This window comes from Rhinopithecus roxellana, chromosome 7, assembly GCF_007565055.1.
Source record: "Rhinopithecus roxellana isolate Shanxi Qingling chromosome 7, ASM756505v1, whole genome shotgun sequence".
NCBI classification, from domain to species: Eukaryota; Metazoa; Chordata; class Mammalia; order Primates; family Cercopithecidae; genus Rhinopithecus; species Rhinopithecus roxellana.
Genome location: NC_044555.1, coordinates 150,850,635 through 150,904,335, shown reverse-complemented (window position 1 = coordinate 150,904,335; position 53,701 = coordinate 150,850,635). Strand labels below are relative to the sequence as shown.

At 44.3% G+C, this 53,701-nt stretch overlaps 1 protein-coding gene across 3 annotated transcripts; it reads left to right on the top strand.

Annotated features, from left to right (window-relative positions):
* Positions 1-5,086: 5,086 nt before the first annotated feature.
* On the top strand, positions 5,087-46,509 carry TRMT2B (tRNA methyltransferase 2 homolog B). Of its 3 annotated transcripts, XR_004058403.1 has the most exons (14): positions 5,089-5,416; positions 13,616-13,886; positions 14,557-14,611; positions 18,090-18,224; positions 19,052-19,151; positions 20,468-20,538; positions 34,104-34,250; positions 35,650-35,744; positions 36,393-36,607; positions 37,100-37,201; positions 38,281-38,400; positions 38,614-38,713; positions 45,149-45,333; positions 45,454-45,490. XR_004058403.1 is itself a non-coding variant. In XM_010388464.2 (13 exons), the coding sequence occupies exons 2-13, from the start codon at positions 13,639-13,641 to the stop codon at positions 45,273-45,275; spliced, it is 1,515 nt and encodes a 504-aa protein (XP_010386766.1). In that variant the 5' UTR covers positions 5,087-5,416; positions 13,616-13,638; the 3' UTR covers positions 45,276-46,509. The 3 variants fall into 3 exon arrangements, 2 of the variants coding, with proteins under 2 accessions (XP_010386766.1, XP_030790302.1); XM_010388464.2 differs by having other exon boundaries at positions 5,087-5,416; positions 45,149-46,509; XM_030934442.1 differs by having other exon boundaries at positions 5,122-5,416; positions 13,616-13,730; positions 45,149-46,509.
* Positions 46,510-53,701: the final 7,192 nt, after the last annotated feature.

The following is a 53,701-nucleotide window of genomic DNA, read 5'->3' as shown; positions in this document are numbered from 1 at the left end:
AGTGCACTAGCACTGTTACGGCTCACTGTAGCCTTGACCTCCTGGGCTCAAGCAATCCTCCCACCTCAGTCTCCTGCTAAGTGGGACCACATGGGTGCGCCACCATGCCTGGCTAATTTTTTGATTTTTTGTAGAGTCGTGGTCTCTTGATATTGCCCGAGCTGGTCTCAAACTCCTGGGCTCAAGTGATCCTCTTGCCTCGGCCTCCCAAAGTGCTGGGATTACAGGTGTGAGCCATCGTGCCTGGCACAGTTCTTTGTAAATCTTCATTAACTTCATAGGTAAAATAGTACTATCTAGTTTGTATACTTTGCATGTTCTGTGATTACTAGTGAGTCAGAACAAAACACCTTACTGAGCAATCAGATTTCTTTTCCTGGAAATTCTCTCTCCATGCCTTTGTCAAAGTCTTTATTGAGGACATCGTGTTCTTCTTGTAAGTTTATGTAAGCTTTTTATCAAGAAAGATAATGACTCTTTGCTATACTTGTATATATTTTTCTGCTTTTTTTTATGATTTCATTTTAATTATATTTTTGTCATGTCAAGTTCTTAAGGTTAAGTAGTAAAATCTACCTACTTAGTGTTTTTTTCTCTGCTGCTTTTAAGTTTATGATGTCCTCTCCCATCCACAGTTCAGATGCATAATCATCTGCGTCTTATTCTAGGGCTTTTAGGGTTTGATTTGATGGTTGCCCAGGCTGGAGTGCAGTGGTGCCATCTCGGCTCACTGCAACCTCTGCCTCCTAGGTTTAAGCGATTCTCGTGCCTCAACCTCCTGAGTAGCTGGGATTACAGGCACGTGCCACCACTCCTGGCTGGTGTTGAACTCCTGACCTCAGGTGATCTGCCTGCCTCGGCCTCCCAGAGTGCTGGGATTACAGGCGTGAGCCATTGCACCTGGCCGATGGTTTGATTGTTTTGTTCTCCAACTAATTCATCTGAAATTTCAGTTGGTGTGTGGTAATCGGAGCTCAGATTTTAATGGACATCACCTGGTATGCTTGTTACAAACCTAGGTATTCCTGAGTCCTATAACTGCCCCATGGGTTCTTCCTGCCCACTGCACAAACAAAATAGACCATAGCATTGCAGTAGAGAAAGAGTTTAATTGACACAAGGCCGGCCAAATCATCTCCTCAAAGTATCAAAGTATCAAAGGTTAGGGGTTTTTCGAAGGTAGTTTGGGGGAAGGGACAGGGATGGCTAAGCAATGGGTGCTGATTGCTTGGGTTGAAAATGAAATCATAGGGATTGGAAGCTCTCCTCTTGCACTGAGTCACTTCTGGGTGGGACCACAGGAGTGGTTGGTGGGTACAGGTGGAGCCATGGGTGTCAGACACCCAAAAGACCTGGAGACATCTCAAAAGGCCAATCTTAGGTTCTACAATAGTCATGTTACCTGCAGGAGTAATTGGAATAGTTGCATATTTTGTGACCTCTGGAATAGTGGCTGGCAATCATTTAACTATGCCTACATCTTAGTAGAATGCAGGCCCCTCTCATCCTCCTAACCTGGTTGGTGCCCTTTCATTAGTTTTACAAGGGTGGTTTAGTTTTTGGGAAAGGCTGTTATCATTTAAACTATAAACTAACTTTCTCCCAAAGTTAGCGTGGCCCATGCCCATGAACGACCAAGGACAGCTTGGAAGTTAAAGGCAAGATGGAGTCGACGATGTCAGATTTTTCTTAATGTCATCATTTTGCAAAGGTAGTTTCAGTGACCTGGAAGCTGAGGGAGACTGCTGCATACATTCAGATGGGAGGTCATAAGGTTCTGTGCTAAGGCAAGCTATACTGCATACTGCAAATGTTTCTCAAAATATGGTCAGGGGCACATCTGCAACATAATCCGCTTGGATGATTGTAACACATATGGATTCTGAGCCCCACTCCACACTTACTGAATTGTCCCACCCCACACCTACTGTGGTTCCGACCCAGGAGCAGACTCAGTCCAAGAGGACCATTTTCCATACCCCTATGATTGCATCCCCAGCCAAAGGGGAAGAGGAGGTGATGAAAGGTGTAGAGCTGTCTATACATATAACTATAACTGCCTACCAAACTATCTTTGAAAAATTCTAGCCTCCAAATTTTCAGGGAGATTGACATGAGTAATAACTCCATCTGCCACATGTTGTGGCCAAGCTCTCATCAATTAAACTCCTTTTTTTTTTTTTTTTTTTAATTCGAGATGGAGTTTTGCTGTGTCACCCAGGCTGGAGTACAGTGGCGTGATCTTGGCTCACTGCAACCTCTGCTTGCTGGATTCAAGTGATTCTCCTGACTCAGCCTCCTGAGCAGCTGGGATTACAGGCACCTGCCACTATACCCAGTTAATTTTTGTATTTTTAGTAGAGATGGGGTTTTCCCATGTTAGCCAGTTTAGTCTTGAACTCCTGACCTCAGGTGATCCGCCTGCCTTGGCCTCCCAAAGTGCTGGGATTACAGGCGTGAGCCACCTCGCCCAGCCTCAGGCAGTTTTTGATCAAGGGGAACTTTAGAATGGTGGTGCTTGTCCAAGAGGGTGATGCTCCTGCTCGGTCAATTTTAATACATGTTATTTCTGAGAGCGAATGTTGTAACCTCTCAGCTATCTTTTCCTTGCACCAAAATGAGAATGTTTGACAAATTCCTAGGGATTTCACTTTGCTGTGATTTGGTTGGCTAATAACAAAATTAAGTAAAAGGTTATCTTGGTTCCAGCTCTTATTTGAGTTAACAATATTCCTTATCATCTACGACATATCCACTTACTGACTTTCTGGTTGAAGGGTCTAACCTTTCCTATAATATGGGGTATTTATTTCCCCTCTTACAAATGTAATGATTTCACTTTTATAGAAGAACATGCTTTGCCAGATTAAATAAATATAAAGGGGTTAATGGCTAAATAATTACATTTTAACTTCTTTAATCTCTTTTCTCTCTCTACCCATCAGGGTTTTGCCTCCTTGAATGACAGGCCTGCTTTAAATGAATTTGCCTGGATGCTCAAAATAGGTGGGAGTGAGGGAGGAAATGGCTTTTCTCTTTCAGCAGACAAGATGGAATTCAGTTTAATTAATCAAATATTAATATTTATTGAGCTCGTATTGGACACCTGACTCTGTGCTAGGCACAACACAGAAGGCCAAAATGAGAAGTGATAAAGGAGCAGAAGGGCTTGGGAAGGCAAAGAAAGGGGAAGAGGAGGTGATAAAAGGTGTAGAGCTGTCTATCCATATAAGAGGGGATTATAGATGAGAAAGGGAAAATAGAGCCAAAGGTAAATTCTCTGGCCTGGTCTCACTTTATAGCCCTGCATGGGCCTAGAAAGCTGAAGCAGTGGTATGAGCTCAGATTTTGTTTATGAGCCGTGACAGCAGTTAGGATAGTGGCAATTTGAGTCAAACGTTTACATCCTCAAGGGTTTAGGATGGAAGTGAAATCTCTCTTTAAAAAATAAGAAATATATATGCGCAAGCACGTGCATGTATGTGTGTGTGTTGTGGGGGCCACAGCCATTGGCCCCCTGAAGGTTCACTAAAATATCACTGATACGGGGTTGATTCATAGGAGAAAAGGCATACAAATTCATTTAACATGTACACATGGGAGCCTTCATCATGGAGACCCAACCTCCCAATAATTAACAGAAGCTTATATATCATCTTGAAATTACACAAAGAGGCTGGGCGGTGGCTCATGCCTGTAATCCCAGCACTTTGAGAGGCCGAGGCGGGCAGATCACGAGGTCAAGAGATCGAGACCATCCTGGCCAACATGGTGAAACCCCGGCTCTACTAAAAATACAAAAATTAGCTGGGCGTGGTGGTGCGTGCCTGTAGTACAGCTAGTAGGGAGGCTGAGGCAGGAGAATCGCTTGAACCCGGGAGACGGAGGTTGCAGTGAGCCGAGATCGCACCATTGCACTCTAGCCTTGGCAACAAGAGCAAAGCTCCGTCTCAAAAAAAAAAACTGAAAAATAAAAAATAAGTGGCAGATCTGGGCTTTGAATTCTATTCTGACTGACTCAATGTTTGCTACTATTTGAAGTATTGGGCCTTGTTTAATTTACTACTGTACTCACTAAGGCTAACGCATTGCCTTACACATAATAGGCATGTTATGCTTTGAATAAATATTAATAAATGAAATGTTGACTACAAAGTGTTTTCCACTTAAGCACAATTATTATTAAGCATAAAAATTAAGTATCATTAAATGTACGTTCACTTTTTGTTTTTGAAACAGAGTTTCACTCTTTTTGCCCAGGCTGGAGTGCAGTGGTGTGATCTCCACTCACTGCAACCTCCACCTCCTGGGTTCAAATAACTCTCCTGTCTCAGCCTCCCAAGTAGCTGGGATTACAGGTGTGCGCCACCATACCCAGCTAATTTTTGTATTTTTAGTAGAGACGGGGTTTCACCATGTTAGTCAGGCTGGTCTCGAACTCCTGACCTCAGCTGATCCTTCCTCCTCGGCCTCCCAAAGTGCTGGGATTACAGGTGTGAGCCACAGTGCCCAGCCTGGTAGGTTCACTTTGCTGTAAATTTTACTCTATTAAAGCAACAATATTTTACAGCACACAGATGTGTGTATACCTCAAGTTTTCTTACTCATGTGGCTGGGCTACTGAACGTAGTCCAGGAGGTAGCGAATCAATCAAAAAGAGACATCTGTCTGTCTTCTTTTTGAGTTCTGTAGTTGAAGAAAAAAATTATTTCTGAAGGTTTAGGATTTAATAGTCTTGAGTGGGATCCAGTGAAGAAACTATAAAGTATTTTTCTGATGCAGTGTAAAATAGAGAATAAATGCCTGAAAAACCCCACGGCTCAGAATAGGCCTGACTTTTACCAAAGGATGCCATTTCAGGAAACCACCCTGTTCCTCATTTCCCAATCTTCCAACCTATTATGGATCTGATGTCTGCAATTCTACCATTAGAAAACTATTCCTTAAGTTGGAAGACTTAAACTGCAAGCACCCCAGGGATGGGTAACGCAGTTAACACTGTAGTCTGAGTTTCTTCGTGAGTCTCTTATGTAGATCCACCAATGGGACAGTGAGAAAAGAGCAGGTGGTGGGCGGGGCCGCGGGGAGGGGAGGAGAAGAGAACTTAAAGGAAGGCGGCGGGTATTAGGGCTATGAGTGCTTTTAAGGAAGGTCTCCATAGAAGGTTCCCCCAGCAAAGTAGGGAGGGGCACTCCCCGAGCGGAGTCGGGGTGCCGGGGCCTGCTGCCTCGCCGACGCTGGGAGGAGCCCCGCGTCCCGCCGCGCTTGCCAAGGGTTGGCTGCGCTTGCGGCGGGAGTAGAGGCGCCTTGCGCACCAGGAAGTGACTGTTTCCCCGCCGCAGCAAACCAGGCCATCCGCTGGCCTTTTAGTTTGCCGCCTCGGGTTTGTAAGAGGATTTATTGGTTATGAAGTAAGGTAAGGTGGAGAAATAGCCCGGAAAACCTGATTTAACCCTTGCGTTACAGAAAACCCCCTACTATGCCAAACTGTCCGCGGGGCGGGAAATGGAGGAGGCAGACGGGGCTGGGGACGGGACCCGACGGTGACTGCGCAAGGTCGTGTCCAGCCTAGCGTGGGCCTGTGCCCTAACTCCTCCCACTCCCTTACTTTACGTCCTTCCGGGGCCCTGCAGTCCGGCCAAATTTAGTGGTATCCTTTCCTAGTGTCTCCTCTTTGTTAACCCTTCCTACAGACACAGTGGGCAGAACTTGCCTAAAGAAGAAGGGAATGGAAGGGCTAGTGGAGTCTTGTTGGGGAGACAAGGACCTAACTGCCTGTGGGCTGCAGTCGGGATACAGCAGAGAACCCATTTGCTCATTTGGTTTAGCAAGGAATAGTGTTTGGGGCCGGTCCAACTGAAGGAAGGGTGAGCAGAGTGCAAGCAGGACCCTTGTCGGTGGGTGAACATTTTGCTCCAGAAGGGTTCCTTGGCCCTGCGCAGGTCAGACCTACCACATAGTCTCTTTGATTTGAATCTCTCGGAGCACAGGAGAGTTAGCCTGCCTTCCTATCTGGGCTACTCTGGACTCCATGGCTCTTCCTGATCAATTCCTGAGGCAGGTATAGAACAGTCGAGCACAACCGTTCACACACCTTTTTTTTCTTTTGCTAAGGAAAAAACGCCCAAGCATTTATTTATTGTTTTTATTTTTTATTTTTTTGAGACGGAGTCTAGCTCTGTCGCCCAGGCTGGAGTGCAGTGGTGCGATCTCAGCTCACTGCAACCTCTGCCTCCCAGGTTCAAGTGATTCTCCTGCCTCAGCCTCCGGAGTAGCTGGGATTACGGCGCCCGCCACCACGCCCAGCTAATTTTTGTATTTTTAGTAGAGACTGGGTTTCACTGTGTTGGTCAGGCTGGTCTCGAGCTCCTGACCTCGTGATCCACCGCCTCGGCCTCCCAAAGTGCTGGGATTATAAGCGTGAGCCACCACACCTGGCTCCCAAGCCTTTATTTACTGTATTTTTTATTTTTTTGAGATGGAGTTTCACTCTTGTTGCCCAGGCTGGAGTGCAATGTTGGGATTTTGCCTCACTGCAACCTCTGCCTCCCAGGTTCAAGCAATTCTCCTGCCTCAGCCTCCCGAGTAGCTGGGATTACAGGCGTGCGCCACTGCACCTGGCTAATTTTGTATTTTTAGTAGAGACAGGGTTTCTCCGTGTTGGTCAGTCTGGTCTCGAACTCCTGAGCTCAGGTGATCCGTCCTCCTCGGCCTCCCAAAGTGCTGGGATTACAGGCGTGAGCCACTGCACCCGGCCCCAAGAACGTATTTAAAACAGGACAAGATATAAAAAGGAAATAGTCTCTTCTGTGAACAAATGCCTCCCCTGACATTAAGAAACAAAGAAACAGAACTCACCTTGACTGGTATGAGTGTGCTGCCTTGAAAAAGAAATTTCACCACAGAAGTTACTAAATATGACAGGCTTTTACCTAGAATGATGGCTGCTTGGCACCTTGAAATGATAAGGTCCTGTTTTAGACCATACTTGATAATTTGGAAGAGACCTAGATGGACAAGGACCCTCCTGCTGGGGTATAGGGCAAATGAACTACAGTCATGGCGGAGTCACCAGTCAGAGGACCCACACACTCACAAAAAAAAGTCTAAATGTTGGGGTGGGAATAGCTGTCTTCAAATTCCTCAGCTCCCTTGTCCCTCCTCTGCAAATCCTCAATTGGGCCTGCAGTTTCCTTCCTGCTGACTGGAGGGACAGGACCCCTTTCCTAGATCAGCTCTACTCCCTTCCCCTGTAGTCTGGGCTTCAAGGCCCCTGGCCTCCTCAGACCCACCAAGTTATTCTTTGTGTCTCTTGCCTCTTCATTCATTTCCTTTCTCTGGCTTTTGCCATTCTCCATATCAAACACGTACATTCTCTCATAGCCCACACACTTTTTTTTTTTTTTTTTTTTTTTTTTTTTTTTTTTTTTTTTTGAGAAGGAGTCTCTGTTGCTCAGGCTGGAGTGAAGTGGCATGGATCTCGGTTCACTTTAACCTCTGCCTCCCGGGTTCAAGCAATTCTCCTGCCTCAGCCATCTGAGTAGCTCAGATTACAGGCATGTGCCACCACACCTGGCTAATTTTGTATATTTTTGGTGGAGACGGGGTTTCACCATGTTGGCCAGGCTGGTCTCGAACTCTTAATCTCAAGTGATCTGCCCGCCTCGGCCCCCCAAAGTGCTGGTATTACAGGCGTGAGCCACCCTGGCTTTTTTTTTTAGATAAGGTCTCCCTCCTAGGCTGGAATGCAGTGGCACAGTCATAGCTCACTGCAGCCTTAAACTGCTGGACTTAAGTGATCCTTCTGCCTCGGCCTCCTAAGTAGCTAGGACCACAGGTGTGTGCCACCACACCTGGCTAATTTTTAAAATTTTTTGTAGAGACCGGATCTTGCTGTGTTGCCCAGACTGATCTCAAACTCCTGGCCTTAAGCAATCCTCCTGCCTTGGTCTCCCAAAGTACTGGGAGTTATGGTTGTAAGCCACTGCACCCGGCTGCCACACACTTTTGATTGTATTAACAGGTAGTCCAACATAGGCCGTAACCTCACTACACTCCAGCAGGCACTCATGTAGAGGGTCAGAAAACTTACGTGTGTATGTGTGTATGTTGTTTTTGAAATTTCTCACATAACTGTACTCATCCTCAGCACTTGCATGCATTATTACATCTTGTCAGTTTTGCAGGTTGGAGATGTTGAGGCATGAAGAAACCAAGTGATATGCTTTGAATCAGAGCCTAAGGAAGGGCAGTGACACATATTGAGCACTGGCTGTCTTAAGCACAGTCCTGAACATGTCATATATATGAACGCTTTTAATTCTCACCAAAACCGTAAAGATAGGTGTTCTTAGTCCTATTTGTATAGATAGTGACACTTGAGATTCATAGTGCTTAAGTAGTAATATCTTGCCTAAAACCGCTTAGCCAGTGAGAAGTAGAGCTGGGATTAGAACATGGCTCCAGCTGAATGCAGTGGCTCATGCCTGTAATGCCAGCACTTTGGGAGGCTGAGGCAGATGGATCACTTGAGGTCAGGAGTTTGAGACCAGGGTGGCCAACATGATGAAAACCTGTCTCTACTAAAAATACAAAAATTAGCTAGGTGCAGTGGGGGGTGCCTGTAATCCCAGCTACTTGGGAGGCTGAGGCAGGAGAATGGCTTGACGCAGGAAGTGGAGGTTGCAGTGAGCCAAGAATGTGCCACTGCACTCCAGCCTGCGCGACAAAGTAAGACTCTTCCTTTTTTTTTTTTTTTTGAAACAAAGAACATGGCTCCAAAGCCTGTGTTCTTTACTGTCTTGTTGCCTCTTGATGGGGGGGTGTTGAGTGGAGGGTGCTATCATTAACACCTGAACTCTGGGCCAGCTTAAATATATTCTGTAAAAAGTTTGAAATCCCCCCAAATGTCACATGCTATGACAGTCACTTTCTGTAGTACTTTGTAATCATACAAAATGGTGTATGGGCTAAATATTGCAGCACCTATGTCGTCATCCTCTAGGTTACTTATTGATCATGGAATGTTAATTTAGCAATAATTTGTGTGTGTGTGTGTGTATGTATGTATAAATATAAAATTCTGAATTAGGCTATGACAACATTGGGATGAAATCCAAGGTAGAGCTTAAGGGCAAAATACAAATTTCACAGCAGGTTAATAGGATGTCAGGCTAAGTCCATTCAAGTGTCCTAAGTACTTAAAATAGGTGCTTATGGCTAGGCATGGTGGCTCATGCCTATAATTCCAGCACTTTGGGAGGCCGAGACAGGAGGATTGGTTGAGTCCAGGAGTTTGAGACCAGCCTGGAAAACATAGACCCCATCTCATTTTTTTTTTTTTTAAGATGGAGTCTCGCTCTGCTGCCCAGTTTTGCTCTGTTGCAGTCTTGGCCCATTGCAATCTCTGCCTCCCAGGTTCAAGCAATTCTCTTGCCTCAGCCTCCTGAGTAGCTGGGATTACAGGTGCCTGCCACCACGCCTGGCTAATTTTAGTATTTTTAGTAGAGATGGGGTTTCGCCATGTTGGCTAGGCTGGTCTCGAACTCCTGACCTCAGGCGATCCGCCTACCTCGGCCTCCCAAATTGCTGGGATTACAGGTGTGAGACACCATGCCCGGCCCACCCCATCTCATTTTTAAAACAAACAAAAACCAGGTGCTTTCACAGCAATGTAGATGTATCGTAGAGTCCTGTGTTGCAAAGGGAAGCCCTCTACTTGTGTTCTCAGTGTCACCCATGTTAACTCTTCCAGCTTTTGTCTCATTGTTACTCCCATTGTTCCTTCTCCCACTCCCCTCTTTCAGTGTTGCCACCTCTACTCAGTTAAATACTGTCTTTAAACACATCATGACAGTTACTATTAATACTTACTGAAGAGATTTTGCCAGGTGTTGGACTCTGCTCAGAGGTTCACAAACATACCTGTCTGATCTTCTGCTAAGTACTTTTTTTTTTTTTTTTTAATCAAGACAGGGTCTTGCTTTGTCGCCCAGGCTGGAGCATGATCATGGCTGCCTGGGCACAAGTGGTCCTACCACCTCAGCCTCCCGAGTAGCTGGGACTACAGGCACATGCCACCATGCCTGGCTAATATTTTAATTTTTGTAGAGATGGGGTCTCCCTGTGTTGTCCAGGCTGGTCTCAAACTTCTGGGCTCAAGTAGTCCTCCTGTCTTGGCCTCTCAAAGTGCTGGGATTATAGGCGTGAGCCACACTGTACCTGGCCTAAGTACTTTTTTTTTTTTTTTTTTTTTTTTTTTTTTTTTTTTTGAGATGGAGTTTCACTCTTGTTGCCCAGGCTGGAGTGCAGTGGCTTGATCTCGGCTCACCATAACCTCTGCCTCCCGGGTTCAAGCGATTCTCCTGCCTCAGCCTCCTGAGTAGCTGGGATTACAGGCAGGCGCTACCACATCTGGCTAATTTTGTATTTTTAGTAGAGACAGGGTTTCTCCATGTTGGTCAGGCTGGTCTCGAACTCCTGACCTCAGGTGATCCACCTGCCTTGGCCTCCCAAAGTGCTGGGATTATAGGTGTGAGCCACTGTGCCCAGTGGCCTAGGTACTTTTTATTAATTATCTTCTTGTAACTCCTACAACCACTATATAAGGTAGATACCATTGTCTCCATTTTACAAGTGAAAAAAAGGAATGTCAGAGAGAATGATTAACTTGGCAACGGCCACCTAGGTAGTGAGTGGTGGGGCCAGTGGACCACCCAGGACAGGTCTGGCTATCTGACTCTAGGATCTGCACTCCTAAAATCTCAAAGCCTTCATTTGTCCTCACTGCCTGCCACTTCCCATTGCCTTCTTTCCCTTCTTTCTTTTGTCCCAGACGTAATGGATGTGATACTGCCTTCCTCAGAGGTATCTGCCTTGGCCTCCAGGCCTCCAGGCTCTCTTGACTCTCCTTTTGAGACACCAGCATCTCTTCTTGCTCTCCAAATATTACCTTTCTCCCAGATATAGTCATTGGCCTTTTGCTCTTGCCTTTACTCAAAGTACTTTTTAAAAAATTTTTTATTTTGGTTGATTGATTTATTTATTTATTTAATTTTTTTGAGACTGAGTCTCTCTATATCGCCTAGGCTAGAGTGCAGTGGTATGATCTCAGCTCACTGCAACCTCCACCTCCCAGGTTGAAGTGATTCTTGTGCCTCAGCCTCCCGAGTAGCTGGGACTACAGGTACACGCCACCATGCCCAGCTAATTTGTGTATTTTTGGTAGAGACAGGGTTTCCCCATATTGGCCAGGCTGGTCTCGAACTCCTGACCTCGTGATCCACCTGCCTTGGCCTCCCAAAGTGTTGGGATTACAGGCATGAGCCACTGCACCCAGTCCTAATTTTTGTATTTTTAGTGGAGACGGAGTTTCACCATGTTGGCTAGGCTGGTCTGGAACTCCTGACCTTGTGATCTGCCCACCCTGGCCTCCCAAAGTGTTGGGATTATAGGCACGAGCCACCGTATTTGGCCTCAAAGCCCTTTTTGATCTTACAGCTTGTGTTATAGACACTCAATGAAATCTGTAGCCCTGCCATCTCTCTCGATCTCTCTACTTGTCCTACTGCTTCTCTACTTACTTGTTAGACATTTCCATTTGGATATTTCCCTACCATTCTAAACACAATATGTCTCAAACGTGAACTTCCTTTTTGTTTTTGTTTTTGAGACAGAGTCTCGCTCTGTCACCCAGGCTGGAGTGCAGTGGCACGATCTTGGCTTACTGCAACCTCTGCCTCCTAGGTTCAAGCGACTCTCCTGCCTCAGCCTCCTGAGTAGCTGGGACAATAGGTGCCTGCCGCCATGCCTGGCTAATTATTGTGTTTTTAGTAGAGACGGGGTTTCACCATATTGGCCAGGCTGGTCTCGAACTCCTAACCTCGTGATCCGCCCGTCTCGGCCTCCCAAAATGTTGGGATTACAGGAGTGAGCTACTGCACCCGGCCGAACTTGCTTTTTATTAGTCTCCTTATTTCATCTTTAATTCTCTACACAAGGCCTGCATCATCTCACTGTTACCTTCACAATAAAGTCCATGTTTTATTCAGGCATGAACATTCTTTCAGATCTCACTTTGACTTAACTTTTCAGCCTGTTGCCTCTATTCCTTAAAATGAACTACTATTTTAGTCAGACTGGTCTCCCTGCTGTCCTTCAAACATGTAATTCATCTCTCTGCCATCCTTTAAGACTCAGTTTCTGGCTGGACGTGGCAGCTCACACCTGCAATCCCAGCACTTTGGGAGGCCTAGGTGGGAGGATCACTTAAGCCCAGGAGTTTGAGGCCAGTCTGGGCAACATAGCAAGACCTTGTCTCTACTATGTTTGTTTGTTTGTTTGTTATTTGAGATGGAGTTTCACTCTGACGCCCAGGCTGGAGTGCAGTGGCATGATTTTGGCTCACTGCAACCTCTGCCTCCCGGGTTCAAGTGATTCTCCTGCCTCAGCCTCCTGAGTACCTGGGACTACAGGCGTGAGCCACCATTCCCGGCTAATTTTTGTATTTTTAGTAGAGGCGGGGTTTTACCATGTGGGCCAGGATGGTCTCGAACTCCTGAACTAGTGATCTGCCTGCCCTGGCCTCCCAAAGTGTTGGGATTACAGGAGTGAGTCACTGTGCCCAGCCTTATTTATTTATTTTTTTTGAGACAGAGTTTCTGCTTTGGTTGCCCAGCTGGAGTGCAATGGTGTAATCTCGGCTCACTGCATCCTCTGCCCCCAGGTTCAGGCAGTTCTTCTGCCTCAGCCTCCCAAGTAGCTGGGATCGCAGGCATGCACGACCACACCCAGCTAATTTTGTATTTTTAGTGGAGACAGGGTTTTGCCATGTTGGCCAGGCTGGTCTCGAACTTCTGACCTCAGGTGATCCACCTGCCTCGGCCGCCCTAACTGCTGGGATTACAGGCATGAGCCACTGCTCCTGGCTGTCTCTACTATAAATTAAAAGAATGGTGTGATAGTGCACACCTGTAGTCTCAGCTACTCATGTGGCTCAGGTGGAAGGATTGCTTGCACCTAGAAAGTCAAGGCTGCAGTGAGCCATGATCATGCCACTGCACCCCAGCCTGGGAAACAGAATGAGACTGTCTTAACAAAAAAAAAAAAAAAAAAAAAGGCTCAGCACCATGCCTCCCTGCTTTGGGAAGCCTTTTCTGAGCACTCATCAGGAACCAAGCATACTGTGTTATTTCCTAATGTCTTTTCCTGTGTCAGCATTTAATCTCGTTAATTAGATTGTAACCTTTGTAACCCCTCTGCTGTCTAGTGTGGCATGATGTCTTGCACATAGTAAGCACTTACTAAATATTAGCTGCTTGAGTGGCTGTTGGTTAGGAAGTTGGAATAGGGAAAGAGATTTGTCATAGAAATATATCCAGAGATTTGAACTCTTTCCTGGAGGACAGAGACTGTTTTCCCCTATCTCTTTATTTTGGGAACCAAAACATACCTTGCATGCAGTAATTCAGTTCTGCTCAACAGGCTTGCTTTTACTGTCTGCTGTGTGCCAGTGTTCTGCTAGGCGCTTGAGTTCCATAAGGGTTTATAAATGGATGAATGGGTTTGGTAGTTGTGCTTCCATTTCCCAACCTCTGTATGTGTACCTTTCATGCAGGTAGATTTCAGTGTGTTCTTTGGATGGCAGGCCTTAAGAGAAGAGTCCCAATGCACAGCCTCAGATACTTCATCTCCATGGTGGATCTCTTCTCCAAATCAGGACTGCTTCCCTGGTATGCCAGAAATCCACCAGGATGGTCACAGCTCTTTCTGGGCACAGTATGTAAGGGAGATTTCACCCATGTTATAGCCACGAAGTGTCAGAAAGGACAAAAAAGTCAGAAGAAACCATGTCATCTTGGATCACTAGATGATTCCTGGCAGGAAAGGTAAAGGCCAGGCTGATGTCCTCTCTCCTTAGCAAGTCTCAATCTGTGCATCTACTGAAATTCTGTATTCGTAATGTAACTAATGTAGCATTACAAGGATTTGTGGGGCCACCTGAGGTAGGATACCCAGGGCAAATTTGAGGACGTCTGAAGAATATTGGTGGAAATGCTTTGGGGTTGCAGAAACCGTTCTCTTTGTCTTTGAGTGTGTTTTTATCAGAAAGAAGATACTAATCTGGGACCTTGTCTTTAGTAAGTCCAGGACAGGTTTGCTGAAAACCAGGAACCCGGAATGATATTAGATGGATTAGAGATGAGTAGTCCCATTGCAGCCATATAAGCACAAATATACCTCATTTATGCAACACATGTATTTTCTAAATCAAATTATATTTTAAAAGCATTAGGAAGATAAGCTATTTAAAGAAACCCAACAGTGAAGCCTTTTGTAATATGATTAATTACCTCCTGATAAATCTGGATTTTTCTTTTATTAGGTTTGCTCCATCTGTTCTGCTTTGTTAAGTAGACAACATCAAAATGGGCTGTTCTCCCAGACTCCATCTCCCTAGAGGGCATGAGAGTTAGGTCTTCTGAAAGTACTTATGAATAGTAGGTGCTCAGTACATATTTATATAATTAGAGAATTGCCTGAATTATTTTATTCCAGGCTGGCTGATGTTGTTACACCACTCTGGAGGTTGAGCTATGAAGAACAGCTCAAGGTAGGTGACCAGCCTAAGTCTTTACCCCTCCTTTCCAGGAGAATGGTGCTAGACTCGTAGGAGGCTTGACTGGGCAGTTATTTATTTATTAATTTTTAATTTTAAGTTTTTTTGAGATGGAGGCTCGTGCTGTGGCCCAGGCTGGAGTTCAGTGGTGCAATCTCGGCTCACTACAACCTCCACCCCCCCGGGTTCGAGCAATTCTCCTGCCTCGGCCTTCTGAGTAGCTGAGATTACAAGCATGCACCACCATGCCCAGCTAATTTCTGTATTTTTAGTAGAGATGGGGTTTCACCATGTTGGCCAGGCTGGTCTTGAATTCCTGACCTCAGGTGATCTGCCTGCCTCAGCCTCCCAAAGTGCTGGGATTACAGGCGTGAGCCGCCACGCCAGGCCTTGACTGGGCAGTTCTATGCAGAAGCCCAAGCAGCTCCTTAAACTCATTATGCTATTGACTCCAAAATTGGAACTTTAGGCCAATTATATCTTCCTCACTCTAGACCCATAGATCCAAATGTGTGTTTCCTCTCTTGCTTGCGTTTTTGTTATACTTATAGCTCTGTGTATGTGAGTAGTAGTGCTCTTGCTGTTTCACATGTAGCTATGCTTTCCAACATGGTAGCCGATAGCCATATGTGGCAATTTAAATTTGAATACAGTCAGTTCTACTGCTTAATTCTAAATAAGCTCTACTGCTTATTTAGAAAAGAGAAATTTATTCTAACTAATTGACATATTAGGGAAAATTTGAGTATAATGCAAATTTTATGTTTACTTAGAAGTAATTTTGTCCATAAGAAACGCTAGATGAAAGGAGACCATACTCAGCTGAACCGAGCTATTTAAGAACATATAAAATGAATGCATGCACATACCTCAAACATCTACCAGCTCCCTCAGTTCCCCCAGTGTGTTTGTTATAAGCCATACCCATCCACATCTGGTGTTAGAACTTTCCATGTGACTCACATAGCCCTCTTTTTATGACTTCATGATAACTCCAAGTTGCAATTCTTTTTTTTTTTTTTTTTGAGGTAGAGTCTGGCTCTGTTGCCCAGGCTGGAGTACAGTGGCGTGATCTCAGCTCACTGCAACCTCTGCCTCCCGGGTTCAAGTGATTCTCCTGCCTCAGCCTCCCCAGTAGCTGGGACTACAGGCACATGCCACCATGCCAGGCTAATTTTTATATTTTTAGTAGAGACAAGGTTTCACCATGTTGGTCAGGATGGTCTTGAACTCCCGACCTCAGGTGATCTGTCTGCCTCGGCCTCCCCCAGTGCTGGGATTACAGTCGTGAGTCACTGCGCCTGGCCCAAGCTGCAGTTCTTCTGATACCCACTTCCATAAGCAAACTTGGCCATTGTCAGGGTAAAGTGTTATCCTTATTGTAGCATTCATGTTTCTTTCTTTTCTTTCTTTCTTTCTTTTTTTTTTTTGAGATAGTGTCTCACTCTGTCGCCTGGCTGGAATGCAGAAGTGTGATTACAGCTCACTGCAACCTCTGCCTCCAGGGCTCAAGGGATCCTCTCACCTCAGCCTCCCTAGTAGCTGGGACTATAGGCGTGTACCACCATGCCTGGTTAATTTTTTGTATTTTTTGTAGAGACAGAGTTTTGCCATGTTGCACAGGCTGGTCTCGAACTCCTGGATGCAAGCGATCCACCTGCTTCAGACTCCCAAATGTTGGGATTATAGGCATGAGCCACCGTGCCTAGGTTACTATTCATATTTCTTAACTACTTACCATGTACAAAACAGTGTTGCTGTTTTTATTAGGTTCTTAATCTTTTCTGTGGGTGTTACTGATCACGCCACTGCCCTCCAGCCTGGGTGGAGACTCCATCTCAAAAAAAAAAAAAAAAAAAAAAAAAAAAGAGAAAATAAAAGAAAGCTCAGGAAGGGAATCTGGGAATGGATAACTGAAATTAAGTCTCAGAAATATGCCACTGTGATTCCCCTCACTGATACACAGCTCCCCTACCAATTCTTTTAAGGTAGATTTACCACAGAATTCCTTAAAGTTTTGGAATGTTGCATGCCTAATCCTGTTTTTCCCATGAGCCTTGAGATCTTTTTGTGAGTGATTTTGCATAGTGTGGTATAGGAACACTTATGTCATGTTATAGCAGTGCTGACTCTTAATTAAAATTAAGATAAAAAATTTAGGTCCAGGTGCGGTGGCTCACGCCTGTAATCCCAGCACTTTGGAAGGCTGAGGCGGGCAGATCAACAGGTCAGGAGATCTGAGACCATCCTGGCTAACACGGTGAAACCCATCTCTACTAAAAATACAAGAAAAATTAGCCAGGCGTGGTGGCACGCTCCTGTAATCCCAGCTACGCAGGGGGCTGAGGCAGGAGAATCACTTGAACCCGGGAGGCAGAGGTTGCAGGTGAGCGGAGATCACACCACTGCACTCCAGCCTGGGCGACAGAGTGAGACTCCATCTCACAAAAAAAAAAAAGAAAAGAAAAAAAAAATTAGGCTGGGCATGGTGGCTCACCCCTGTAATCCTAGCACTTTGGGAGGCTGAGGCAGGCAGATCACTTAAGCCCAGGAGTTTGAGACCAGCCTGGGTAACATAACGAAACCCCATCTCTACTAAAAATACAAAAAATTTGGTATGGTGGCGTGTGCCTGTAGTCTCAGCTACTTGGGAGGCTGAAGTGGGAGGATCACCTGAGCTTGGGAAATCAAGGCTGCAGTGAGCCAAGATCTCATTACTGCACTCCAGATTGGGTGATGGGAGTGAGACCCTCTCTCTAAAAAAAAAAAATTAAAAAAAAATTTAGTTCTTCATTCCTACTGACCACATTTCAAGTGTTCAGTAACCACATATGGCTAGTGGCTACTGTATACGTAGAACACAGTGCAAACAGAACATTTCCATTGTAGAAAGCTCTACTGGACAGAACTGACATATACCTTGAGTGTTCAGTCTGAAAGGGCAGATAAAATGATGAGCTTACACAAGAGCTCATTCTTGACCTTTCCTCATTACCTTTTTAGGTCTGTTTTTGTTCCTTCATTCTGGATTCCTCATCTGTTGAGACCATGAGTCAAGAATTTGTGGAACACTCTTCTTTTGTACTGTTTGTTTTCCATTCTTTGCGGTGAAGCCACAAAAGTATTTCATTTCTTTCTTTTTTTTTTTTTTTGAGACAGAGTTTCGCTCTTGTTGGCCAGGCTGGAGCAGTGCAATGGTGCGATCTCGGCTCACCACAACCTCTGCCTCCCGGGTTCAAGTGAATCTCCTGCCTCAGCCTCCCGAGTAGCTGGGATTACAGGCATGCGCCACCATGCCCCTCTAATTTTTATATTTTTAGTAGAGACGGGGTTTCTCTATGTTGGTCAGGCTGGTCTCGAACTCCTAACCTCAGGTGATCCACCCGCCTCAGCCTCCCAAAGTGCTGGGATTACAGGCGTGAGCCACCACGCCCAGCCAGTATTTCGTTTCATTGCTTATATTCTTTTGCAGGTGAAATTTGAAGCTCAGAAGAAAATTTTACGAAGACTAGAGTCTTACATCCAAATGCTCAATGGAGTCAATGTGACAACGGCTACGCCCAAATCTGAGAGCCTCCCTTGTCTTCTCCATCCTATTATACCCTCTGTAAGCCCCCACCTCCCTATTCCCTATCTATTAAATCCCCTTAATGCTAATAACATCAGCTAATATTTACTGGGTACTTGCTGGGGACCAGGCCCTATGCTAAATGATTATCATGTATCACTGTCACATTTTACTGTTTATAATAACCTGGAGGGATAGATACTACCATTTTATAGATGAAGACCTTGAGGCCCAGAGAGATTGAGTAATTTGCCCAGGACACACATCTAGAAAGGGCCAGAGCTGAGATTCACGCTCAGGTCTATCTGATAGAGAGCCCATTGTATCAACCACTCCACTATTACCTCCCTAGAAAGGTTCCAAACTTTGGAAACCTTTCTCCCTGCCACCCCCACGCAATTTGCCCATGTAACATTGGAAACCTTTCTAATGTGCCCTCAGAGGAGTGGAGTTTCATTTATGGCAGGGGTTAGCAGACTACAGCTCTTAGGCCAATTTTGTCTTGCTGCCTGATTTTGTAAATAAAGTTTTATTGGAACATAGCCAAGTTCACTTGTTTATGTATTGTCTATGGCTGCTTTTGCACTGCGATGGCAGAGTTGAGTAGTTGCAACAGGGACCATATGGCCTGCAAAGCCTAGATTATTTACTCTTTGGCTCTTGACATAAGTAGTTTGTTGACTCCCGCTTTTTGGCAAGATTGGAACTCCGCTTCTTGACTGTCTTGATCTTCTTAACCACAGACTTTCACATATACCGTACCTTCCAAGCAAACTTTATTTGTCCTCATCCAGAGAACATTCCTGCTTTCCCTTTATTGTTATCTTCCTTGGTTTCATTTGACCTCTTGTCACCCTCCTCTCCAGCCTGTCATCAATGGTTACCGAAATAAGTCCACCTTCTCTGTGAACCGAGGTCCAGATGGCAACCCAAAGACTGTGGGGTACTACCTGGGAACTTGGAGAGGTCAGTTGAAGGTTGTACAAACCAAAGACTGAAGAGGAATGAAAGGGCGCAGAGAAGTGTCAGTAGAAGTTGAAGATATGGTGGCCTTAAAGAAGAAGATTAAATTGGAAGTCTGATGCAGAACGTGATCACGAGGTTGATTGTGGATACTTCTAATGGGTAGTCATTGTAACACAGTGATAGAAAACGCAACCCTTGCCCTTTCTTCCTCTAAAAGCCATATGCCTGATACCTAGTAAACACTTAGTAAATGCTGGCATTGTTGCTGCTGCTGTCTCATCATCATTGTTGTCATCATCATTTTATGCTGCTTTCTGCAGTGGGAGCAATCTCTTTGTTAGAGTTGTCTTCCTATTTCACATCCCCATATCTCTGAAAATTATTTCTGTGGTAAATCTACCTTAAAAGAATTGGTAGGGGAGCTGTGTATCAGTGAGGGGAATCACAGTGGCATATTTCTGAGACTTAATTTCAGTTATCCATTCCCAGATTCTATTCCTGAGCTTTCTTTTTTTTTCTTTTCTTTTCTTTTTTTTTGTATTTTTGAGATGGAGTCTCACACTGTCACCCAGGCTGGAGGGCAGTGGCGTGATCTCGGCTCACTGCAACCTCCGCCTCCCAGGTTCAAGTGATTCTCCTGTCTCAGCCTCCGAGTAGCTGGGATTACAGGCATGCACCACCACACCCAGCTAATTTTTGTATTTTTAGTAGAGACGGTTTAGTTTCGCTATGTTGGCCAGGCTGGTCTCGAACTCCTGACCTCAGGTGATCCACCTGCCTCAACCTCCCCAAGTGCTAGGATTACAGGCATGAGCCACTGTGCTTGGCCCATTCCCGAGCTTTCTGTTTGCCCATTTTCAATAAATCCACTTGAAATACCATCATTTGATGTTAGTCACACTGTTTAATATCCGTATGTCTTACACTATTGTTCGTTAGGGCATGGACTTGGCTTTTTTCCATCCTGTGTGCTGAATTAAATGACTATGTGATGTCAGTGTTCTATTATTCAGTAATAGAAAAATGAAACCCATTATATTTTATTTCCCTCTTAAAATCTGAACAGAAAACAGACGTTGTCATATAGCGCATGTGTGGCATGAGAGAAAATATTGAGGAGTAGCTTCATAAAGAATTAGCTGCTTAATGGCTACACCAGGAAATAATTAGGTTTTCTCTGAAAAGTGGCAATGAGATTGTATTTGCTTTTTCATATCTACATATGCCACTTTGACGATGGAAATTTGAGTTGCCAGGCATTTTCTTTTAAATAATCTTTAAGAATAAAACCATGTAAATTCTTTTTTTTTCCATAGATGGGAACATTGTCTGCGTGCAGTCTAATAATCTGAAAAACATCCCTGAGAAACACAGTCAAGTGGCACAGGTAAAATGGAACAAGAGCTGGTTGAGGATGACCTGGGACATTGTGGTCTGCAACAGCAACATCCCTGACATTTTGATAATAGAGCCAATTCTAGTGCTAGAGGGAAGGAGGGGCTCTGTACTGAAAGCATACCTTGTAACTATGGAGAGAACATTGCTAGGTTTTCATTTCAGGGAGAGTGGAGAGGGGAAGAGAGAACTGTGTCCATTATTGTAAATGTCAGGCATCCAAGGACATTTTCATAGTAGGGATGTATTAGGAAGAAGTGCTGATGAGGGCACTATAGCAAGTGTCAGGTGCTTGAAGTATTTGGAAGGCTAGTGTTTTCAGCAGAACAGAATTGAGGAATATGAGGTGAAGTGGTGATAAGATAGTACATCATGAGCTCGGCCTCTGAGACATTTCTTTACTTCTTTCTTTCTTTCGTTTTTTCATTCTTTCGTTCGTTCTTTTGTTTGTTCTTTCTTTCGTTCTTAGATGAGGTCTTGCCATGTTGTGCAGGCTGGTCTCGAACTCCTGGCCTCAAGCAATTCTGCCACCTTCTGTATCCCAGAGTGTACTGGGATTATAGGCGTGAGCTACCGTGCCTGACCTCTGAGACACCTTTTTTTTTTTTCTTTTTGAGACAGTCTCATTCTGTCGCCCAGGCTGGAGTGCAGAGGCATGATCTCGGCTCACTGCAACCTCCACCTCCTGGGTTCAAGCAATTCTCATGCCTCAGCCTCCCAAGTAGCTGGGACTACAGGCCCATGCCACCACACCCAGCTAATTTTTGTATTTTTAGTAGAGATGGGTTTTCGCCATGTTGGCCAGTCTGGTCTTGAACTCCTGACCTCAAGTGATCCACCTGCCTCGGCCTCCCAAAGTGCTGGGATTACAGGTGTGAGCCACCACTCTTGGCTTCTTTCTAGTTCTTTATGTCAAATTACTGTGTCCCTTGAAATGATTCCACTCTTTGTAGTTAAGCCACTAACTGGATACTTGATACACAGGTTCTTTTTTTTCCATTTTGCTTTCAAATTTTACAGATTTTTTTACATTTAAATTTTGTTTTATACTTTAAAAAAATATTTACATGGTTCCAAACTCAAGTCTACAAAATAAAGGTATATTCAGAGAGGTCTAGCTTTTACCTCTGACCCCTCTACCCAGTTCCCTCCTTCCCGTGGGTAACAATTTTTTTTTTTTTTTTTGCTGATTTCAGAAAATGTGGGCCGGGCATGGTGGCTCATGCCTGTAATCCCAGCACTTTGGGAGGTTAAGGCAGGTGAATCACTTGAGATCAGGACTTCGAGACCAGCCTGGCCAACATGGCTAAACCCCATCTCTACTAAAAGTACAAAAGTTAGCCGAGCGTAGTGGCGCACTCCTATAGTCCTAGCTACTCAGGAGGCTGAGGTATGAGAATCGCTTGAACCTGGGAGGCAGAGGTTGCAGTGAGCCAAGATCGCACCACTGCACTCCAGCCTGGGTGACAGAGCGAGACCATGTCTCAAAAAAAGAAAGAAAGAAAAAGAAATGTAGGTCAGACACGGTGGCTCACGCCTTTAATCTCAGCACTTTGGGAGACTGAGGCGGGCAGATCACCTGAGGTCGGGAGTTCGAGACCAACCTGAACAACATGGAGAAATCCTGTCTCTACTAAAAATACAAAATTAGCCGGACATGGTGGCGCATGCCTGTAATCCCAGCTACTTGGGAGCTTGAGGCAGGAGAATTGCTTGAACGCGGGAAGCAGAGGTTGTGGTGAGCCAAGATCATGCCATTGTACTCCAGCCTGGGCAACAAGAGTGAAACTATCTCAAAAAAAAAAAAAAAAAAAAAAAAGGAAAAAGAAAATGTTAATAGATATTTGTATCTTCCCCCCTTTCATAGTTAAAAGGCAGCTTACTATAGACATTGTTCTATATCTTGATTTTTTTTCACAGAATAATATACTTTTTTATAGTTGCGTAGTCCATTTTATATCTTTTTGTTTTTATTGGCATGAATAATTACCTCATTTTTCCATTTGCTTTGTTTTATTTCTTCTTTTTCTTTCTTTCTTTTTTTTGTATACAAAGTCTCGCTCTGTTTCCCTGGCTGTAGTGCAGTAGCGAGATCTTGGAGCACTGCAGCCTCCACCTCCCAGCTTCCAGAGATTCTCCTGCCTCAGCCTCCTGGGTAGCTGGGATTACAGGCACACGCCACCATGCCCGGCCCATTTTTGTATTTTTAGTAGAGACGAGGTTTCACCATGTTAGCCAGGCTGGTCTCGAACTTCTGACCTCAGGTGATCCACCTGCCTTGCCCTCCCAAAGTGCTGGGATTACAGATGTGAGCCACCACACCCAGCCTGCTTCATTTTCTATAAGCTGGTTGCTAATTTCTTTCTTTTTTTTTTGAGATGGAGTTTTGCTCTTGTTGCCCAGGCTGGATTACAGTGGTGTGGTCTTGGCTCACTGCAATCTCTGCCTCCTGGGTTCAAGTAATTCTCCTGCCTCAGCCTCCCAAGTAGCTGGGATTATAGGGGCCCACCACCACTCCCAGCTAATTTTTGTAATTTTAGTAGAGACGGGGTTTCACCATGTTGGCCAGGCTGGTCTTGAACTACTGACCTCAGACGATTCATCCACCTCGTCCTCCCAAAGTGTTGGGATTACAGGTGTGAGCCACCGTGCCTGGCCTCCAATTTCTTTCCAAATGCTTTATAAGATCTGTCAGATATTCATCAATATTTTCCATATGCTCAAAAGCTTCAGTTGAAGTTTTTCCCTGAAGACCTTTTTCCTGAAGTCTGCCATCCTAGGCCCAACCTGTCTTCTGCATGGCTGTTATCCTGGGGCTTCTTTTGCTGGTCTCTAGTCTTTTTTTTTTTTTTTTTGAGACGGAGTTTCAGTCTTTTTGCCCAAGCTGGAGTGTAATGGTGCGATCTTGGCTCACTGCAACCTCCACCTCCCGGGTTCAAGCGATTCTCCTGCCTCAGCCTCTCAAGTAGCTGGGATTACAGGCACCAGCCACCACGCCCAGCTAATTTTTTTTTCACAAAAATAATTTTATTTATTTATTTATTTATTTTTTTGAGATGGAGTCTCGCTCTGTTGCCCAGGCTGGAGTGCAGTGGTGCAATCTCAGCTCACTACTACTTCCATCTCCCGGGCTCAAGCAATTCTCCTGCCTCAGCCTCCCGAGTAGCTGGAATTACAGGCATGCGCCACCACGCCCAGCTGATTTTTTGTATTTTTGGTAGAGGGGTTTCACCGTGTTAGCCAGGATGGTCTCGATCTCCCGACCTCGTGATCCACCCACCTTGGCCTCCCAAAATGCTGGGATTACAGGTGTGAACCACTGCGCCCAGCCCCTCTCCCTGATTTTTTTTTTTTTGAGAGGGGTCTCACTCTGTTGCCCAGGTGGGAGTGCAATGGTGTGATCTCAGCTCACTGTAACCTCTGCCTCCTGTGTTAAAGTGATTCTCCTGCCTCAGCCTCCCGAGTAGCTCAGATTACAGGCGCCTGCCACCACACCTGGCTAATTTTTGTATTTTTAGTAGAGATGGGGTTTCACCAGGTTGGCATGACTGGTCTCGAACTCCTGACCTCAAACGATCTACCTACCTTGGCCTCCCAAAGTGCTGGGATTATAGGTGCCCTCAGCCCCCTCTCCTTCATTTTCTATGTGCTCGCTATTCCTCCTATTAGATTTGGGGACCTTATGGATTGCTTCTGTCATCTTCTGCTCATTTCTCTCTGCCTTTTTGTTCTTTTTGTAAAATTTTATTGACCTACATACCAACAGCTTTATTGAATTTGTCTCTATCATTGTGTCTTTAATTTTCAAAAGGTTTTCCTTGTTCTCTAATTGCTCCTTTCGTATAGCATTCTGTTCTTTTTTAGTAATACAACATTATTTTTCTATTTGCTTTTTTTTTTTTTTCTGTGACAGTTTTGCTCCTGTTGCCCAGGCTGGCATGCAATGGCACGATCTTGGCTCACTGCAACTTCCGCCTCCCGAGTTTAAGCAATTCTCCTGCCTCAGCCTCCCAAGTAGCTGAGATTACAGGCATGTGCCACCATGCCCGGCTAATTTTTGTGTTTTTAATAGAGATGGGGTTTTGCCATGTTGGCCAGGCTAGTCTTGAACTGCTGACCTCAGGTTATCTGCCCACCTTGGCCTCCCAAAGTGCTAGCATTACAGGCGTAAGCCACTGTGCCCGGCCTCTGTTTGCTTTTTTTCCTGTTAGAAGTGTCTGTTCTCTCCTGGATTTTTTTCCTGTGTATTTGTTTTGGGCATTGTCTTTTATAATGGAGGTGCTAACCAAGTAGCTGGTAGTACTTGGCTGGCTGTTCATATTTAAGAGTGAGGCCTTAGGACCAGTGTGGTGGCTCATGCCTGTGATCCTAGCAGTTTGGGAGTGTGAGGTGGGTGGATCACTTGAGTTTAAGAGTTCAAGACCAGCCTGGGCAACGTGGCAAAACTCTGTCTTTACTAAAAATACAAAAAAATTAGATGGGGGTGGTGACACTCACCTGTAGTCCCAGCTCCTTGCAGGGCTGAGACAGGGGGATTGCTTGAACCCAGCAGGTTGAGGCTGCAGTGAGCTGAGATGGTGCCACTGCACTCCATAGTGGGCGATAGAGCAAGACCCTGTATCCAGAAAAAAAAAAAAATAGTGAGGCTTTGACCAGTTAATGGTTCATCTTGAGTGGGTTTACTGATTCTTGGATTTACTGCTGGTGATTGTGGACAAGTCTTCCATGTCTCTGTCTCTTGAGTTATTTTCTCTGGGGTTATTCAGTCCCTACAAAGAATTATATTCAAATCTGCCTGGCTGCTGGCCTTCTGGAATGAGGTATAGAAAGGGGCCCAGATCTCACACCATTAAGAATGCAGATTTATGCTGGGCGCCATGGCTCACACCTGTAATCCCAGCACTTTGGTGGGCTGAGGCGGGCGGATCACAAGGTCAGGAGTTTGAGATTAGCCTGACCAACATGGTGAAACCCTATCTCTACTAAAACCACAAAAATTAGCCAGGTGCAGAGGCAGGTGCCTGTAGTCCCAGATTCTCAGGAGGCTGAGGCAGGAGAATTGCTTGAACCCGGGAGGCAGAGGTTGCAGTGAGCCAAGTTCGTGCCACTGCACTCCAGTCTGGGCAACAGAGCGAGACTCCATCTCAAAAAGAAAAAAAGAATGCAGATTTATATAGACTTTTCCTGCTTCCATCTCTCTACCACAATCAGTGTGCCTGGTATCTCCAAGTTCTGAACTTTGATGGGTTCAGTTTCTCCTGAGAAAAACATCTTCAGTCTCCTGGTAGAGGAAGATGGAAGTTTTTGGTAGGATGAAGACATTTGCCAGTTTTTGTTTGTTTGAGACAGAGTCTCAATCTGTCGCCCAGGCTGGATGGAGTGTAGTGGTGTGATCTTGGCTTACTGCAACTTCCACCTCCTGGGTTCAAGTGATTCTCGTGCCTCAGCCTCCCAAGTAGCTGGGACTATAGGCACGTGCCACTATGCACAGCTAACTTTTGTATTTTTAGTAGAGACGGGGTTTCACCATGTTGGCCAGGCTGGTCTCAAACTCCTGATCTCAAATGATCCACCAGCCTCAGCCTCCCAGAGTGATGGGATTACTGGTGTGAGCCACTGCATCTGGCCAACATTTGCCAGTTTTGTGTCCAGACTTTTTAGCCAAACCCTGAGTTTAGTCATGCATCTTACCCCATCTCAGCTTCCTGCAGTATTTTGCACCTTTAAGTGTGAGCCTTACCAGGATTGTGTAGAGCAGATAAGCCTTTTGACTTACCAGATCCACCTCTGTGGTCACTCCAGATATAGCTTCCTTCACCTTGCTAAGTCGCTTGTCACTTCACTCTGCTGTCCATCTTCTGAGATTTTACTGAGTTTGCTTTTCTGTTGTCTTCTCTCCCATTATCTTTGCTCTTTCATTTATTTATTCAACAAGTAGTTTTGCACCCCTATAAGTGCAAGGCACTATTCTAGATGCTTAGGATACAGTAATGAAGAAAATAAGTTCCCCTCCCTTGTGTAATTTAAATTTTAGTTGTAGGGGAGACAGATTTTTTTTTAAAAAACAGTAAGTAAATCATATGATATGTTGAAAGTTGATAAGTGCCATGGGAAAAAATAGAGTAAGGAGGATAAGAAGTTTTGGGGGCTGGAGGAAGTATGCGTTATAATTTTATTTATCTATTTATTTATTTATTAGAAAGAATCTTGCCCTGTCGCCAGGCTGGAGTGCAGTGGCATGATCTCAGCTCACTGCAACCTCCGCCTCCCAGGTTCAAGTGGTTCTCCTGCCACAGCTTCCCGAGTAGCTGGGACTATAGGCGCGTGCCACCATACCCAGCTAATTTTTGTATTTTTCGTAGATATGAGGTTTCATCATGTTAGCCAGGATGGTCTCGATCTCTTTCTTAACCTTGTGATCTGCCTGCCTCGGCCTCCCAAAGTGCTGGGATTACAGGTGTGAGCCACTGCACCTGGCCCTTATTTATTTATTTATTTTCAGATGGAGTCTCTCTCTGTTAACCAGGCTGAAGTGCAGTGGCACAATCTTGGCTCACTGCAACCTGTGCCTTCTGGGTTCAAGTGATCCTCCTGCCTCAGCCTCCCAAATAACTGAGATTACAGGTGCGTGTCACCACATCTGCTAATTTTTTTTTTTTTTTTTTGAAATGGGGTCTCAAAAAAAAAATTTTTTTTTGAAATGGGGTCTCACTGCATTCTAGGCTGGAATGCAGTGGCGTGATCTTGGCTCATTACAACCTCTGCCTCCCGAGTTTAAACAATTCTCTTGCCTCAGCCTCCAGAGTAGCTGGGACTACAGGTGTGTGCCACCACACCTGGCTAATTTTTTTGTATTTTTAGTAGAGACGGGGTTTCACTATGTTAGCCGGGATGGTCTCGATCTCCTGACCTTGTGATCCGCCCTCCTCGGCCTCCCAAAGGGCTGGGATTACAGGTGTGACCAGCTAATTTTTTATATTTCTGATAGAGACGGGGGTTTCATTATGTTGGCCAGGTTGGTCTTGAGCTCCTGACCTCACGTGATCCACCCACCTCTGTCTCCCCAAGTGTTGTGTTTACAGGCATGAGCCACCACACCCGGCCTGGATTGTAATTTTAAATAGGGTCAAGGTAGGCCCCATTGAGAAAATGATATCTGAATAAAGCAACGATTCTCAACCGAGGGCAGTTTTGTCCTGCAGGAAACATTTGGCAGTGATGTCTGGAGACATATTTGGTTGTCATCACTGGGGCATGGCTGGGTGATGGTGTTTGCATCTACTAGGTAGGGGCTAGCAATGCTGTTGAACATCCTATAATGGCTGGACACAGTGGCATGCACATGTAGTTCCAGCTACTCACAAGGCTGAGGTGGTAGAGGATCACTTGAGCCCAGGAATTTGAGGATGTAGTACACGATGATTGTACCTGTGAATAGCCACCGTACTCCAGCCTGGGCAACATAGCAAGACCTCTCTCTCTAAAAAATGAAAGATCCTACAATGTATGGATCAGCCCCCTACAATAAAGCATTTTCTTTTCTTTTCTTTTCTTTTTTTTTTTTTTTGAGACGGAGTCTTGCTATGTCGCCCAGGCCGGAGTGCAGTGGTGCGATCTTGGCTTACTGCAAGCTCCGCCTCCCAGGTTCACGCCATTCTCCTGCCTCAGCCTCCTGAGTAGCTGGGACTATAGGCGCCTGCCACCGTGCCCAGCTAAGTTTTTGTATTTTTAGTAGAGACGGGGTTTCACTGTGTTAACCAGGATGGTCTTGATCTCCTGACCGTGTGATCTGCCCACCTCTGCCTCCCAAAGTGCTGGGATTACAGGCATGAACCACTGCACCTGGCCAATAAAGCATTTTCTGCCCCCAAATGTCAGTAGTGCTTATCTTGAGAAACCCTGGAATAAGGACTTACAGGAAGTGAGGGTATTAGCCATGCAAAGGTCTGAGGGAAAAACATTTTAGGCAAAAGAAAGAGCTTTGCAAAGACCTCAAGACGAGAGTGTGGCTGGCTTTTTGGAGGAACTGACAGTAGACCCAGGCAAATGAGAGGAAGAATAGTAGGAGATGAGGTAAGAGTTAATGGTAGTGACTTTGGCTTTTATTCTGTGTATTAGTCTGTTCTCACATTGCTGTAAAGAACTTCCTGAGACTGGGTAATTTATGAAGAAAAGAGGTTTAATTGACCCACAATTCCACATGCCTGGGGAAGCCTCAGGACACACTATCATGGCGGAGGGGGAAGCAAGCACATTTTACTATGGTGAAGCAGGAGACAAGAAGGGGGAAGTGCCACACACTTAACAAACAACCATATCCTGTGAGAACTCCATCACCAGAACAGCAAGGGGAAGTCTGCCCCCAAAACTCACTCACCTTCCACCAGGCCACTCCCGCAACATGTGGGGATTACAATTTGAGATAAAATTTGGGTGGGGACATAGAGCCAAACCACATCATTCTGAATGAAATGGAGAACCGTCAGAGGTTTTCATGGGGTCAAGGAGGAATGTCATGATATGGTTTAATGATCACTCTGGTTGTTGTGTAGAGAATGGATTATTGGTGGGGGCATGGTTGGATAGAAGCAGGGAGACCAATTGAGGGAAGCTGTGCAGCAGTAATCCAGGTGAGAGATGATGTAGATCGATCAGTAGTAACAGTGGAGATGGATATACATTGAGGCCAGAACAACAGGATTTCCTGATGGATTGAATGAAGAGGTATAAGAGACAGAAGTGGCTGGGTGTGGTGGTTCACACTTGTAATCCCAGCACTTTGGGAGACTGAGTTGGGCAGATCACCTGAGGTCAGGAGTTCGAGACCAGCCTGGCCAACATAGTAACATAGTGAAACCCCATCTCTACTAAAAATACAACAATTAGCTGGATGTGGTGGTGGGCACCTGTAATCCCAGCTACTGGGGAGGCTGAGGCAGGAGAATCGCTTGAATCCAGGAGGCGGAGGTTGCAGTGAGCCTAGACCATGCCATTGCACTCCAGCCTGGATGATAAGAGCAAGACTCTGTCTCAAAAAAATAAAGATAAGTAAAAAATGGTTCCAACAAGGACGTTTTTTGGAGGTAATGAATGTGTTTAGTACCTTGGCTGGTGGGGGTTGGTATCCCAAGTATATGTATATGTCCAGGCTTATCAAAATGTATACATAAAAACAGGTGCAAATTTTATGTATCAGTTATACCTTAATATAAAAAAATGAAAAAAATGGCCCCCGGTGTTTTGTGTAGAGCAAGTGGAAGGATGAAGTTACTGTCAACTGAGACTGGAAAGACTGGTAGAGCAGATTTGGGTTGGAGGAGATGAGTAGTTCAGTTTTGGTCATGTTGTATTTGAGGTGCCTTTTAAACATCTGAATGGATATGTTAAGTAGTTAGTTGGCTACATTAGACTGGAGTTCAAGACAGAGAAATCCAGGAGTTGTTAGCATGTAGATGTCATTTAAAATTATGAGGCTGGCAAGAGATCACCAAGGGAGTGAGAGTAGATAGAAAAGTGAAGAGGAACAGGGACCAATCCCTGGGGCACTCCCATTTTAAGAGGTTTGGAAGAAGAGGAAGAACCAGTAAAGGAGACTGAGAAGGGACAGTCAGTGAGGTTGTAAGAAACAGGAGTCGGTGGCTCACGCCTGTAATCCCAGCACTTTGGGAGGCCAAGGTGGGCCGATCACAAGGTCAGAAGATCAAGACTAGCCTGACCAATATGGTTAAACCCTGTCTCTACTAAAAAAAAACAAAAAACAAAACAAAAGCACGAAAATTAGCTGGGCTTGTTTGCGCGCGCCTGTAGTACCAGCTACTCAGGAGGTTGAGGCAGGAGAATCGCTTGAACCTGGGAGGCAGAGGTTGCAGTAAGCCGAGATTGCACCACTGCACTGCAGCCTGGCAACAGAGTGAGACTCCGTCTCAAAAAAAAAAAAAAAAAAAGAAAAAGAAACAGGAGTAAGGTTTCCCTGGGAGCCAGAGGAAGAAAGTAAACAGAGAAGGAATGGCTTTTCACCTGTGCCCAATGCTTGCTGGTAGGTCAAGGAAGTGAGGACTTAAAGTTAACCATTGGACTTCATAACAAGGAGGTCAGGGATGACCTTAATGTGAACTGTTTTCGTGGAGTAGTAGTGACCTGATTCAGCTGGGTGAGTAGAAGAATGGGAGGCAGTGAATAGGCTCAGTTCTTGTGATGAGTTTTATGACAAAGAGGAGCAGAGTTGGGGAATATAGGGTCAAGAAGATTCCTCTTTTTTTCTGCTTAAAATGGGAGAGTAAAAGCAATCTGATAGTATATTGATGGGAATGATCCAGTATGGAGCGAACGCAATGATGGTACAGGAGAGAGAAGGGAGAATTGTTGGAAACAATGAACCTAAATAAGCTTATGCCTTTTTAATCCCTTTGTTTCATTTTAGTAGGATTTAGTAGGATTTTCATTTAGTAGGAGTTTTAGGTGGAATATTCTGTTTTTTTAGGTGGAATATTCTGTTATTTTAACCAGAAGTTCCCTTTAATCTTAATACTTAGCTTAAGCATTCCCATATAAGAATAGGAGTTTCAGTTTCCATCTTACAATGAAGAAACCAAGGCCCTAGGTCATACAGGGGAGAAGCTGTACTTCATATTTACCCATTATCCTTTAGTTCAAGCTCAGTTTTTCAATTACCATCCTTCCAGAGCCTATATGAATTTTTTTTTTTTTTTTTTTGAGACAGTTTTGTTCTGTCACCCAGGCTGGAGTGCTGTGGTGTGATCTCGGCTCATTGCAACTTTCACCTCCTGGGTTCCAGTGATTCTCCTGCTCAGCCTCCTGAGTAGCTGAGATTACAGGTGTGCGCCACCATGCCTGGCTGATTTTTGTATTTTTAGTAAAGAAGGAGTTTCACCATGTTGCCCAGGCTGGTCTCGAACTCCTGACCTCAAGTGATCCACCCACCCACCTTGGCCTCCCAGAATGCTGGGATTATAGGCGAGAGCCACTGCACCAGGCTTTATATGATATTTGAATCTTGCTTCCAAAAAGCATTCCTTTCTAACCAGCCAGTAGACAACAGTTGAACTAGTCTTTCTTTCTTCTTTCCTCTCCGTCTCTTTCTTTCCTTGCTTCCCTCCCTCCCTTTCTTCTCTCTCTCTCTCTCTCTCTCTGTCTCTCTTTCTTTCCCTCCCTCCCTTTCTTCCTCCTCCTTTCCTCTCCTCTTCTCTCCTCTCCTCTTTTCTTTTCTTTTTCTTTTGATTGAGTCTCACTCTTGCCTAGGCTGGAGTGCAGTGGCACAATCTCAGCTCACTGCAACCTCCACCTCCCAGGTTCAAGCGATTCTTCCTCCTCAGCCTCCCAAGTAGCTGGGATTACAGGTGCTCGCCACCACACCTGGCTAAATTTTGTATTTTTAGTAGAGACGGGGTTTTGCCATGTTGGTCAGGCTGGTCTTGAACCCCTGACCTCAAATGATCTGCCCACCTCGGCCTCTCAAAGTGCTGGGATTACAGGCAGGAGGCATCATGCCCGGTGGAACTAGGCTTTCTTTAAATCACCAACCTTAAAATTTGAAAACTATGTTGAGTAAAAATCAAAGATATCTTATATGAAATTATAACAAAAGTGATCAGGTACAACCTTAATTGATCTTACCTCAGGTAGCACTGTTTTGTGGTATAATTCCCCCTTTACTACATAATCTGTGGTTTGTTTGTAAATACAGTGGACCCAGAACACATGCATTATGAGAACAAAAGGACCCAGTAAATCAGATGGTGTTTCCTGTTATGGTAGCAATTGGCTTTTAGGATTTTTGAGATCATAACAGCTAAATCAGGATTGCATTTGACTTGTATATACCAGGAGGAAATGGAGGATCTGACTAAGCTATAATATAGTTGGTACTAGGTTATATGAAGAAATATAGAAATGATGTGCTTATATCAGGACATTAAGAGTGGAATCATAGCAGCTTAGTAATACATTAGGAATTCACAGAAAGGGAAGATTATTTTCCATAAATAAATTGAAGTTCTAAGTAAGAATACCTTTCCTGTTCAGTTATTCATACAATTTTTCAATATTTATTGAACACATATGTCAGACTAAGGAAACAACTCGCTTCATGGAGCTTACAGTTCGGAATGTAATTGATAGCATCCTCTGTAAAGTCACAGGGCAGGAATCATGATTCTTTCTTTTTTGTTTTTCTGAGACAGAGTCTCTGTTGCCCAGGTTGGAGTGCAGTGGTAAGATCTCGGCTCACTGCAGCCTTGACCACCTGGGCTCAGGCCGTCCTCCCACTCCAGCTTCCCGAGTAGCTGGGGCTACAGGCGTGTGTCACCATGCCTGGCTAATTTTTGTTGTTGTTGTTGTTTTGAGATGGAGTCTCTGTTGCCTAGGCTGGAGTGCAGTGGCATGATCTCGGCTCACTGCAACCCGCCTCCTGGGTTCAAGCAGTTCTCCTGCCTCAGCCTCCCGAGTAGCTGAGATTACAGGCGCCCACCCTGATGCCTGGCTAAATTTTGTATTTTTAGTAGAGACAGGGTTTTGCCATGTTGGCCCAGTTGGTCTCGAACTCCTGACCTCATAGTGATCCACCCGCCTTGGCCTCCCAAAGTGCTGGGATTATAGGCTTGAGCCACTGCACCCAGCCTAATTTTTTTAATTTTTTGTAGACAGGCCATGTTGTCCAGGTGGTCTTGAACTCCTGGACATAAGCAGTCCTCTCACGTTGGCCTCTCAAAGTGCTAGGATTACAGGTTTGAGCCACTGTGCCCGGTCAGTCATGTTTCTTATATCACTGTATTTGTCTGCAAGGGCTGCCATTACAAAATACAGCAGACTGAGTGGCTTAAAGAAATCTATTTCCTCCTTGTCTGGAAGCTAAAGTCTAAGATCAGAGTCTCTGCTGATTTGGTTTCTGCTGAGGCCTCTCTCCTTGGCTTGCATAGACACCTTCTTGCTGTGTCACATGGTCTTTTTCTTTGTGTACCCAACCTTGGTGTCTCTGTGTGTCCACCTTTTCTCTTACAAGGACAGCAGGCATGGTGCGGTGGCTCACACCTGTAATCCCAGCACTTTGGGAGGCCGAGGCAGGAGGATCACCTGAAGTTAGGAGTTCGCGACCAGCCTGGCCAACATGGTGAAACCTTGTGTCTACTAAAAATACAAAAATTAGCAAGGCTAGGTGGTGGGCATCTGTGATCCCAGCTACTCAGGAGGCTGAGGCAGGAGAATTGCTTGAACCCAGGAGGCGGAGGTTGCAGTGAGCTGAGACCATGCGACTGCACTACAGTCTGAGCAACAGAGTGAGACTCTGTCTCAAAAAAAAAAAAAAAAAAAAAGACATCAGTGAGATTGGATTAAGGCCTGCCTTAACTGCCTCATTTTAACTAAATCACCTCTTTAAAGGCCCTGTCTCAAAATACAGACACATTTTGAGTACTGGTGGTTAAGGCTTCAACGTAGGAGTTTTTGGGGGACACAGTGTAGCCGCAAACCATCACCTAGCATGAATAATCAGCTGTGAAACTTGCTAGTTTTGCTTGTGTAATAATTCGCTTCTCTTCCTAGTACTATGAAGTATTCCTTCAACAGTCTCCATTGGAGCCCTGCCTTGTATTTCATGAAGGTGGATACTGGCGTGAGCTCATAGTCCGCACCAATAGCCAAGGGCACACAATGGCTATCATCACTTTCCATCCCCAGAAATTAAGTCAGGTGAGCCTCACAAGATGTTAAGCAACCATCACTTTTACTACTACTAACTATTACTGTAATTGTTTTTTTTTTGAAGTTTCAGGGCATATAGCAGAAACTGTACATCCACAGAGTATTTGTGTTGATTGGGGAGAGGGGTTAGGGATGAGGAGAAGATGGCAAGGATACTATTTAACCATACTGCTCGCATAATCAAACCACAGAGACTGTGGCTAGGCTATGTGAGAACTCCCAAGTAATTTCACAAGAACTTTGCCCATGGTAGTAGTTGCTCTTCCAAATCCAAATGCCAATTCACAATAGAGACTGCAATGTCAGAGGATTTCATAACCCAAATAGTACTTTATATTTGTCATGCACTTGGTGCTTTCAAACATACCTGTGTTAAAACATTCCTATACTTATATGATCATCTCAACAAACTTGTAAGGTAGGCAGGAGGAGGGATATTGTCACCCTCATTTTACCCCTGAGGAAATGGAGGCATAGAAATACCCAAGGTTAAAGAATCAGTAAATAGCAAAGCTAGGATTTGAACCCAGGTCATTTGATGCCTGGCATTTTTAACCCTATTGTTCCTACACGGTTTATTGGCAATATATCCTGGTATCAAGCTAATACTTAGGCTCTCTGTAGTTATGTAAGAATTTTATTTTTTATTTTTATTTTTTGATACAGTGTCTTGCTCTGTTGCCCAGATTGGAGTGCAATGGTGCAATCATAGCTCACTGTAGCCTCAAACTCCTGGGCTCAAGCAATCTTCCTACCTCAGCCTCTTAAGTAACTGGGACTACAGGCATACGTCACCACACCTGGGTAATTTTTTTTTTTTTTTTTTTTTGAGACAGTCTCGCTTCTTCGCCCAGGTTGGAGTGCAATGGCATGATCTCAGTTCACTGCAGCCTCCGCCTCCCTGGTTCAAGCAGTTCTCCTGACTCAGCCTCCCAAGTAGCTGGGATTACAGGCACGTGCCAGCACACCTGGCTAATTTTTGTATTTTTAGTAGAGACGGAGTTTCACCATGTTGGCCAGGCTGGTCTTGAACTCCTGACCTCAACTGATCTGCCTGCCTTGGCCTTCCAAAGTGCTGGGATTACAGGTGTGAACCACCGCTCCTGGCCTTTTTGATTTCTTGTAGAGACAGGATCTTGCTATGTTACCTAGGCTTGTCTTACACTCCTAGAGGCTCAAGCAGTCCTCCTACCTCAGCCTCTCAAAGTGCTGGGATTATAGGCGTGAACCATCATGTCTGACCTGCTTTATGTTAAGTGTTATTTATAATAAGATTTGTGAAATGTCTTTGTGTCTGATTACTGCAGGGCTGATTACTATAGAGCTTAGAGAGAAAATTTGTCAGAGATGAGTCTTTGCTTAACTGCTAATTTTGTGGTCTGGGCAGGAGGAGCTCCATGTTCAGAAGGAGAGTGTAAAGGAATTTTTCATCAGAGGTCCTGGAGCAGCCTGTGACTTGACCTCACTTTACTTCCAGGAAAGGTAAACCTGAGACAGCCAAATAGGCTGATGGCTTGCCAGACTCTTGGTTTATGGATTGCTGATGCGGGGTTGCTGATTGATGGTGGAGGATATTGGCTAAATGGTTCTGGCCCTTGTACACCAGCCGGGTCTGGGAACACAGGCCAGAATGTAGATGTGAGAGTGTCCACATGGACTTTCATCCCCTGATGGGGAAACCCTTGCAGAGCTCTCAGGGCCATGGCAGGGACTGTGTCTCCTAGCTGAGATGCTGGGGCCTCCCTGTCTACCCAACCACTAGGGATGTGATGGTCTGCCATTTCAAGATGCTTTCTTTTTTTTTTTCTTTTTTTTCTGAGACTGAGTCTCGCTCTGTTACCCAGGCTGGAGGACAGTAGTGCAATCTTGGCTCACTGCAACCTCCACCTGCCGAGTTCAAGTGATTCTTCTACTGCAGCCTCCTGAGTAGCTGGGATTACAGGCATGTACCACCACACCTGGCTAATTTTTGGATTTTCAGTAGAGACGGGGTTTCACCATGTTGGCCAGGCTGGTCTCAAACTCCTGACCTTAGGTGATCCCCCCGCCTCGGCCTCCCAAAGTGCTGGGATTACAGGTGTGAGCCACCATGCGCAGCTCAAGATGCTTTCTTCTTTTATTCTTTTCCAGTACCATGACCCGTTGTAGCCATCAGCAGTCTCCCTATCAGCTTCTGTTTGGGGAACCCTACATCTTTGAAGAACTTCTGAGCTTGAAGATCCGCATCTCTCCAGATGCCTTTTTCCAGATTAACACTGCTGGTGCAGAGATGCTGTATCGGACTGTGGGGGAGCTGACTGGAGTGAACTCTGACACCATCCTTCTTGATATCTGCTGTGGAACTGGCAAGTGGAAGTCCAGGGCAGAATCTGCATGCTGCTCAGCTCCCAGGGCCCTTGTAGCTTGCAGAGGTCGGGGAGAGGTAGTGGTAGTGGTGCAGGCATAATCTTATTGGTCTAAAACCCTAAAATTGCAGCCAAGTGTGGTTGCTCATACGTGTTATCCCAACACTTTGTGAGGCAAGGCAGGAGGATTGGTTGAGCCCAGGAGTTAGAGACCAGCCTGGGCAACATAGTGAGACCCCATCTCTACAAAAAAATTAAAAATTGCTGGGCATAGTGACATGAGCTTGTAGTCTTAGCTACTCAGGGGGCTGAGACAGGAGGATTGCTTTAGCCTGGGAGGTCGAGGCTGCAGTGAACTGTGTGCCACTGCACTCCAGCCTAGGCTACAGAGTGAGACCCTGTTTAAAACAAACAAACAAAAAGACAAAAAACAAACTACCACACCCAAACCCTAAAATGCTGCCTTCTTCTTCTTCTCTTTTACTTCTTCAGGTGTGATTGGCCTCTCTCTGGCTCAGCATACATCTCAGGTCCTCGGGATTGAATTGGTGGAGCAGGCAGTGGAGGATGCAAGATGGACTGCAGCCTTCAATGGTACACAGTTTACAGTCTGTGTAGAAATTAAGGGATGCAGTTGTTTCCGTCCTATGGAAAGAATTGTGTGGGAAAGGACAACTACTGTATCCCTGACCCACAGGGAGGAAGGGAGGGAATTCTGGAGTGGTCAGAATGGTTTTCTGGAATAGATCCTCATGGTTTTCTGGAATAGGTACCAATATCTAACGTTTTTCCTATCCAGAAGAGGAGCCTAAGGGAAGGTACATGTCTAGCTGATAGGAAGAAAAGTTGCAAAACTTTGGACAGAATAGAAGAATCTCCTTGACATTAGACTCATGAGGCCTTATAGCATAATACAATAGGTTTCAAACCTATATTTTCAGCAAGAAAACCTTTTCTTCAAACACAGTCTTCTGTAAAACTGCCATATAGAAAATAGATCATCTTGCTCCCACTACTTCACCTCCAGAATGCTCCTGAGGCATTTGGTGAAAATGTCTGATATAGCAGGAAGAGCACTTGAGCAAAAGTCAAGATTCTCATCTTAGTATAGGTCTTTACATGCTATGTGAGTTGTAAAGTTGTAAAATAGCAGGCATGGTGGCTTACACCTGTAATTCCAGCACTTTGGGAGGCTGAGGAGGGTGGATCACAAGGTCAGGAGTTCAAGACCAGCCTGGCCAAGATGGTAAAACCCTGTCTCTACTAAAAAATACAAAAATTAGCCGGTCATGGTGGCAGGTGCCTATAATCCAAGCTACTCGGGAGGGTGAGGCAGAGAATTGCTTGAACCCGGGAGGTGGAGGTTGTAGTGTGCCGAGATCGCGCCACTGCACTCCAGTCTGGGCAACAGAGCGAGACTCCATCTCAAGAGAAAAAAAAAAGTGTAAACACTAGTTGCTCAAGCTGAAAGGCTTACTGAGATATTCCAAGGGAAAGTACTTTGGAAAAAATGAAGCGGGTCTGTCCAAAAACACTTCTTTCCTTGTTACTTGGAGTGATGCTAGATCCAAAGGGAAGATGGCAGAGCCCTTGGCTCCTGTGCATTTCTGTGAAGCTGAAGCTTTCCCCCACTGCTGGGCTTGAGTTATGTCATGTGGGCCTGTCTTCCATAGGCATCACCAACTCTGAATTTCACACTGGTCGAGCAGAGAAGATTTTGCCAGGGCTACTAAAGTCAAAGGAAGATGGACAGTCAATTGTTGCTGTGGTGAATCCAGCCCGTGCCGGACTGCGTAAGGATGAACAGCTATTTTGATGTTCCCAGTATTATCCACCAACTTTGGTTCTTCTTTTCCACACCATGCTACGGGTACTCCCAGTGGGCTGGCTCTGAACCTGTTTCCCCTCTATTTCTAATCAATCCTGAGTTCTGGTCAGTGGGAGGTTTGTGATAACAGAGACCATAGTAGTTAATTATACTAATAGCAAGGTGTTTCTTCCTTCAGATTACAAGGTGATTCAAGCCATTCGAAACTGCAGGGCCATCCGCACGCTAGTTTTTGTTTCCTGCAAGCTCCATGGTGAATCCACTAGGAATGTCATTGAGTAAGTCATGACTTCTGTTTAAAATTTTTTGTTCTGATTATCAAAGTCATTCATGCTTATCGTGCACACAGTTGGAAAGTGATTTGAGCTTTCAAGTCATGAGAAGTGTAAAGAAACAGAAACAAAAAAAATACCACCTTCAATACTCAATTACAGGGCTGGGTCAGGAATGAGGCAAGTCAAGTACCTAGTTTGGGTGCAAAATTTAAGAATGTGTCAGCTGGGTGTGGTGGCTCACGCCTGTAATCCTAGCACTTTGGGAGGCCGAGGTGGGTGGATTGCCTGAGCTCAGGAGTTCAAGACTAGCCTGGGCAATGCAGTGAAACCCCATGTCTACTATAAAAATACAGAAAATTAGCCAGGCATGGTTTGTGCGCCTGTCATCCCAGCCACTTGGGAGGTTGAGACAGGAGAATTGCTTGAACCTGGGAGGCAGAGGTTGCAGTGAGCCAAGATCGTGCCATTGCACTCCAGCCTGGGCAACAGAGAGAGACTCCATCTCAAAAAAAAAAAAAAAAAAAATGTTAAAAATCTCAGCAATCAAGATATTTTTTGTTTGTTTATTTCTATTCCACTACAGCTTTTTTTAATGGCTAAATTTTTAATGCAATATTTTCTTTTCTTTTGAGACAGAGTCTCACTCTGTCACCCAGGTTGAGCACAGTGGTATAGTCATGACTCACTGAAGTCTTGACCTCCTGGGCTCATGAGATCCTCCTGCCTCAGCCTCCCAAGTAGCTGAGACTACAGGTGCACACTACCACACCTGGCTAATTTTTAATTTTTTTTGTAGAGACAAGGTCTCACTATGTTGCCCAGGCTTGTCTCAAACTCCTGGGTGCAAGTGATCCTCCTGCGTCGGCCTACCAAAGTGTCTGGCTAAATTTTTTGATTTTTTTAATAGAGACGAAATCTCACTATGTTGCCCAGGCTGGTCTTGAGCTCCTGTGCTCATGTGATCCTCCTGCCTTGGCCTCCCAAAGTGCTGAGATAACAGGCGTAAGCCACCATGTCTGGCCCAATATTTTCAAATATCAAAATTCATCCAACATAATTCATGATGAACAAAATATTACATTTTTTTTTTTAAAAGGTGGGAAAGGTGGGATCTGCCCTTCTACTTGTTGAACCCCGCCTCACTGCCTTACCTGAATTCTGGCTTCGGTTCCAATAAACCTTATAAAAGCAAGTGGCTAGCCTGTAGGCTGCTGTTTTCCGATTTGATATTCTAAAATATCGCATCAAAACATTCGATTACTGAGTTTTTTGGCACCCTATTAAATTTTTCACCAGATGCAAGTGCCTTTCACTTCACTCTAGTTCTGACCCTGGTCAGCTATTTTGATTTTTGAAATCTTTACATTTTGTAATCTTTTTCTCTCTCACTTTTTACTATAAGTAATATAATTTATTTGTAACATTGAAGCAACATAGACAGGTATAAAGTACAGATTATATGTTTGAATAAAACAAATGAGAATTAAAAATTATATAATCATTATATGTCAATGTATAAAAAACTAAGTGATTTGAACTTTCAAGTCATGAGCTAGAAAAAGAACAATAAACCCAAAGGAAACTGAAGGAAGAACTCAATAATGATTTTAAAAATCCATAAATTAACGACTTATAAAACAAAAAAAGCCTGTAGATTTGATGAGAAAGCAAGAAGGTGTTATTGGAAGAAAAAAATTAAATAAATAAGCCTAATCAACAATATTAAGGGGCAAAACACAAAAATATAGTCTTAAATGAGAAAGAGAGCATAACTATAGGAAGAAATTTTTTTTCCCCCCGAGACGGAGTCTTGCTCTGTTGCCCAGGCTGGAGTGCAGTGGCGTGATCTTGGCTCACTGCAACCTCTGACTCTCGGATTCAAGCAACTCTCCTACCTCAGCCTCCTGAGTAGCTGGAATTACAGGCATGTGCCACACACCTGGCTAATTTTTGTATTCTTAGTAGAGACAGGGTTTCACCATGTTGGCCAGGCTGGTCTTGAACTTTTGACCTCGTGACCCACCCGCCTTGGCCTCCCAAAGTGTTGGGATTACAGGCGTGAGCCACTGTGCCCGGCATGGTATGCAAATTAATAAGACTATTGAAAAAAAATCATTAATTTATGCATGATGAAAAGCACTGTAAGCAAAGACAGGAGACAGCATACAAACTGGAATAAAATTTGCAGTTCACATCACAAAGACTTTTTTCCTTAATCTAAGAAACTCCTAGAAATTGGTAAGCCGAGACTGCACCACTATACTCTAGCAGCCAATAGAAAAATGAACCGAGGATATGAAAAGGCAGTATTATAAAGGTATTTACAAAATATGAGAGGATGCTGTCTCTCTCATAATGATAGAAATGCAAATTAGAAGTACCCTGAGATACTTCTTTTTATACCTCAGATTGACAAAAGTACAAAAGCTTGATAATGCACTATTGGTAATAATAAGGGAAAATAATTCTAAAAAAATGAGTTGTGTAAATTGAGTACTAACCCTATGTAAATTGGTACTATCCCTATGGAGGGAAATTTAGTAATATAGATTAAAATGACAAATGTATATATACCCTTTCACATGGTAATTCCATTCCTGAGGTTTTATCCTATAGATACACTCACACACATAAAATGACATATATACAAAGTTAGTCATTGCAATATTTAACAGGAAAAGTTGAAATACTCCCAAAGTCCATTAGTGGGGAACTGGTTAAATCAACTATGCCACATCCATTCGATAAAACACTACACTGCTATAAAAAATGCAGATGTTGTCTATGTTCTGATAATAGATCTCTAAGGCATTTTTAAAAAATAATAGCTTTATTGAGATACAACTTTATGAGATACAATAGCTTTATGAGATACAATCATACAATTCAACTTTTTTTTTTTTTCCTAAAGAGATGAGGTTTTGCTGTGTTGCTCAAGCTGGCCTTGAACTTTTAGGCTCAAGCAGTCCTCCCGTGTCAACCTCCTAGTAGCTGGGACTACAGGCTGTAGGCTATAGTACTGCCCCCACGTACTTCACCCATTTAAAGTGTACAATTTGGCAATCCCAGCACTTTGGGAGGCGGAGGTGGGCAGATCGCTTGAGCCCAGGAGTTCGAAACCAGCCTGGGCAACATGGTGAAACCCTGTCTCTACTAAAAATACAAAAATTAGCCAGGCGTGGTAACATGCCTATAGTTCCAGCTACTTGGGAGGCTGAGGTGGGTGGATTGCTTGAGCCTCGGGGGTTCAAGGCTGCATGCAGTGAGCTGTGATCACTCAACTTCACTCCAGCCTGGGCAATACAGGGAAATCCTGTTTCAATTAAAAAAAAAAGTCAGTATGTGCATATGGTAGAAAAAAATTCAAATACACCAGACACAGTGACTCATGCGTGTATTCCCAGCTACTCAGGAGGGAGAGTTGGGAAGATCACTTGAGTCTAGTAGTTCAAGGCTGCAGTGAGCTCTGATTGTACCACTGCGCTCCAGCCTTGGTGATAGAGTGAGACCCCATCTCTAAAACAGTAAAAAGAGAGAGAGAGAGAGAGAAAATTCAAATAATACAAAAGAATATAGGGTAAAATGAGTTTCTTACTCATGATCCCTAGTCTTTCAGATGTCACCACTCTGAGCAGTTTCTTGTGTGGACTACCAGAGATATTCTGTGACACTACAAGCATGAGTGCATGTGTGTGCACACGTATGTGTGTACATACTATCTCTCCTCTTTAATCAAACGAGTAGAAGCAAACTATAAGCACTATTCTACATGATGCTTTTTTAGGGGGGAAGGTGGGGGGGATGGAGTCTTGCTCTGTTGCCCAGGCTGGAGTGCAGTGGTGCAATCACAGTTCCCTGCAGCCTTGACCTCCTGGGCTCAAGCAATCCTTCCATCTCAGCCTCCTAAGTAGCTGAGACTAAATAAGTAGTCTCATTTGCGGGAGTGCAGTGGCATGGTCTCGGCTCACTACAGCCTCCGCCTCCCAGATTCAAGCGATTCTCCTGCCTCAGCCTCCTGAGTAGCTGGGATTACAGGTATGTGCCACCACGCCCAGCCAATTTTTGTATTTTTAGTAGAGACAGGGTTTCACCTTGTTGGCCAGGCTGGTCTTGAACTCCTGACCTCAGGTGATCCACCCACCTTGGCCTCCCAAAGTGTTAGGATTACAGGTGTGAGCCACCACGCTCAGCCTTCATGACATTTTCCAATTAGTTACTGCCAATCTGGTGTACAGCTACCTTACTCTATTATTAGTTTTATTCATTTTTTAGTTGGTTCTCACATTGTTGTGGCAGCTGACCATATGATCACCATGTATAAAAATAATTCTGTCCCTCTCCTTCTAATACTCATTTTTTCCTTTTGCTTATTATATTGGATAAGAAAATGTTCCATTGTAGATGTGATAGGGAATATTTTTGTTGTGTATTTGATTATAATGGGACAATGCTATCTAAACTACGATCTTGTGTCACATAATAACATTTCAGTCAACAATGGACTGCATATATGATGTTGGTCCCATAAGATTATAATGGAGCTGACAGGGCACGATGGCTCACGCCTGTAATCCCAGCACTTCAGAAGGCTGAGGTGGGCGGGTCACTTGAGGTCAGGAGTTTAAGACCAGCCTGGCCAACATGGTGAAACCCCATCTCTACTAAAATACAAAAATTAGCTGGGTGTGGTGGTCATGTGTGCCTGTAATCCCAGCTATTTGGGAGACTGAGGCAGGAGAATCGCTTGAATCCAGGAGGCGGAGGTTGCAATGAGACAAGATTGTGCCACTGTACTCCAGCCTGGGTGATAGAGCAAGACTCCATCTCAAAAAAAAAGAAAAAATTATAATGGAGCTGAAAAATTCCTATGGCCTAGTGACATCATAGCTGTTGTAACGTTTAGCACATGGGTTACTTACATGTTTGTGGTCATGCTGGTGTAAACAAATTTATTGTGCTGTCAGTAGGTCTGTTTACATCAGCATCACCACTTATAAAATTAAGTACGTATAGTTATCTATAGTACATAATACTTGATAATAAATGACTGTGTTACTGGTTTATATACTTACTATACTGTACTTTTATTATTTTAGCAGATACTCCTTCTACTTATTTTTTTAAAGTTAACTGCAAAACAGCCTCAGGCAGATCCTTCAGGAGGTATTCCAGAAGAAGGCATTGTTATCACAGGAGATGACAGCTCCATGTATGTTATTGCCCCTGAAGACCTTCTAGTGGGACGAGATGTGGAGGTGCAAAACAGTGATATTGACGATCTTGTCCCAGGCTAGAGTACAGTGGTGTGATCTCAGCTCACTGCAACCTCTATCTCCTGGGCTCAAGCCATCCTCCCGCCTCAGCCTCCTGAGTAGCTGGCACTACAGGTGCGAGCCACCATGCCCAGCTAGTTTTTGTGTTTTTTGTAAAGACAGGGTTTTGTCATGTGGCCCCGGCTGGTCTCGAACTCCTGAGCTGAAGCAATCCTCTCACCTCAGCCTTCCAAAGTGCTGGGATTTCAGGCATGAGCCAGCATGTCTGGACCTTACTTTATTTATTTTTTATTTTTTGGTAAAGACAGAGTCTCGCTATGCTGCCCAGGCTGGTATTGAATTCCTGGTTTCAAGTGATCCTCTGGCCTCAGCCCCCAGAGTAGCTAGAAGTACAGGCATGTACTACCACACCCAACTAATTTTAAAATCAGTTAAAATTAAAATTTTGTAGAGATGGGGTCTCACAATGCTGTCCAGGTTGACCAGTTTTTCTACTATATTTTTACAGTACTTTTTAATGTTTAGATACATAAATACTTACCACTGTGTTATAGTTGTCTACAGTATTCAGTACAGTAACATGCTGTACAGATTTGTAGCTGAGGAGAAATAGGCTATAGCGTATAGTCTAGATGTGTAGTAGGCTCTGTCATCTAGATATGTATAAGTATGCTCTATTATGTTCACACAATGAAGAAATTGCCTAACGATGCAATTTTCAGAATGTACACCCATTGTTAAGTGATGCATGACTGTATTGAATGTTATCCAGGCAAACAAATACTCTTCTACTTTGCTGGTTTGGATGTAAAGTGGTACAACCCTTTTTAGAACAGTTTGGTGGTTATGTATCTTAAGGCCTTATAAACATACAGGCTCTTCAGCTCCAACCAAATATGTATTGAACCCTTATTCTGTGTCACATACTGGGAACACAGAAATGAATATTAAGCAGTGTTTACTTCATTTCTACCCTTAAAAAGGTTATACTTCAGTAAGGTAGATGGTGAAGAAAAACAGTTATATTCAATAAGATAAATGCTGTATAAGAGAAACACAGGGGGCCTGTGGGAACACAGTGGAAGGGCCTCTATTTTAAGCAATTGTACTCCTGTGGGTTCTTCCTTTTATTCCTGGGAACTGATGCTATGTTCTGTTTCTACAGGCTGTGCTGTCGTCCAGACCCTGCTAAGAAGCTCTTAGGCGAGCCCTTTGTCCTGCAGCAAGCTGTCCCTGTGGATTTGTTCCCCCACACCCCACACTGTGAGCTGGTGCTCCTCTTCACTCGATAAGCAGCCTCCTAGAAGACTGCAGGCTATTTGTTAAGGCTGAAGTTTCAGAAACTTTCAGGTTTGGCTTATTGCTACATTGCAGACCCTGGGAGCATTACGGTGGAAACCAACCTTTGGTTTGTGAATAGGAAGAATGTAGTAGGCCTCTGGTCTGAGGCAGACTTTTTTTTTTTATCAGATGGAGTCTCATTCTTGCCCAGGCTGAGTGTCGTGGCATGATCTTGGCTCACTGCAACCTCCGCCTCCTGGGTTCAAGTGATTCTCGTGCCTCAGCTTCCCCAGTAGCTAGGATTACAGGTGCGTGCCACCATGCCTGGCTAATTTTTGTATTTTTAGTAGAGACGGGGTTTCACCATGCTGGCCGGGCTGGTCCCAAACTCCTGACCTCAAGTGATCCACCCACCTTGGCCTCCCAAAGTACTGGGATTATAAGCGTGAGCCACCGCACCCTCTCAAGGCAGACTTAACCTTAGTTTTCAGATTCCCTTTCAATCATGCCCGTTTGCTTGGGTTTGACCACCCCCCACTCGTGGTTCTGTACTGTTTCTTCCTATTGCTGTCAGCCTTGGTTTTAGTTTATAGTCTTGTCTCCTCCATTTGATTCTGCTTATGGTGTGGACAAATGACCTTTTTTTAGCAGCTGGTAATAATTTTACATTGACTGGAGCCTGTGCATTTGCTCAGAGATGCTACAATTTTTAGATATTTCTAAGACTTCTGGATTCATGAGGTAGTTAAGGATTAAAACCAGACACAGTCGAGGTTTTTTAAAGCAGAGTAAGCCATGAAGTGAATACCAGGTGACTGAGTGATCATTAGATGAGATTAATTCTTTTGGGTTTTCTTGGTTTTAAGGCATCTCGAATGCCCCTTGAAAATGTAGTTATCACTGGTGGTGGGCACCTGTAATCCCAGCTATTTGGGAGGCTGAGGCAGGATAATTGCTTGAACCTGGGAGGTGGAGGTTGCAGTGAGCCGAAATCACGCCACTGCACTCCAGCCTGGGTGACAGAGCAAGACACCATCTCAAAAAAAAGAAAAGAAAATGTAGTTGTCCCTAGGAGCAATAGCACCAATTAACTCTCACCAATGGAGGAAGAATTGGTTATTGGAGAGACCCTAAGGGAAAGGAGATTTTCAAAGAGACCGAATACCTATAACTGTGCTGTGTAGTGTGGAGGCAAAAGCTCCAAAATCTAATATAGCATAATAAACTGGATATTGAAAACTGACTATATTTAACATTCTCTAGTCCATGATTTCATCAACTCTGGAATTGTTCTTGGGTACTTGCCCAACAATTTAGATTATGTTTTGATAATCTAAAGGCCTAAGGATGTGTAACTTAGTAAGCGTTGTCTGATTCACAAAGTGATATCTGGTTAACTGGTATTTTTAATTCTTCTTAATCAAACATTCTAGAGAAGCCTCCTTCTTAGAAAAATATGACTGTTAAAGCTACTATATAATGTTTTCTACTCTTTTTTTAGATGGTAGGTCAGGTATAGCCAGAAGAGGAGACACAGGAGAGGCTCAGGAAAACAAAGTCTATTATGCTCACAGGTCCTAGAGACAGGAGACATATTATGCCACATAGGGCTACATGGGAAAGACACCAGGGTAGGCAGGAGGCAGAAGACAGAAGAGGGGAAGGTTTAGGCCACTGCCGTTACTTGAGTTTCCTTGGGAAAGGCAATGCAGGGCAGAGTGAACAGTTTAGGATTGGCTACTTTGAATAAGGTATAGGGGTGCTCCCTAGTTGTCTGGTGCCTGGCTATGGGGTGATTAGGACACTGGAATGTTGTCTCTTGGGGTGTCCATGCCAGATAGAGGGAATATAGCTCTGAATTGGTTAGTTTGTGTATCAAAGAAATCTTCCAGCTGAACCCTTGCTATCTCTAAGAATTATCTAGCCCAAGGAGGAGCAGCCAGAAAGATTTATTTTATTTTTATTTTTTGAGATGGAGCCTCACTCTGTCACACAGGATGGAGTGCAATGGCGTGATCTCAGCTCACTGCAACTTCCGCCTCCCGGTTCAAGTGATTCCTCTGCCTCAGCCTCCTGAGTAGCTGGGATTATAGGCACCTGCCGCCATGCCCAGCTAATTTTTGTATTTTTAGTAGAGACGGGGTTTCACCATGTTGGTCAGACTGGTCTCAAACTCTTGACTTCAGGTGATCCACCTGCCTCAGCCTCCCAAAGTGTTGGTTTATGGTAATCGCATAAATTTTTTCATTTCCTTATTTTTTAATTTTATGCAATGAGTTATATTATTTTTATAACTGAAATTTTCAAAAAAGCATTTTTTTCCATTTATTCCCTATATCAGCAAATGGCAATACCATCTCTATCAATCACTTAAGCCAGAAAACAGAGTTCCTTTTCATTCCTGTATCCAACTACCTATAAGGTAACTTCCTCTTGGATATCTTCTAGATTCTTCAAACTCAATAATCTAATGTTGAATGCTTTCCATCTTTCCCCTAAACGTGTTCTTCCTCCTCTATTCTCAGTCTTTATGAATATAACAATTTACTCAGTCACCCAAGCCAGAGCCTGGGAATGATTTCTGAGTCCTTCTCCTGTACTGTTTGCCCCATCCAATTTTTCACGAAGTCGCCATCCCTGCAGGCTTCCATCATCTGTCTCCAGATTATTGCTGCAATAGTCATCTTCCCAACTGTTGCTGCTTGTATTCACTCTTGCCCCAGTTCATTCTAGCACCATGGCACACACCTGAAATACCAGCTACTGTGGAGGCTGAGGCTGGAGGATTGCTTGAACCCAGGAGTTCAAGACCAGCCTGGACAATATAGCAAGACCTTATCTCTTAAGAAAAAATGCAAATCTCATGTTTCTCCATTACTTAAAATCTGTCATTGGCTTCCTGTTGCTTTTCTTTTATTTAGTTAGTTATTTTGAGACAGGGTCTCAGTCTGTCACCCAGGCTGGAGTGCAGTGGTGCAATCTCAGCTCACTGCAACCTCCACCTCCTGGGTTCAAGCGATTCTCGTGCCTCAACCTCCCAAGTAGCTGGGATAACAGGTGTGTGTCATCATGCCTGGCTCTTTTTTTTTTTTTTTTTTTTTTTTTGTATTTTTAGTAGAGACAGGGTTTCACCTTGTTGACCAGGCTGGTCTCGAACTGCTGACCTCAAATGATCCACCCACCTCGGCCTCCCAAAATGCTGAGATTACAGGTGTGAGCCACTGCACCCAGCCAACTTCCTATTGCTTTTAAAATAAAGTCCAACATTATTGATGAAGCTTAAAGGCCACTTCATAATCCGAAGAACTCCATTTCTCTAGATATATTGGATTCCTTTCCCTGAAAAGCAGAAAGTTCTTTCATTCTGGTCCTTTTCACATTCTGTTTCTTCAGCTTGGAGTATTCTTTTCCCTAACTCTTCTGACTTAACTCTACTCACCTTTCTGTTTTTAACTTAAATATTCCTCCCTGAAGGAATATTTAATGAATAAATATAGGATTGGCTCTGGCAAATCAACTTCCTCATAATTTTGTTACTTGTTTATGGTTATACCCTCAGAGATATTGCGGGTTTGGTTCCAGATTGCCACAACATAGTGAATATCTCAATAAAGCAAGTAACATGAACTTTATGGTTTCTCAGTGCATATAAACATTGCTTATACTATAGTCTATTAAGTGTGCGATATCATTACATCTAAAAAAACCAGTGTATGTACCTCAATTAAAGTGTACTTTATTGCTTTAAAAATGCTAAAAATCATCTGAGTCTTCAGTGAGTCATATATTTTTGTTGTTGTTGTTAAGACAGGGTCTTGCTTTGTTACCCAGGCTGTAGTGCAGTAGCGCTATCATGGCTCACTGCCACCTTGAACTCCTGGGCTCAAGGGATCCTCCTGTCTCAGCCTCCCAAGTAGCTGGTACTACACGTGTTTGCCACCATGCCTGACTATTTTTTAATTTTTCTGTAGTGATGAGATCTCACCATCTTGCTCCGGCTGGTCTCAAACTCCTGGGCTCAAGCAATCCTCCCAGCTTGGCCTCCCAAAGTGCTGGGATTACAGGCATGAGCCACCGCGCCCGGCCAACTCTTCATCTTTAGATGGAGATACTTCATCTATCTGTATAAGGTATACAAATACATGTATACCTTATACATCTATCTTCTAAGCATAAGGACATTTTTCTACATAACCATAATATGAGTTCAACTAAGAAAATTAGCAGTACCTCACTAATCTTCACTAATGTCATCTAATGTAGTCCAGTGCTTCTTGAGGTGTGATCTGGAGACTGCCTGATGTTTCACAAGGAGATAAGGAGTTTATACCAAAGTATATATCATAGTACCACATTCTTTTTCTTTTTCTTTTTTTTTTTTTTGAGATGGAGTCTCACTCTGTCACCCAGGCTGGAGTGCAGCAGCACGATCTCAGCTCACTGCAACCTCTGCCTCCTGGGTCCAAGTCGTTTCTCCTGCCTCAGTCTCCTGAGAAGCTGGGAATACAGGTGCATGCTACCACACCGGGTTGATTTTTGTATTTTTAGTAGAGATGGGGTTTCACCATGTTGGCCAGGCTGGTCTTGAACTCCTGACCTCAGGTGATCCACCCACCTTGGCCTCCCAAAGTGCTGAGATTACAGGCGTGAGCCACTGCACCTGGCCTGCATTCTTTTTTCTTTCCTTTTCCTTTTCTTTTCCTTTTTCCTTTTTCCTTTCCTTTCCTTTCCTTCTCCTTTTTCTTTTCTTCTTTTTCTTTTCTTTTTCTTTCTTTTTTTTTTTTTTTTGAGTGAGAGTCTTGCTCTGTCACCCGGGCTGGAGTGCAGTGGTGCAGTCTTGGCTCACTGCAACCTCTGCCTCCTGGGCTCAAGCAATTCTCGTGCCTCAGCCTCCCATGTAGCTGGGATTATAGGCATGCGCCATCATGCCTGGCTAATTATTTTTTGTATTTTTAGTAGAGATGGGGTTTCACCATGTTGGCCAGGCTGGTCTTGAACTACTGAGCTAAAGTTATCTGCCTGTCTCGGCCTCCCAAAGTGCCAGAGTATCACATTCTTTATCAAAAAAGTCTTTTTCAAAAAAAAAAAAAAAAAAAAAGACACCTGAATTAAACAGTGTACTGACTTAGTGACATTGTTCATTTACATCTGTGGACTGGCAGGGTAGCACTACTTTACATTCAGTTGCCCCAACTGTCCCCAAAATGTTTTTTATGGCCAATTCACATGTTACATTTGGTGGTTGTGTCTGTGTCTCTTTAGTATCTCTCTTTTTTTTGGGAGACAGTCTTGCTCTGTTACAGCCCAGGCTGGAGTGCAGTGGCACAATCTCAGCTCACTGCAACCTCCACCTCCTGAGTTCAAGTGATTTTCCTGCCTCAGCCTCCCGAGTAGCTGGGATTACAGGTATGTGCCACCACACCCGGCTAATTTTTGTATTTTTAGTAGAGATGGGGTTTCACCATGTTGGCTAGGCTGGTCTTGAACCCATGACCTCAAGTGATGCACCCACCTTGGCCTCCCAGAGTACTGGAATTACAGGCATGAGCCTCCATGTCTGGCCTCTTTAGTCTCTCTCAATGTAGAATGATCTTCTCACTTTTTTTTTTTACCCAAGGCACTGACTTTTTAGAGACCAGGTCTGTTGCACATTATGGATTTGTCTGATTTTAAGGTGACCAACGGTCCTGATTTGTCTAGGACTCTTCTAGTTCGAACACTGATCTTACATCCTGAGAAACTCCTCAGTCCTGGGTAAACCAGGATGTTTTGTTTACCTGTGTTCATGTTTAACTTTTTCTTGACCTAAATTTCTTGTAAACTTGAAGTTAGGTCTAGTGGCTTGATTAGACTCACATTAAAACATTTTTGACGGCCGGGCACGGTGGCTCACGTCTGTAATCCCAGCACTTTGGAAGGCTGAGGCAGGTGGATCACCTGAGATCGGGAGTTTTAGATCAGCCTGACCAACATGGAGAAACCCCATCTCTACTGAAAATACAAAGTTAGCCGGGCGTGGTGGCACATGCCTATAATCCCAGCTACTCGGGAGGCTGAGGCAGGAGAATCACTTGAACCCCGGAGGCGGAGGTTGTGCCATTGCACTCTAGCCTGGGCAACAGGAGCGAAACTCTGTCTCAAAAAAACAAAGAAACAAAAACACATTTTTGACAAGAATACTTAAGTGGTCTGTGTGCAGTGGCTCAGGTGGAGGCAGGAGGATCACTTAGGCCCAGGAGTTCAAGACCAGCCTCAGCCTTGGTAACATAGAGAACCAAAATACGTTTTTTTTTTTTTTCTGTGTGAAAGGGTTTTATATCAGTTTTTAAAGTTTTTCTTTTTTTTTTTTTTTTCAGAAACAGTGTCATGAAGGAAAGTTTTAAAATCTTTTTCTTCAACCTGGGCAATATGGCAAAACCCTATCTCCACAAAAAACAAAAAAAATTAGCCAGGCACAGTGGTGCACACATGTAGTTCCAGCTACTTTTGGAGGTTGAGGCAGGAGGATTGCTTCAGCCTGGGAGGTGGAGGCTGCAGTGAGCCATGGTTTCACCACTGTACTCCAGCCTGCATGACAGAGCAAGACCCTGTCTCAAAACAATCCAAAATTTAACAGCTAGCTGGATGTGCTGGTGCATGTCTGTAGCCCCAGGTATTTAGGAGGCTGAGGTGGGAGGATTGCTTGAGCCCAGGAGGTTGAGGCTGCAGTGAACCGTGATGGTGCCACTGCACTCCAGCCTGGGTGACACAGCAAGATCCTGTCTCAAAAAAAAAAAAAAAAAAAAAAAGCCCCAAAACTTAAAGTGTTGGTATGTACATCATGTTGCATCCCATTAGGAGGTACATTATTTCAGTTGCTCACTTGTAGTAAAGGTGATGGTTAGGTTGATGGCCCTCAGAACTCTCCATATAATTTTCTTCTTTGTAATTAATAAGAAATCTGTGGGATGTTGGTCAGGTGCAGTGGCTCATGCCTGTAATCCCAGCACTCTGGGAGGCTGAGGCAGGTGGATCACCTGATGTCAGAAGTTCAAGACCAGCCTGGCCAACATGGTGAAACCTCATCTCTACTAAAAATACAAAAATTGGCTGGGTGTGGTGGCAGACGCCTGTAATCCCAGCTACTCAGGAGGCTGAGGCAGGAGAATTACTTGAACCCAGGAGGCGGCGGTTGCAGTGAGCTGAGATTGTGCCATTGCACTCCAGCCTGGGCAACAAGAGCGAAACTCCATTTCAAAAAAAAAAGGCTATTGGATGTCACTCTAATGCCATGTGACTATCCTGTTTCCCAACAACCTCTTCCCTAAAGATTTTAGCATCCATTGATTATTGTTTCCTGACTCAGTCATTTAATATTTTTTAATTTTTTAATTTATTTTGGTCAGATGCGGTGGCTCACACCTGTGTAATCCCAGCACTTTGGGAGGCTGAAGCAGGAGGATTTCTTGAGTATAGGAGTTTGAGAACAGCCCGGGGAATATGGTGAGACCAGATCTCTCCCCAAAAAAAAAAAAAAAAAAAGCTTGGCATGGTGGCATACACTTGTATTTTTAGTTACTTGGGGGTCTGAGGTAGGAGATTAGCTTGAGCCTGAGAGGTAGAGGCTGCAGTAAGCCATGATCAGATCGTGTCACTGCACTCCAGCCTGGGTGGCAGAGCAAGACCTTGTCTCAACAACAACATTACTTTTTATTTTATTTTTGTGTACCCACTGATGGTAAATTAATAGTTTAATTGGGGATTGAAAAGCCATGATTTCCTAATTCTGTCAATCAATCTGTGTTTATTAGCTGTCACTTTTTTTTGGTTTTTTTTTTGTTTTTTTTTGTTTTTTTGAGATGGAGTTTTGCTCTTGTTGCCCATGCTGGAGTGCAATGGCGTGATCTCGGCTTACTGCAACCTCTGCCTCTCAGGTTCAAGCAGTTCTCCTGCCTCAGCCTCCCAAGTAGCTGGGATTACATGCACCTGCCACCAGGCCCAGCTAATTTTGTATTTTTAGTAGAGACGGGATTTCACTGTGTTGGCCAGGCTGGTTTTGAACTCCTGACCACAGGTTATCCACCCACCTCGGCCTCCCAAATTTCTGGGATTACAGGTGTGAGCCACCGCGCCCAGCCAGCTGTCACTCTTTTATAAAAATGAGCTTTTCCCTATCTAAAGGGTATGAACTAGAGTTCCTCCAAAAAAGCCAGGTAAAGACCTAAGTCTTTCCCCTTTAATACCAATTTTTAGAGCAAGAAATTAGTATAATTGCTTCCTAATAATTACTATGGTGGCTATATGGTAAATGCACCTGATAGCAATAAAGCATATCCTGAGAATGGCCCTGTATGGCAGATGCACCTGAATGCGATAGAGAGTTTCCAGCTAGGGAACCCAGAGATCCATTTCTTATCTGTGAGGAGCATCTGAGGTCTTGGCCTGTCCCATGAAATGC

Excerpts from the sequence above, each read along its gene's own strand:
- TRMT2B (XM_010388464.2), top strand. The coding sequence starts at position 13,639 with ATGGCAGGCCTTAAGAGAAGAGTCCCAATGCACAGCCTCAGATACTTC. Across the intron at positions 18,225-19,051 it reads TCCATCCTATTATACCCTCT|CCTGTCATCAATGGTTACCG; the intron begins GTAAGCCCCCAC and ends CCTCCTCTCCAG. Across the intron at positions 19,152-20,467 it reads CTACCTGGGAACTTGGAGAG|ATGGGAACATTGTCTGCGTG; the intron begins GTCAGTTGAAGG and ends TTTTTTCCATAG.